Below are 72,089 nucleotides of genomic sequence, written 5' to 3' on the forward strand. Positions count from 1 at the left end.
ATTTGATTGGCGAATCAAAATACAACAACGATTTCCAAAATGATCTAAACTATCCTCAATGTACTAAACTACATTGACTAATTGAACTTAACCACGTGTACCTAAATAACCTGATGCCTGCACCAGTACAGTAACTGTCATGGAGGTGTTGTCTTGTTGTTTGCTGTGTTTGTCTGCTTCTTCTGCCTTTGTTTCTCCAGCGATCGACGATGTCTTCAGATAAACACCTCGCTGATCGAAGGGGGGTATGTAGCGTGAACCAGACAAATTAAAGATTCGATCGGGAGCCTGGTTGAAACATGAGCCGAATTCCACAGAAAGGCAGGATGTTGTAAATCAACTCCCAGCACCACAATCTGATAAACCAACTCTTTCACAGAACAGCTTTCAACATTAACACCATTAGAACAATTATTGACAATTTCAATTCGAAGAAGAGATTGTCTAATTTGGGTCAAGTAATCGAAGAGATGGACAGTCTGAGCCTCACATGTAAAGCCATGAGAGTAAACAAGATCGTTGGATTGACTTCCCCCCACCTAGCAGAACCAGACTGAAATTCCTAAGGAGACCTGTTAACCCCTCTGGTCTTCACAGGAGATATCCTTACTCCCCAGAATGGCACAGAGAATGCCTTCCAATGCATATATGCACCAAAATGAACTCCAAAAAGACTTCTAAATGGACATCAGTCCATTGCTTAACTCCATTTTATACCTGTAACCCACACATTTGACTTTAATGTTTCTAATCACTTATTGTGTATGTCTTTTTAAATAACTCTTGAATAGCTTAAGGGATCATATTCATGTTTAGTATGTGTGTGTTCGAATATTCTTGCTTGAAACGTTTCTGACCATCAGTTATTTGTCAAATGTATCATATTCTTGTTATAGGAATCATGTCCAAATTATACCCTGCAAGAGCGGGAAAATTCGGACCACGAGCTTGATAAGATAACATATGATTTATGAATGGGTGGTACAAACATCGGAACACCCTGAGAAAAGACAATATCTAATTGGTCAAGACAACATTTGAGGTGTGGCCAAAAGGCCAGTTTAAATACTCAGGACACCATCAAATTTTGCTTTTAGCTTTGCTTGTAGTTTAAGCTTTTAGTCATGCTTTTAGCGTTTAGCTTTCGTTTAGCTTTTGCTATCAGTCATGCCGGCTTTTTAGCTTTAGCTTTTAGTCATGCTTTGTCATCACTTTTAAGCGTTCTTCGAGCGCCGTGCCAGCGTGCTTCGGCCTGCACGCCTGCTGCTACTTAGCCACGATGAGAAGAAACAACACCTAGTCTCTTCAAACTTTACTTCTTTTCTTTTCCGTTTGAGAGTTTCGTGTTCTGAGTTAAGTTTTGTAACGCCGTATCTCCGAGTCTGACCTCGAGTGCCCGTTCAACTTCAACCAGCCCACAACTCCGCATCTTCAGCCAACGCCCAACCACGGGCTTCCCAAGACGTCACTTCAACGAGTACTGAACTTCCAGCCAATCAGCAACTTCGGGAAACCCCCTTTTCAGCGACAACAAAAGGGAACCCCGTTAAACAGGCAACGCAAGTAACCTCCAGACTCACATCTGTACTGGTGTTATCTAATATAATTTTAATCTCATTGAGGAACTCAGTGCGAGGGTTAATTAAGTGATTAAATGGTTGTTCATGTCTATGCAATTTCACGTATTGCTGTAAACTTGGGATTTCACATTTTCATTCTCTTAAACTCATTCTTTCCTAACGTTCTATCCTCCTGCAACTTGTGTGAATGTGTGAGTGCGTGTGCTTATGTGTTAGATTAGTTTATATGTCTTAGATTTATCTAATAAAGCCTTATTTATATTGAAAAGTGAAGTATCTTGTGTTTTGTGCTCACACGTTAATGTCTTAAACTGCCGATCTTGTTACTGTGCTAATTAATAGTGTTTTCACTATGCTTTGGATATTAATATCCAGCGCAGATTTGATGTTAAACGGCTCGTTCAGTGAATCGCTGGCCGTTTCAGTGATCAGCCGTGAAACAGTGATTCTGTTCAAATTCCCTTTAAAATCTTAAATGATTCCCTTTGAGCTAAATTGACCTGTTTCCCTTACACTGTTAATGACGTATTTCAACGCATACCAGAGTTGTGTCACTTTTCTGTATGCATAGGTGAAAGAAATTACAGGGAACAAGGTATGTCTGGACTCAGTGTTGCCAGATCTTGCTAGAAAAAAAGAAAAGAGCCACAAGCCCATAATAAACTTAAAAACAAATGTTTTGCCTTGGAAATAAAGCACATGCTAAAATATTGTGCCCAGCCCCTGCCTACTTAACTTCATAAACTAAACTAGACTAGCCAAGCACAAACAACAAGTCCAAAGATGTTTAATAAGCATCACTTATAATGAGTGGACATGAGCATGTTCTGCAAAGCAACGTTCCAAACCTAAACAAAACATGACAAGTCATGTCAATGGTGGTTTAGGTAAAACTGCTAAACATAAGTCTTTGGTTGCTGTAATATTACTTTGTTCAAAAATAGCAGATACCAAAAGCATGAGCTATGGTTCCCATGGTCTTGATCAGCACAATTTCAAGAGTGAGTTTTGAGAGTGAGTTCTGGTCTGTACACACACACAAATGATCATTTAGAGGACTCACTCCTGTATTTAAATGCAGTTGTCACCAAATACACACAGCACAACCAATCCAATTTGTGATCTAATGACTCTTTTAAATTGGTCCTTCTTAGAGAAACAAAAACATCACATACAAATAACAGTCCAATGCAGTCTGATTTACAAACAAATTACTCTTATGATTGAGAATTACTTTCATATTATACAAAATTTTACCTCGAATTTGTCCTAATGTATCTGAATCTAATCAAATCAAAATGTAATCAAATCTACAACTTGTGAATCAGAATATTGATTGAATTCCCATTTGATTCAATATCACAGCCCTATTACTGTAGAATTCATAATAATTTGTTTCTGTTACTCACTTCATAATGTCACATAATGTGCACTGTTTTTTTTTAAAGAAAAAAAAGACATGCATGGTTACCCAACAATTCAGCCCTGCTGCGGTTTTCCTGGAGGCATCATGTTTGCTGAAGTTTGTTTTTTATTCACTCAGCTGCATCCACCTGGGGGTCTGTCACAATCCTGAGTGAAAAGTAAAAAAAAAAATAAAAAAAAAAAAAGAAGAAAATGATGGAAATATTTTAATGTACAACTAGATAGTAAGGTTTGTACACAAGCCTACCAGTAAGTTTAAGTTTGTAAAAGTTTTAAAAGCTTGAAGTTTGAAGGTTTTCAGTTTGAAGTAGTTTGAAATACTTAAAATAGTTTCAAAAATTAAAGTTTGAATGTTTTGAAGGCAATACAGTCTATCAGAAGAACATGCTATGTGGTTGTTAGGGCACCCAGAGTGGTTGTTAGGGTGTTGCTATGTGGCTGCTATGCTACCTGAGGTGGTTGCTAAGGTGTTGCTAGGGTACTCAGGGTGGTTGCTATGGTGTTACTAGCATTTTGTTAGAATGATTAGCAAGTTGCCAGCGTGTCTCTAATATGATTAGCATGTTACTAGTAGGGGTGCACCGATCAGGATTTTTGAGGCCGATCGCCGAACACAGAAAGCAGTATCTGCCGATACAGATCACTGATACCAATCTTTTTAAAGCCTTCTCTTTATCATTTATAACTATAGATAGTGATGCTCAAATCGGGAATTTTAGAAATTTATTCAGGGCCTGAATATCATTTTTGAAAATGGGGAATTCCCCTCTTAGGGGACTCTTGTGAGAGGGGAAGCAGCACGGACTGTGCTTTCACAGAAGAGCTACTGATCCTTGGCTGTTTACCACAAACACAACATTTATCCATTATTTCGATTTCAAATCCAAACATTGTCACTGAAAATGCTTTTTCAGCATTTTTTTTTTTTTTTTTTTACACAGTACAGTAATACAAACTTTAAGGGACATGTTTAAACAATAAATATAAGCAACACATTATTCAATGGTTTTACTTTTGCAATTACTTTTAGATTTATATAATCATTTGCACAAGCAAGTTAAACTACTTTTCTTACGTTATCACAAACTTACCATTGACAGAAATAGTCAGCTCTACTGCCTTTCCTTTAAAAAAAAAAGAATATATATATATATATATTACAAGCAATCCGTTCATAAAGAACTTTGTTGTTTTTCCTCCACGAGTGCCATCTTATTGTCTTGTTTATCTAAAATGTTCACCTGTCATGCGCGCTGCGAGTGTGCATGAGCGCGCCCGGTCTCCAAGAGAGCGCGCGAGCGCTGAATGGTTAAACACGGGCAATAATTAAGAAGTAATGCAATTTATAAACTTTAGTGACGATGTGACACTGCCTTGATTGTGCAAGTGACAATTCCTGTGTCAACTGTTCAGCTCGTTTATAGACAGACGCGATGTGTGGTGATTTGAAGCCATTTGCGTATTTTGAGAGAGAGCGCGCGGTGATTCACTCCCGCTGTTTGTGAAGTTACATCTCACACGAGGTTTTCAAATTACTCTGTAAGTTACTTAATGAAGAAATATAACACTATAATTATTTCACCCACCCCGGACAGGGACAGAGACTGCGAAGGTGCCACTGCATGTCGTGCCAAACCTCTCACGGCAGTGTCATCAGTTTGAGATAGTTTTTTTGTGATCAGCCTTTTCGGAGCACCCCTAGTTACTAGCATGTTGTTAGCGTGTTAGAAAGTTACTAGCATGTTGCTAGCATGATTAGCATGTTACTAGCATGTTTAACAAGTTGTTAGCATGTTTCTAGCATGATTAGCACATTACTAGCAGAGTGTTAGCATTTTGTTAGCATAATTAGCAAGTTACTAGCACGTTTCTAGCATGACTAGCATGTTACCAGCATGTTGTTAGCATGTTTCTAATCCAGCTAAAACCAGATAAAACAGTTGATTCAGTAAAAAAAAAAAAAAAAAAAAAAAAAAACATAAAACCCAGCTAAGACCAGCCTGGCCTGTTAAAAAAGTGGCCAAAACCACTTTAAAACCAGCTTGGCGGATCAGTCGGAAAAGATATAGAAACCCAGGTCAGACCAGACCCGAGTTTGGTGATTGTATTTTCAAAAGTCTAGGAAGAGATACACTTTAAAATTTGGTCGAAGAAGAAGAAGTTGTTTAAATGGGATTTCAGTAAATTAGATTTTTCTTAATAATTGTATACAAATGTTAACTGCTTAAAGAATGGACTATTTTAATTTATTTTAAGGTTTCCTTGATTCAATGTAATTATACATTTAGTACTATTTTTAAAACTACATGTACTTACTATATGGTTAGGGTTAGCATTATTGTTCGGCTTATGGTTACTTGCATCATGTAATTATGCATAATTAATTGTTAATATAATAGTACGTACATGTAACATCTGTAACAAGGACACCTTAAAATAAAGTGTTACCATGAATTGCAGTATATGTAACAATTTGATTTGAACTTTAGTTTAAAATGCTATATTTATTTAGTTTTAAATCACAAAACAGCCAAGCTTCACTATCCAAACCACAAACACAGGTTAACTCAGTAATCCTCTACTTTATTGTTTTGCCCGACTGCTGCAGGCGTTTCATATGTTTCAAAGAAAGATTATGTCATGAAGCTTTTGCCTCAGAGTGGTTTGCTTTCTATTCTTGGTGTAAATCAAGTCACATCCCAACAGCCTAAATCACCAGGGTTTGTCAGTCTAACACCTACTATACTACAATATTGTGCAATCCATTAGTAAACCCTTCGAAGTTGCCTTTGGTGCACTTTTTACATCTTTCAAAAGTGTTCTATTAGTTTCAACTCAAAAAGGAAAGTGAAGCCGTATGCCATATGCTCGTAACAGTGAATGGCACACATCAACACATTAACATTCTCACATGCTGACCGAATCTGTAAAAATAGCTCATTCTGACAACCGATGCCTGCGCTTCCCCTGCGCTTGCCCCCATAAACACATCTAAGTACATTTAATACATTTTCTTTCAAGTATCACAGAGTTTCCTCTCAGGTGAGCGTCATGTAAAATAATAGTGGATGGAGCTCAGGGGATTTCAGCCCCCCGATCTAATCCCATAAGCCAAGTGTATGGCCAGAAATGAGGTCAGGTGGAATCTCTTCCTCTACAAAAACCAATTTACCGAGTACGAGTGGAGAGAACGCACCAAGACTCATTGAGTTCCAGCAAATCGAGTTTGTGAGACTTAGCAGGTCCCTCACCCTACTCAAAAAGACGGTCAAGCAGCCACGGTCAAGAGCTGTGGTCGTGTATCTAATGAGACTGAATGGATGGAGGCTGACCAGTGTGTGAAGTGACGAGGATGGAACAAATTAAAGAGCTCTCCATGTAAAGAGAGTGAAGGGAAATAGACTGGCAGAGAAAATAGACTTTTCTCATGCATTCCAATGATGGCACCTCAGCGTTCAAATTATCACACTAGATGCAGGCCGCTCTGCAAGCACAGCAGGGTTGATGGGGTCTGAAGGTGGTCTCCTTCACTCCTCCTGTGCCTCTTAGATACTGCGCTTGGACTCTGAGCCCTTTCTTCTCTCAAAGGAACTGAATCGCAGCAAGCTCCATATGGTTTTACATTCACCAGAGAAATGAACCATCGCTGTCACATGCCATCTGATGGAAGGAGCACAGGGGAAATCTTAAAATTACTGTGTTTTTCCCTCTCCTGCCTGATAAATTATATGTGGTTTTTCATCAGCAATGCAACGGATTGTCTTTCAAATACCCTTATTGAGATGATATCCCTACCCATCTGTCACAACTTTATGCTGAATCTCCCACTGCGGGTATGGTGAAACATTTTTGACATTGAAATCTTTGCTGCACAGTAAAGCGTTTAATAATGTTCATTAATAAGTGAATGGACGAGGATAACTGCCAAACAACCTGTTATTGTGGTAGAGCTCAGGGCCCACACTGCTCCCTAAGCAAAACAATCACACATTTGTTTTCCTATCATGGTGGACAGTTTCAATGACTTCCTTTTTTACATTGAGATGATTATATTTTCTATCTCTTGTCCCTATCCACCAAAAAAAAAAAAAAAAAATTAAACTGGTAATGGGATTCTGAGAAATAAAGTGTTATTCAACCTTGATCCATAATATAAAAGTTAATTTATTAAATATAAAAAGGTACATAGAGCACTGTTGGGTAGTTTTAAGTCTACAAAAGTCTCTTTTGCTCACCAAGTCTGCATTTATTTATTAAAATGCAGTAAAAGCTGTAATTTTATTACATTTCAAAACTACCATTTTCTATTTTGAAATATATTATGTATAATTGTATAAGTGTAATTTATTCCTGTGATGACAAAGCAGAAATTCTAATATGCTGATTTGGTGCTCAAAAAAAACATAAAAACAGAAAGTTGAACATTGTTGTTCTGCATAATATTTTTGATAGATAGAAAGCTCAAAAGAACAGCATTTTTTTAAATATAAATCATTTGCAACATTAAAAATGTCCGTACACCACTTTTGATCAATTTAATGTGTCCTTGCTGAAGAAAAAAAAAAGTTTAAACCTTTAAATGGTAATGTATGAATTAAGTACAGAAACTAGACATTAAAGGTGACATTTAAAACAGATATGTTTATTTGTCTGTAAGGCACATAATACATAAAAATAAATAAAAATTAAAAATTAAAACTCAATTAAAAAGCAGCCTCAATTAAAAAATGTAAAGCATTCTGAAATTTCATTAAAAATACAATTGTGAATTCTAATCTTCTAAGCCATTTGCACACAAACACACACACATTACTCTGCTAATCACTCAAAATGACAGGCAGCACAGATGTTATTTGAGGTGAAAGCCTGAGCTGTAGGAAACATCATGCACACTATGACCACATCTTGATTTTATTACGGACAAAGCAAAAAAAAATATATATATATATATTTTAAAAAAAATGTACTTAAAAAAGCACACTTTTGCTTTCAAACATACTTACTGTATACATGTTCAAATTTCACCACAACTGTGATCATTTTTGTTTCAGTTTGGCCACCTGTATTATGGTTCTGACTTTCTCAGAATATGGTTTCAGTGATCAGATCATACAACATTTCAGAACTAATTTTCTAACCTTCTGTAATCGGATCACTGAATGTTAATACCAGGTGCGAACAGGGCATATTCACATCTGCCTCTTTCGATTCACTATGTGTGTGAGTAGTTAAGAGATCACAGACCGTATCTAGTAGAAGCTCGACTCACACCTGGAGGCCTGGATGATCTCAACGCCTTGATGGTTTGGCCTCCACTAAAGCTTGCAGGACTTTAGAGACTTTCCACCCCCACACTTGTACCCCCCTCACTCCAAAAAAAAAAGAGTATGTGTTATAGCCCACCATGTGCTGTGAGGATTATCTCTTAGTCTAACTCAGGATGGAAGCTTGCCATGCCATCTGCTCCGAGGATGATCAGACTCAGGGATTTGCGCCAATGCCTGACCGGTAGTAAATTATGGTAAAGTGTTTGTGATGAGGAAACCCAAAAACACAAATAACAGCACTCTGTATCACCCAGCATGTTTTTAGCCACACCATTACTGTGCTCAACGGTTTGCATATGTAGGTTGTAAGTAAATGGAAGACCGGACTGGGATTGGAGTCACAGTTAATGGTCCAATTATAGAAGATAATGGTGCCTTGTTTAACTACTTACTGGTTGTAGGTAGAGATATTTAGTTGTTGTGCATGCTGTTTGAATGTGTTGCATCTTGATATAAACTGCCCAGAGTCAGCACACTTTTACTCCATTAAGCATAAATGGCTTTAAAGCCCATTTTGCTGTTTACACACTGAACAGTAATCTGTGCTTACCCCAAGCTCCTTGTTTTATGTTTTCTTGCTCAAGCTGAATGTGCCTGTGATTGAGTTCTGTGAGATTCTTTGACCACACAAAAAAAATGGTAATTCCATATTATGAGATGCTTCTGATGGACATTAGCACATTTAATGACTTGCAAACTGCTGCAAGAATGTGCTGCTCAAGATGACATGTAAGGAATAATTGACAACGGGCCTTTAAATTATTAGAAAAATAATGCACAGGTTGCACCTCAATTATTCCACTTATACTACAGTTGCCACACCTCAAGACATCAATCAGACAGGGGTTAAATTGGGATTTGATATATGGGGGGTGGGGGGGGGGGGTCACTATGATTTGGGGCTTATATATATATATATATATATATATATATATATATATATATATATATATATATATTAGTGCTGTCAAATGATTAATAAATTAATATTTAATAATTATATTACATTGAGTCAGAACTAACACTAGGCGCATTTCCATTACAGATTTGCGCAAAACTTTGGCGATATTTTATAAATGTCGATAAAAAAGTATTGCGAAATGACGGCGTTTCCATTAACCAATGTTATGTGACTAAACCGTAATCTGTTGCCTCTCGCGATAAGTCATGGCAACGTTTCCATCGTTTCCATTAGGCATATTTTCAATTCGCAATTTCAATTTGCGCAATTGGAAGGGTAATGGAAATGCACCTACTATGTACAGTGACAAAATATTTTCATCAGAGTTGTTTAAAAACTTTTTAAATATTAATTTATTCATTAATATTTTATTAATTTTGAAGAATACTGAATATTTTTTTTGTGCAGAAGAAAAATACATGTGCATGTTTAGTCTCTAGAACTACGGTAACATCATGATCACATAGCGCACACAATGCCTCTGCACTTACGCCCAATTTCTCTCAACATGGCAACATGAGAGATGTCAGTCAAGTCATGGGAAACAAAGTAACTGGCATTAATTATTTGAAAAAGTAACTCAGATATGTCCTTCTAAATTAAAAAAGTAATGTGTTCATTTACTAGTTACTTAAAGAAATTTGATTATGTAACTTGCATTAATTGATTAACAAAAAAAAAAAAAAAAAAAAAATCAAAGATCCATAGACAGTTGGAAAAGTGAATTAGCAAGAAAATTTATAGAGTACACTAATGTTCTATGTTAACTGATTGTGACAAAAAATCCTTCATCTCATTCATTGAAAATCTCTATATCCCCTGAGGGTAACGCAGCAAAGCTGACTACGATGACTATGTTTAGCACTGGTGGGACCCGCATTAATCCAGCAATTTAAAGGAGGAGGACAGCCAATCTCTGGGAGGGAAGTAACGGCAGACGAGCAGCCTCAGACACCCACAGGCACCCAGTACCAAGAGCATCAGTCCTGAGCGCATATGAGTATTACAGCAGCTAGCCTCACTCTCTCTCTCACTTCTCTGTCCCCTTGACACTGCAGGGGTGAATACTGAATTCAGCAAGCGCTTCGCTCTCCCCCTCATTCTGTTTTCACAGAGCTCTGCACAATGCTCAGATGAGAGAGGGAAAGACAGTGTGTTAGAGAGAGAGAGGCCAAGTTAAAGAGAGCCAAAGAGAGAGCGAGAGGGCAAGCGCATTACAGAGAGTGATTGAGGAGAAGACCAGAAAGAGAGCGTGTGCACGAGATCGAAGAGTTTATTGCAATAGCAACTGGATGTCTGGATTACGCCGCTTTAATCCTCAGGAGACTTTGTGGGACCTTTTGAAGGTATGAGCAAATTTTTGTTTAAACAACCTGTTTTTAAAGTGACCACAAAGAGAATTTCTTCCCCATTAAATGTGAAAAACTGAATTGCTGATGTAGATCTTCTGCAGTTGTTGTGCGATCGTTGTTTCTTACATGAGTATTATGAGTCAACCACTCTGGAATGAGACACATCCTGTAAAATACAAGCGCTCATGTAGACATGCGTAATGTGTGAGCGTGGTTTTGAGATCTAACTGAAGCATGTGATGGGTAGTTTGCGGCTGTTAAGCAGATGCTGGGGTCAGTTCTTGGTGATGCACTGGTTAAGGGTAAAATATTTATCCTAAGTGAGTGCTGTGATGAATAAGAAGTGAATTCTTCCAGTATTCAAGTCAATATAAGGCTTACTGTAAATATGTAAAGGCAGAGTTTACTAAAAAAATGAATTTACTCACCTCTTGCTGTTCCAAACCTGTATGACTTTCTTTCTTCTGCAGAACAAAAAAAGAGATTTTGAAATAAATGTCAGTGCTTTTTTGTTTATACGATCAAAGTAAAAAAAAACTTTGTGTTTAACATATGAAAGGAAGTCACACAGGTTTGGAGTGACATGAGGAAGAGTAAATGATTTTGGGATGAACTATTCTTTTAAGATTTCGCACAGATTGCGTATGGTTCAAAGATGTTCTTCATGAATTTTAACATCAGGCATTTTTTTCAGAGTGACGGGGATAGAGAGTGAATTCGGAATAAAAATGGCAGACAAAGGCACATTTTATTGTCATACTGTCAGTACAGAACCTTGTTTCAGGTATCAAACCAAGAAGTTCACTTAACAAATAATGACACTGCACATGCCAGAGGGAAAAAAAAGACTCTGTGGACAGACCCCCTGAATAAAGTCTGGCTGAAATCTCCAGTCATTTCCTTTAAACTACAATTAGAATGACAATGTCCTACCTGAGCATCTGTGTATATCTGAGTTGCCTCATGCCACTGTATATAACAATGATGGATGATTCTATGTTTGAAAATGTTACCATTTTATGACAGACTAAGACTAGTTTTATGCCTGCTATTTTTGTATTCTTGCATGTTTGTGTAATTATCCCATTGTTTGCATATTAATCACAGTGTAATGTACACATTTGCATTTGCCAAGGAATCCATTCAATATTCATTAGTTACCAAATTAACACACAATAACATTTGTTCTCTATTTCCCAACGGCACAGCTTTCAACATCTCACCTCTGCTGATAATAGTCCGCATGGAAAGCCATTGTTCGAGGTCTTAACATCAGCCATGTGTGTTCAGACCTTCAAACGCTAGTACATCAGAGTCTAGGTTGTTCTCTTGGGCTTCATCTGGAAGGGCCAATAACTCTGTGAATATGAGATTAGACACAGTATTTCATTGGATCTAAGACTCAGAGGACAACAGCACAATTAAACACATCTCTTTATTTACCACAGCCTACATTAATGTGGTGGCTAAATACAGACTGAGACAAAAGCTATGAGAATGCTGGAGAAAAAAAAAATAAATTAAAAAAAAAAAAATATATATATATATATATGCTTTACATTACTATTTTTACTTTTTTATTTTATAATATCCTATAATTTACAATATAATTGTTTTAATTTAAATTGTATTTTTGATAGACACAGTAATAACTTTGTAGATGCAATACATAAACACTAATAAAAAAAAAAAAAAAAACTCTAAATTGTATTTATTCTATGCAATTCTTCAAGAAACAGTTCACCAAAAAATTAAGTTAAGTTTTTCCAAACCTCTGACTTTGGACAGTAAAGAAGATATTTAAGAATGCTGGTAACCACTGATTTTCCAAAACAAAACAAAACAAAACAAAACAAAACAAAACAAAACAAAACAAAACAAAACAAAACAAAACAAAACAAAACAAAATAAAATAAAATAAAATAAAATAAAATAAAATAAAAATGGGGTGAACTGTCCCTTTAGTACCAGCTATACTACTCCTCTATTACTGGATGTTGGTCAAAATTCGATATTGGCCATGAAACTCAAGGTATGATAAATCACTCTACTGTTCCAAACACAACAGAATAAGAAATCATCATGACATGGTACAAGGTGTATATGGAACAAATAGCCTTAAAAGGGCCATGAACGTCTGCTCTTCCAGCACCATGACAGAATTAATGCTCAAATCAACCTGAATCAGAACCAGGTTATCAGAACAAGCACTTTATTTGAAAACACACACATACTGTCCTGTATGTGTCAGATATTGATCTGGTGAAACAACAAGCAAACACCAAATTTGCACAATATATTGTACATTTAATTGCAATTTACTTAACCACACAAGTAGACAATAGTGTTCCCAAATGTGGTGACCACATCACAAATCAGGGATTCAAAATCTAATTTGAGCAGAATGTGAAAATTAAAAGTTTATGATGCAAAAAGAATAATAAATATTTAAAAGGATACTCCACCCCAAAATGAAACTTTTGTCATTAATCACTTACCCCCATGTCATTCCAAACCCGTAAAACTTTGTTCGTCTTCGGAACACAATTTAAGATATTTAAGCCACAAGGATGTGCTGTTTTCTTTCACATCAAAGCTAAATACACGTAGAAACAGCGCATCCTTGTGGTGCGGATGATACAGAAGAGCATACGCAGCATATGGTGATATGGAGAGACACAGAGGAGAGCTTTTACGAGTTTGGAACGACATGGGGGTAAGTGATTAATGACAAAATTTCCATTTTGGGGTGGAGTATCCCTTTAAGATTCTGCAATATTTTTGTGATAGTGATCTGGTGAACTCTTTCGACAGACATTACAGATGTTGAAGCTCCATTGAAGCTCTTTGATGCTATTTGAATAATCTCAAATCATTCTTAAGAACATGATCATCAGGTCTGACACAAACTCGTGGGGATCATGCAGCTCAAATGATGCTGTCATTAAAGCAAAAAAGGAGAAAACCAAAATTCTTAAACATCCAGAGATGCATGCATGTAATAATACACACATAATACACTGCATAAATAATACACCGCATAAAACAGCATTTTGCATTTCCAAATCTGTAAGACCTTCGTTCATCTTCGAAACACAAATTAAGATATTTTTGATAAATTCCGAGAGCTCTCTGATCCTCCAATAGACAGCAAGGATCCTAACACAATCAAGGCGCAGAAATGTAGCAAGAGCATTATTAAAATAATCCATGTGGCATCAGTGGTTCAAACGTAATTTTGCGAAGCTACGGGAATACATTTTGTGCACAAAGAAAACAAAAATTGTATTCAACTGTTCGTCTCCTCCGTGTAACCCTATAATGCCAAACATATGCAACATATGTATGCGGATACATTGTTTTTTGTTGTTTACGTTTTGATCTGAACTTAAAAAAAATGTATTGGCGTACATATGTTGCATGCGTTGTTTATGTATGTGATACTCTCCAAAATGGCATTATAGGGTGACGCTGATGAAACAAATTGTTGAATAAAGTCATTATTTTTGTTTTCTTTGAGCACAAAAGTGTTCTCGTAGCTTTGTAAATTACGGTTGAACCACTGATGTCATATGGATTATTTTAAAGGGATAGTTCACTAAATATTTAAAATTGTGTTATTTATTAATGTTTTTAATTTGTTTTTAAACCCGTGAGACCTCCGTTCATCTTCGGAACACAGTATAAGATATTTTAGATTTAGTCCGAGAGCTTTCTGTCCCTCCATTGAGAATGTATGTACGGTATACTGTCCACGTCCAGAAAGGTAATAAAAACATCATCAAAGTAGTCCATGTGACATCAGAGGGTCCGTTAGAATTTTTTGAAGCATCGAAAATACATTTTGGTCCAAAAATATCAAAAACTACGTCTTTATTCAGCATTGACTTCTCTCCCGGGTCTGTTATGAGCGCGTTCACAGCACATCCGGTTCGCGAACGAATCACTCGATGTAACCGGATCTTCTTGAACCAGTTCACCAAATCGAACTGAATCGTTTGAAACGGTTCGCGTCAACAATAAGCATTAATCCACAAATTACTTAAGCTGTTAACTTTTTTAACATGGCTGACACTCCATCTGAGTTCAAATGAATCAATATCCCGGAGTAATTCATTTACTCAAACAGTACACTGACTGAACCGAGCCAGATAACGAACGAAACATTGACTCGTTCTCGAGTCAAGAACCGGTTGCATCGGTTTTCGGATCACCGGTAGTGATGGGAAGTTCTGTTCTTCTCCGTGAACCGGTTCTTTCGGACAGTTTGATTCAATAAACGGGTTGCCGAAAACGGTTCACCAGTTTCTTTTGCGCTCGACGTAATGACTTCATTGGCGATGATTGCCCTTGATTCAAGCCTTCGGTTTACCCGCGCTCATAACATTAGCACAGAAACAGTTCAGAATCAATCACCAAAAGAACCAGTTCGGTTCAGACACGCTGCTGTGTGTCAGTCTGAATCACGCATGCGCAGTATCATCAGCTCCTCGGTTCTCGAACCGGACGCGTCCGACAGAAACGGTTCTTGACTTGAGAACGAGTCAATGTTTCGTTTGTTATCTGGCTCGGTTCAGTCAGTGTACTGTTTGAGTAAATTAATTACTCCGGGATATTGGTTTATTTGAACTCAGAGGGAGTGTCAGCCATGTTAAAGTTAACAGCTTAAGTCATTTGTGGATTAATGCTTATTGTTGACGCGAACCGTTTCAAACGATTCAGTTCGATTTGGTGAACTGGTTCAAGAAGATCCGGTTACATCGAGTGATTCGTCCGCAACCGGATGTGCTGTGAACGCGCTCATAACAGACCCGGGAGAGAAGTCAATGCTGAATAAAGTCGTAGTTTTTGATATTTTTGGACCAAAATGTATTTTCGATGCTTCAAAAAAATTCTAACGGACCCTCTGATGTCACATGGACTACTTTGAAGATGTTTTTATTACCTTTCTGGACGTGGACAGTATACCGTACATACATTCTCAATGGAGGGACAGAAAGCTCTCGGACTAAATCTAAAATATCTTATACTGTGTTCCGAAGATGAACGGAGGTCTCACGGGTTTTGAATGACATGAGGGTGAGTCATTAATGACATAATTTTGATTTTTGGGTGAACTATCCCTTTAACGATGCCCTTGCTACGTTTCTGTGCCTTAATCATATTAGGATCCTTGCTGTCTATGGGAGGGTCAGAAAGCTCTCGGAAGTCATCAAAAATATCTTAATTTGTGTTCCGAAGATGAATGAAGTTCTTACAAGTTTGGAACGACATGAGGGTGAGTAATTAATGACAGAATTTTCATTAAATATATGGGTAAACTATCCCTTTAATTTTTACAGTCATTTCAAAAAATAAAAATAAATCATTACAATCATCGAATTAAATATAGTTTGTATGTATTTATACACCACATGCATTGTAGCTGTATAAAGCCATATAATGTGCAAATAGCTTTGAAGTGATTCACTTTATGTAAATTTATTTTCAAGATTAAGATTCATGAGAACAACACATAGGCCTACACATCTTTGTAGTGACACAGGGAAGAAGGAAAAAAACACTTTCAACAACAACAAACATACTGTATAGAATCACAGAAATAAAAGAGGTTCCAAACACTGCAGTAACTAGAAGCTCAGTTAAATAAAAATATTTGCTAGTGTGGGTGCTGAAAATCATTCAGCCTTAGGGAGGAAAGCATACACTCCTTTGAGCAGCACATTATATTACAGAGAAAGAATAAAGAGCAGTAAGAAGCATTTTTATGGGCCACAGTAAGATTTCTCAAATGTAACATGTTTTCATAATTTATACTGTGATGTTCACAGAAACTATTTTTAAAAAAGGATGTTCATTATGAATGGATGACAGGCACAATTAAGCAATTTGTGGGCATTTAAATATCAGTGATGACTCACACCGGAGTGAGATGAACAGATGTTTGTCCAAGACTCCAGTTTGCAATAAATCATACCTTATCAGCCCATTCACTAATTAATCATGCTTATAAAATGCCATGTTTGACATACATAAACCTGTTTTTTTTTTTTTTTTTTTTTTTTTTAATATATGAACACCAGTCAAAAAGTTTGGAATAATTAAAAACTTTATGTTTTTGAAAGAGGTGCCTAATGCTCACCAAAGCTGAAAAAAAAAAAAAAAAAAAAATAGTAATATTGTGAACATTTATTACAGTCTAAAATATTATAGTTTTCTATTTCATTTTATAATATCATTTATTTCTATGATGGCAAAGCTGAATTTTCAGCGGTCATTTCACCAGCCTTCACTGTCACATGATCATTCAGAAATCATTCATAATTTTGAATGGTGTGTATTATAATTTATACAAATATATGAAGCAGCAAAATTAGCTGTCAGCATTGATAACAATAAGAATTGTTTCTTGACCATCAAATCAGTGTTTTAGAATAACACTGAAGACTGGAGTAATGGCTGCTGAAAATTCAGATTTGCCATCACGGGAATCACTTTTCTCATCCCTAAGATGGGTAAATGTTAATGCATCCTCTAATCATGACAATCATTCATGCAAGAAAGAGAGCAGTAGAGCATAAGAGGGCAGACATACATACAGTACTTTTAGAAAAGATCATAGAGTTCAGAAACCCATGTGCCCAAAAGTCACGAAATGCATAACTTACATGCACACCCACACATCTATTTCCAAAATGCCCTGAGAATCCAAAGACTTGGCCCTGTGAAGTCCACTTCTAGGTCTTGCTGAGCTAACCATGTTGTTTCTGCTATGCCCTCTTGTTGAGCACAAATTTAAAAAAGATTTGTATGTTTTCTCTGAGGGGCTGCAATTGGCCAAGGGCATACATGAGGCAACTTATCCAATTTCAGCGATGGTGTTTGGGCAGAAGGATTGAATAAATCCACAATATGATAAACAAAAGTAAAAAACCGCAGCCTTTAGTTTCAGTCTTGAAATGGAAACAAAACAGATCTTTATATTTTGGCAGGTCTTTATGTACTTTGACAAGTATGGGTAAAGGCATGACCACAAAACTTATTTGGTGACAGCAGACCGTGGTTAATATGATGTTTTTTTTTTTTTTGATTGGATATATTGTTCAGTCGACCTTTTATCTAATATTTACAGCCCATGTTTTCTGTTTCTGGTTCACTTGAAATTTTGCAGGAATACATAATATATGTGTTTCTCCGGCTGAACGGTTGATAATATATTGACTCTTATCTATCCCTCAAAACCTTATTTCCGCTTGTGTCAAACGCAATATGCTGTCTACGCTGACTAATGTCTATTATTTTTGAGTAACAGTGCTTTGAAGGGGAAAACTACCAATATACTCTCTGACATACACAAGTTAGTTTACCATTTACAGAGAAAGTATCTTCCTGTCTTCTAGCTAAATAAGAAATTGCAAAATGCACTTTCAATGGTGATATATAAGTATGTGCATTCTTCCTCTGAGACATCACTTGGTTGTACGTCTCTAGTGTGGTTGTGACTCCTCAGCCTCTGCTTAACATCCCTCTCTTTCTAACATGATATGACAGCGTAACTTCACTGAATCTGCTGGGTGATGCATGCTAGAAAGTCGCATGTTTATTCAGCAACAGACCCAGAGAGTAAAGTTCACTCACATCACCTTACATCACATCAGCCTGAATACACCAGTTAATTCATTTACCACAGACTGGCAGTAAACTTTCATACATAACAAAAAAAAAAAAAAAAAAAAGAAAAGACAATTGCAAAATAATGAGGGCATAGTTTTAATGTGTGATGACCTTTGGACAGACACCGAAAGTGCTCTTTCTGGGTGCACTGCACTTGAGGTCTTTGAGCTTGTTAAGTGTTGAGACAATTGCTGAGGTTTCTCCATGGGGAATAATAATATTGCTGCAGAGACACAATGTCCTGCCAACCATAAGACATCTCGCTACTACGGCACACAAGAGGTCTCCAGGGATTTGTATTGCAATCATTTGCTCTGCTTGGTGGTCTGTCTGGTAGGGCTGCAACTAACGATTATTTTGATAATCGATTAATCGGTCGATTATTTTTATGATTAATCGATGAATCGGTTTATGTACTTATATTTTAGTTTTGCCCATTTTTTTCCCCAAGTAAATTATTAACAAAGGGTCTTTATCATTCAACATAGACTTTTTAGAGATTTTAACCATTTTGCATTTGTCATATCCTCATCAAAAACATACCTGGAGTTGTGTTTTATTATGTGTTAGTTATCCTTTGTCGAACTCTTCTGCAATCAAAACACTGACCCATACATACTCTAGCAAATTTCACAAGGAGATTTCAAATAATGTTTTCACCATGGCATGGCTCCTAAAGTAGTTTAACATCCCGAACAAAGCTTATTAAGGAATCTTTCAGAACATATTTTCACGAAGAATAAGAATAAAAACGGAAATAAAATTGCAGTAAATTGCATTTTATTATTTTTTTCCTGTAAACACACAGCTTATACCTGGGAAACAGTTTTTATAGCTTATGCTGTGAAACTGTAAACAATCCTTCGAATAAAGTGCCAATGGCATGAAACCTGAATGGAACTCACATTTTAAAGTAAAATCCATCAGAAGGTTGTCCAGAAAAAAAAATTGGACACACACAAAAAACCTGCTGTGTGAAAAAGAGCAGTGAATGCTTAGAAAAAAGTGCATTTCAAATACATTTAAACATTAACCTCTCTCAGTCAGTCATAATTAGGCTGCAAGACTTAATTACGAACTGGTAAACGACAAAGCTTTATATGTTAATTGTTAAAAAGCAATGTTATCAGCTTTTACGACTAAACATTTGCAAACAACATTGTACTGCAGAATCTGCACAAATAAAAGTCTGCACACTGTGATTTTCATCGGATTTAAATATGTAGTGGTCCTTATAACCAGTGCAAAATTCAAAAATGTAATAAAGCGATAAAATGTTAACAAAACCGCTTATGCCTGAACTGACAGGAATTCGACTACCTGTGGGAAATGAGGCAGGAACACTATTCACTCATTATTTGAGAAAAACTTTGCATTGCAGTGCAAAAAGGTCAACATCATGTCCAAATGTTCAGGGCTTAACAGTAGGCTTGCTCTCTTTTTAGAGGATATGTTTCCTGCCGCAGAAAACAGCCGCAGTTTACAGGTTACTTTTCTTTTTTGAAGGCTCAAAGTAAAGTGCTCCCACATTTTGGATGACCTCGTTCGATTAGTTTGATCTTCTTCCGCTTTTTTCTTTTTCTTTCTCGAGCTTACTCCACTGCCGCCTGCCTCACCCATCACGCTGAATGCTGCAGAGTGCAGAGACGCTGTGCGGGAAGCACGTGACATAAAACGAGGCCAGCTATTGGCTAGTCGCTACTTCTCCTGCTGTACTGGCTGAGTAAAAACCTCCGGTGGCTCATTACTGCCACACTTTGGTCACCGCAGATTTAAAATATGCACGAAATGAGCCGCTTACGGCAAATAAAAATTATTTAGCAACGAATCGATTACTAAATTAGTTGACAACTATTTTAATAATCGATTTTAATCGATTAAATCGATTAGTTGTTTCAGCTCTACTGTCTGGCACAAGCTCATATACTGTTTGTTGTCCTGCCCTCTTTATCTGCATGGATTTTTTGCATGTTGCAGCAAAAAAGCACTTCTAACTAAAACATATTTAATCTTCCATTCTGTCAGATTTGTGCATGTTGTATAAATATTAAACCAGTATATTAAGTTGGGGCACAGTATGTACTGTAACAGGTGTTGGGTTGGAGAGGGTGGGAGGAAATAAGTCCTGTGAGAATATGGGAAAATATTGTTTTATCTCGTCCCTCCATTGCCGTGCTGTGAAATCACTGCAGTGCTCTTCTTTTAAAATACATGATTTTATTATTTTTTTTTTAACTGTGTCTTGCTGATCTGGATTTGGCAAACTAATCATTATCCGTACAGTTTAAATATTACCTTACTAATATAAAGAAGAGTCTAATCAATTTATTTATTTAATGAACATATGACATATATTATACTTATATTATACCATGTGGGTAATATTGCTTTTATACAACAGTTGAATAAACAAGTTAATTTTGAGAAAATTAGATTTTAGACACAATATTGCCACAGAAGAACTAACCATTGCTCCGAGCAACACAGCAGTGGCATTCTAAATGAATCAGTGCTTTGAATGAATCAGATGAGCAGATGATTCAATGACTCACTCATACTAATATTAACGACTTTTGGCCCTGAATGAATTCGCTTTTTTGAAAGAAAAAAGTGGGTGGGGGTTGAGTTAATGGTTTAATGATTGCATTAAGTCAGTTGCTTTGTGCGGAATAGCATACTAGCATATTATATAGTATTTTTTTTATTTTATTTTTTTTTTATTGTAGGCTTAACTAAATATTCCAGAAATGGTAGGACTAACAGTAATATGGTAGTAAGCTATTCCAAGTCACTTGTTTAATCCCTAAATGAATCAGTGTTTTTTAATTAATTGTTTGAGGGAATGACTGAATGACTCATTTGACAGTCATTTCATTCATGAATGAATTAGTGTTTTTGAATGAGTCTAGAGCAACTAATTGACTACTAAAGAGGTTTATTGGCATAATGGTGTAACCTGCAGAAAAAGTTAGTAAAGACAAGTGTCTAATTGTGGCTTTATTTTAAGCATGTGGTGGTGGAAATGCTGTATATAAGATGTATATTGTATGCTTAATGAATATCCCAGTTTTTATTTATTTATTTATTTATTTATTTATTTATTTATTTATTTATTTATTTATTTATTGTATTCTGTCTCACATGAGTCTAATGTAGCTTATTTCTGATTTGAGAATTTTTTTTTTTTTTTTTATTGTGTACAGTATTTATGTTAGAGTAATAAATAAGCTCCATTACTTGTACTCCAGTCTGTTATTGATTCACTTATTTGAACACATTCACCCAGTAACTTTAGAACCAGCTGTGAATCTCTGATAGTGTTTAAAGAAGTTTTTGCCTAGCATGGCCTCATTAGTTACCTCCATTCATACTGTTATATTAATTAACATGAAATATTTAGATCTGCTACACAATCAAAATTTTAAGCCTTTGGCTGATTATACCACCTTAATTCTCATACTTGGTACAACAGTGATGGATAATCCTCTTGTATGTACAGGTTCTCTCTATTTAGAGTGTGATTAAGAGGAAAGTTGTCTGGTTTGTGACCTTAAGCATCTGGACCGGCTTTTGCTTCATGTGACATACCATCTGTGGTTGCCACTTACCAGGTCAAAAACAACCCTCCTATTCAAGTGGGACCACCTCATTTTCAAGACTAATGCATTGAAAATTAGCACAGAATTGCACATCCACCACTTTCCTGGAGGTCTGCCAACAGTTGTTCAACTCTTGCCAAACTCCCTCGTTCTTGCAGTCTTTTTTACATGCTTGTTTCTCAAACCTTCCAGTGCTAAATGTGCTAAACGAACTTGAGTGAGCCAATTTGCTCAGCATTTGTAAAGGCCTTCAAGTGAGATTACATTATAGCTGAACAGACAAAGATTTACACTGCAAAGATGAAAACATAACAGACAGTTATTTTGTCTTCTGCTTTCATTGCATGCCAACATGATACCCAGACACCTCTCCAAATCCTCATAATCTCATTGATTTAAAGTGCCGTTACTTCTTTTCTCCTGCAGGTGGTTCACTAAAATTTCAAGCACCCCAGGAATTCCATGGATGTTAGTTGTTCCATTCCGTTGAAGCTTTGTGGAGTTCTTCATATTGGATTCATCGCTCCTTTGCCGTCACCATAAAAGTCACCTGTATCCATCTTTGCACCTAAAGGTTGTTCCAATGCTCATGGGGAACTGTCTGCTGCTGTTTCTCTGGTGCCTCTTAGACAAAAGCTTCGTCTCTCCCCTCCACTCTTCATCCCAGAGCAGGATGGGGAAAGAGCAGCACAGGAACTTGATGGCACATAGGAAACACGGCATGATGGGAGTTCACAGAGTCAAGAGAGGATGGGTGTGGAACCAGTTCTTTGTTCTGGAGGAATACATGGGTTCTGATCCGCAGTATGTTGGAAAGGTATGATGCTATATATTCTCAGAGTCAATGTTTAGGGTCAAAGGTATTGTGAATAGATTGGGAATAAAACTGTGGGGTGTTCAAAGGCTTGAACTAGAGCTTGTAGTTATTCTTTCATCTTCCCTTCCCTTTTTTCATGACAAGCTTTGAGTTGCTTGAAACTAAATATTCTATGTACCACATAACATGGATCATGAGTTGAGCAACCAGATGTTGCAATGGAGACTGCAAGACGTGATTACATATAACAAGATAAAACACATAATATCAAAGATTTTTTTGTTGCAGTACTGTACATTGGAATACGCAGAAAATTTTGCATATTCATACATACATACATATCATTTGTGCATTCAGATGTATGCTAAATGTACAGACGCTGGTTTCCGCAGATTTGCAAGAGCATCGAATAATGCAAGATGCTCTCCGAAGGTAATTTATTCAAAGCAGCAGAGAAACTGATTAAAGTGTAGCGACTGAGAGCATGCAAATAAAGCATTTTGAGCATCTGCAAAGTAGGACGTATATGCAGTTTTATTAACTGCAAACTGTTAATGTGATTTTAATGTGGTTCACTTCATTAGTTTGACCATTATTATTATTATTATTATTATTATTTTTTTATTATTATTATTATTATTATTATTATTATTATTATTATTATTTGTCATTGGTCAAACAAAATGACAATCTAATGTCATCTTTAAATCTATGGGACATGTTCTGGTCCACCAAAACTGTTACATGTCAAGCATAAAAACGTGGATGTTATAATCTGAAACCATTTAATTAGTATTCACAGCAATGGTAGAAGGTTAAAAGGGCCCCATATTGTATCCCAGGCTGAAAATTCAATATCAAGGTTCCCTACAAAGGAGGTTGGGATTGAGCACCATCAGTTAAAATGGGATCAGGGCTAAATTGAATAGTCTGCAGTCAATGCCAGTGCAATCAGTGTGGCCTAACTGAGTGCTGTCTGTGCGGATGCACATTGGAAGACAAGGGCTTGTCACAGGTGTGTTCTCAACAACATGCCACGTCTACTTCTGTTGCTGTAACACACTGAATAACAACTCACTCTTTTTCACTCAAGATCAGTCAAATTACACTGTTGTCTGTAACCTCTGACTTGTATAACCCAAAAAACAGCAGTAGCAAGAGCAAATAAACCTTTAATTGCAAACAAGCATGGTAGCTTGTGACTATAAATAGAGTTTGTTGCTATAACCTCCTTTAACTCAGGTCACTGAAAGAATATTGCTTACAGGCTATTTATGAATTGCATGGATGATGCTCATGTTGGCATTAAATGAGCAAGCTGCTATTTAAATAGAAATGATTAACCGTTGTTGACATTTTATCATCACTGTTATTTTATAATTTTCTTAACCATTACTAATAATGTAGGTCCATATAATAGAATGGGCTGAATTTGCATATTCATTAACATATTTTTTTTTTTCGAACAAACTAATATTGAACAGAATAATATAACTATGGGTATCTATGAAAATTTCCAGATTCTAAAACATGACCTAAAATATACAGAATGAATTTCTATATTATTTAACAGATGATTTAATCACTACAACCAAAATCTAAAGTTTAAAGTATTAAATTATAAACTAACATGAAATGTATAATAAAATATGTGGTGTAAATAAATAATTTGTCCACCGCTGTATATACTGTAGGAACAGTTTAAAAGAAAAGACCCCAACATATGGAACACATACAATTTGGACCTCAAACTAAGGTACAAAAAAAGGAAAAAAAAGAAAGAAAGAAAGAAAGAAAGAAAGAAAGAAAGAAAGAAAGAAAGAAAGAAAGAAAGAAAGAAAGAAAGAGAAAAAATTGTATATTCCCTAGTGCCACTGCCAAAAAGTGATGTATGATATCTTGATTTTAAGAATCAGGGTTGTTAAAATGAATATTGCAGTTCATCTGGAATTCAATATGTTCAGCTGTAGTTAATATAATAAATTTTATATTTACAACCCCATTTATCTGGCACAAAACAGTGAGAATGTCAATTAGAGTGAGAGTATACTTCAGGAGTTACATAAATGTTCTAATCAACATGAAAAAATCAAAAAAGGACATCAAATTCTGCCTAACATGCCATCTGTGAATATTCATTTAAAAAATTCATTAAATGTAATAAATTGCATGAATTGATTTACATGAACTATCTGAATGAAACAGTCTATTCAAATGAAAGACTACAAGAGATCATATTTAATTATTGCCTCAGCTTGTTTGACTGTAAAGCAAAACTGGATCACTGTAAAACTGATGTGCAGCTGAAAAATTGTGATAAATTAGTAGTGCAGTTAATTTGATATTTTTTAGCTCACATACTGTGTTTTGTCTGACACGTTGTACACTTAAAGGGTTACTCCACCCCAAATGAAAATTTTGTCATTAATCACTTACCCCCATGTCGTTCCAAACCCGTAAAAGCTTTGTTCGTCTTCGGAACACAATTTAAGATATTTTTGATAAAACCGGGAGGCTTGGGACTGTCCCAATCTCCTCTGTGTCTCTCCTCATCACCGTAGCGCCATTTTGGAGAATATCCAAACGCAAACTGTGTACGCTATTCTGTGTCAGCCGTGACACAATGATTCGTTTTCTACATGTATTTACGCTTTGATTTGAACGAAAACAGCACATTCGGGCAGCACGGCTGACACAGAAGAGAGTACGCTGCTTGCGTTCAGTGGATATTCTGCAAAATGGCACTATGGTGATGCGGAGAGACACAGAGGAGACAAATTGTTGAATAAAGTAATTATTTTTGTTTTATTTGAGTACAAAAAATATTCTTGTCGATTCATAACATTACAGTTGAACCACTGATGGCAGATGGAATATTCTGATGATGTCTTTCATACTTTTCTGGACCTTGACAGTTTAATTTACTTGGCAGTCAATGGGACAATCACAAGCCTCCCGGTTTTCATCCAAAATATCTTAAATTGTGTTCCGAATACGAACTAAGTTTTTACGGGTTTGGAACGACATAGGGGTAAGTGATTAATGACAAAAATTTCATTCTGGGCTGGAGTATCCCTTTAAGACAGTAGTTCCCAATGTGTCTTTATTAGATCATAACACTTTACACACCTGCCATATGGGGAGACTGTGATCAGAGGTGGCATCATGGGAAATTATAACACATTACATCATGCAATGTTTGAGCTGCCGCCACAATTAAAGTGGCATCACACATTAAATGTTACATAAAAATTACATGACAGGAAAAACTTTAATTAGAGCAAGCAAGAAAAACCTTGTAATGGGGAAAGAAGTAGTTCTTTCATTGTGTGTTTTGTGCTTAGAATGTGAATTGCACATTATAGGCTACTCTCAGTTCAGTTATATCTTGTTTAAAAATGAATGGATCAGTTTGAATAAACGTCAATATGACTATACATCAGCTGCAACAATATTTGAAGTTTGAGAATGTTGGGTGCTCAGTTAAACAGTCAGTTCTTTCTCAGTAGAAGTAAACTGTAGAAAAATACTGGGTCGTATAACTTTGAACTGTAACTGGAGAAGCTGTCTGAACAGCTTATTTGCAGATTGTGGTCAAATATATAATGTTTCAGAAGTTGTCACAAGAAAGCCTTTAATTGGATTCTAATTTGAACGTTTTGCAGAGTTATTACAGTTATTTTGCTAATTAATTAAACTACTTTTGGAGATACACCAACAATTAGACACGAGTAGAATAAATATTGTCCTCTGAAATATAAAATGTGATTTCAAACAAACCATTTTCATTTCTAACAGTCAGAGAACTTCTTACATTTTCATTAATGTGGACAAAGTTACCAATGTACTTTATCAAACATTTCTGCAAGTTTTCTTTTTGTCTTGATTTTCCCATGTGAAGCAAGTTACACTTCTTGTTTGCCCTTTGCAGTAAGGATATATTACCCCACTGTCACATTTTCTTTCCAAGTATGACCTTTTCAGTAGAAAATAACTCTTCTTGAGAGCCTTGCCTTTTTTCTTGGTATTTTACTGTCAACACTAAGCATCATCCTTACCTTTAAACACATTCTGTGAGACCATGTACTACTATATGTCCACTGGAGGTCACCAATTTAGGATAGTGTATTTTTAATTTACTGGCCTCATTGGCATTCATAAAAATTTGGTGATATAAATAACTAACTCAACACAGATTAGCTCTATCAAGGCTGAGTTGTAGCTCATGGATTATCTGCTATCTGCTAAGTGAATCATTTGATAGCCTGTTGTACCCTATCTAATGCATTATTTATTTATTTATTTTATTAGTTACTTGGCAGGACGACAGGATTTAGCAGGACAGAGTTCCTCATCCTTTGAACATTGTGCATCCTTTCACATTACATCAGTGATTTTTTTTTTCCTTTCAGAGTATTAATTCCAGAACTTCAAACTTAATCCTTTCTTTCCAGTCAAACTCAGTTTCACCCCAGCTGAAGAATTTGCTGTTTCCTTACGCTTCCTCTGAGTTGAAAAGATAACAGTTTCCTGCAACACTCTATAATCTTAGAGTCCTTATGTTTTGTAATCTTTTGTTTAGCGGTTTTTTATCTTTTCTGAAAAGAAAAAACTCCCATACAGCCATTATATTTTCAGTTGAAGAATATCTGTGCTGTAAATAAATCAATGTTGTTGAGCCGCTAACAGAAAATAAATAACTGAGAGTTATCCACATCAATCCCCTTTGATATCCTCAAACAGTATGGGCAATAATATGCCACCCACTTCATTAGCCAATGTGTAGTCACATGATCAGAGACTGAAATACTGTAGGATTGGTTTGGATAGGCCAAATTTGATTTAGTAAATGGATTAGAATAAATTGTCATAGTCCCATTGGATATGCTAGATTTGTGTTTTATAAATGATTATGTCTTATAACAGAAAGGTGTCTGGTTTTTGTTTGTTGATTTGCATGTATTAGCATATGTTTACAGGTAAATTACAGTAATGAGTATTTACTCACCAGCTTCCAGTGAGATTTCTCATTGTCACTTTTCACATTTCAGCTTCACTCTGACCTGGATAAGGGAGATAGTATGGTGAAGTACACGCTCTCAGGTGAAGGAGTTGGCTCTATTTTCACGATCGAGCCAAGCACTGGAGACATCCATGCCTTAAGGAGCCTGGACCGAGAAGAGAAGCCTTATTACACACTGAGAGCGCAGGCTGTGGACGTGCTCACAGGCAGACCCTTAGAGCCTGAGTCTGAGTTTATTATCAAAGTCCAGGACATCAATGACAATGAGCCAAGGTTCCTGGAGGGCCCATACTCGGCTACCGTCCCAGAGATGTCACCCGTCGGTGAGTTCACTTCTCATTATATCCCAGATGGTTGGGTGTTTGATACTGTGAGAAAATCTTGGCCTCAGAGCATATTGCTTTAAAGTAAGATGAGAGCCGTTCATTCTTGATGTGACTATCTGAACTCTTCTTCTTTATTGTCCACATACATATTCAAGGTCAGTAAAAGATGTTAGACATTAGTCTGTTGCTCATAGTAATTAACTGCACTTAAGCCCTGCTGGAAAAATGGCTTAAACCAGCCTAAGGTGGATAGCTGGTCTCCCAGCCTGGCCAAGCTAGCTAAGCTGGTATGTTTTGATGGTTTTGGAAGGATTTTGGGCACGTTTCAGCTGGTCAGGCTGGGGACCAGCTGGCCAGCAAGTCTGATAACTAATCCCAAATGTTAAATCTTACAGCAAATGCTGTGGAACACTGCTTTTCCCCTTAGAAAAGCATTCACAACTGTTCTGACTCATATTTCCGAACAACATTTTTGAATTGATTACTTTGAAGCCCATTTTTTAGATTTGCATCCTAGTGCAATGAGACAGTATGCAGCCTACTCACATGTACTCACATTTTTGTACATACACTTGCGAGAAAATATATGAATATCAGATGTATGACAAATAAAACTAAGAGAGTAGGAGAACTGAGCAATATGTAGTCACAATAAAAACTGAATTACCAAATATAGACCTTAGTCAGGTCTTAGACATCTTACTGAATTAATTGCAGGTGAAAACAAGTCTGTGAGAGAAAGAATTATAGTCTTTACAATGGCACGCACTATATAAAGGTCCTAGATCCTAAATAAAATTATTTTACTGAGTTTTTGTTTACAGATTCTTAAAAAAAAATTTTTTTCAAAGACATTTTGTCAGCTGATCGATATTTTGTTTAACAACAGTACAGTTCATTAAACGCACTGTACTTCTATCCCTCAGAGACTCATTTTCATTCCTGTCAAAAATTAAATATGGTGCTACCCAGACTAAGGTCTGTTGTGATGCACTTTCGAGTTTAACAGATTATCCACAAAGAAAAAATAAATGTAGGGTGGGAATATAGGTTGTTTATTGGATTTTGAGATGTGGGTGATGCACTCAAAAATGAGTGCAAGATTGCAGTTGTTAGTGAAGGGGCGTGTTTTAAGCAGACTAAATGACTGGAAAAGTCGCGCATACATCACCATTCATTGATAGATCAAGTTATGTCATTTTGATAAAACATGAAAAATATTTCTCTGGTCATTATATATTCATATTTATATGAAATGTTAGTGCTATTTAATGTGGGGGAGTACATATTTATATTAAAACCTATATAAAACCTATAATTATATACACTGTAAAAGTGTTCGGACACCTGACCATTACAGGACTTTAATGACATTGTCTTCTAAATACATCCCTAACAAGCCCAGTGCTAGAAAAACAGCGTCATTATCCCTCCCCCACCAAACATTACAGTTAGCACAATGCAGTCAGACAGGTGACTGTCTCCGGGCATCCTCCAATCCAGACTCGCCCATCAGACTGCCAAACAGAGAAGTGTGATTCATCGCTCCATAGAACATGTTTCCACTGCTCCAGAGTCCATGCTTTACACCAGGGGTTCTCAACTCTGTCCACTTTCCTGGAGAGTTTAGTTCCAAACTTGACCAAACTCAGCTGCCTGTCTAGTGATCCTGAAGACATTGATTAGCTTGTTTTGATTAGGGTTGGAGTAGGGGTGGGTGACATGACCAACATCTTTTATCACAATATGATTCATTTTATTTCACAGTAACAATGTACTGTATATATCAAGAAATGCAAAACTGATTTAGTCAACAACAGTGAGAGATTTCCTCTCTTTTGTTGTTTGATTAACATGAATGATAGACAGCAGGAATATTAGACTGCTGTCATTTTAAGAGCTGCCCAGATCCAATACTGTTACACATGTGTTTTCTTTCTCAGCTGTTTGCTTTCCCTTAAAGGATTTGTTCACTTTCAAATTAAAATTTCCTCATAATTTACTCACCCCCATGTCATCCAAGATGTTTTTGTGAGACTCCCACCATACAGTTTTTAACCTGAAATTAATGCAGTGGAAGTTAGGAATTCTTCAGCTATGGAATCACCAGAGCGTCTGTGACTTTTACGCACTATGCACCTCAGCTCTCGGTCACCCTACTCTGTGACTTTATCTCCTGCTTCATGGTTGAGGTGCTGCTGTTCCTAAATGCTTTCAATTTCCAGTAATGCCTCTTACAGTTGACTGTGGAATATCTAGCAGTGATGAAATAACAGCCTTATTGCAAAAGTGGCATCCTATCAGAGTACCACACTTGAATTCACTGAGCTCTTCAGAACAATCCATTTTTTTCACAAATGTTTGTAAATGCAGACTGTATGGCTAGATGCTTGATTTTATACACCTGTGGCAATGGGTCTGATTGAAACTATAGGATTCAATCATTAAGATGTCCATATACTGTATATTTGTATACTTGTTATTTGTATACTGCTTTTAATACATACTGTTGAAGCAGCTTACAAAAAAATAGTGCTTTACAAACTCTAGTGAGCAAGCCAGGGGCAACATGGACAAGCAAAAACTTTCTGAGATGTTTAAGCTGATGAGGAAGAAACCCTTGGAGGAAGCAAGACTCAGCAAGGAGCCCTTTCTCCTCGGGCTGACACATGATTAAACAAATTGAGACAAACATAAACCATAACTCTGTTACACAATGTATGCTTGTTTACAATTGCGTTTAAGTACAATTGTCTGCATATGGCAATTCTAGTTTTGTTTTATTGCCTCTTATGGTCTCTTTCATGTTTGTAATCAGGCACATATGTGACGCAAATAACCGCCACTGACGCTGATGACCCTACTTATGGAAACAGCGCACGGATTGTGTACAGCATCCTTCATGGGCAGCCCTACTTCTCTGTTGACCCCAAGACAGGTGAAAGATTTATTTTTGGGGAGTTGTTGTATTTAACACAGTGGTCTCAAACTCAATTCCTGGAGGGTCACAGCTCTGCAGAATTTAGCTCCAACCAGCTCCAAATCACACCTGCTTGGAAGTTTCTAATAATCCTGATGACCTTGATTAGCTGGATCAGGTGTGTTTGATTAGGGTTGGAGCTAAACTGTGCAGAGCTGTGGCCCACCAGGAATTGAGTTTGAGACCAATGATTTAACACATGATCTTTTGCATTCTGCTGAATTCAGCACACCCTTCTGCCCAAAGCCTTTCTGCTGCTTTGCCTTTGGCATTTTATTCATGCCCTCATCTCCTCATCAAAAAGTAGCTCCTCTGAGATTAACTATTAGGATTGATTAGTCTTTAGAAGAATGTCAGAGGTTCGCCTTTTCTTGATATAGCTCACAAAAGCATTGAAGCATAGATTAAGGATACATTTATGGTGAAATGTATATGTACTCACATGCTCTCTGTTTCTCTCTCTGCATCAGGAATCATAAGAGTTGCCTTACCCAACATGGATAGGGAGGTTAAAGAAATGTACCAGGTGGTCATACAGGCTAAGGATATGGGTGGCCAGCTCGGAGGTTTAGCTGGGACCACGACCATCAATATCACTCTCCGTGATGTCAACGACAACCCACCACGGTTTTCTAAAAGTATGTTCAAAAGCAGATGTGCAGGAATCATAATAGAGTGCACTGAAGCTTGCAGTATACTGTCAGCATTTCTATATCAGCAGCAGTTTATCCCTGGGGTTTATCTTAATGTGAATTTAATCTGGTTTCATATTTGCTTTGCTCTTTGGAAACCTTAAACATGAGTCCATTATTTGTATTGTTTAATTCAGTTAATGGCTGCCACCGATAACAAAGATGGGCTATCTTCAAAACAGGGACTGAACAGTAATGCATGACCCGAGAAGAACCTCAAATTTACAACTGGCCATGATTAAGTCCTCAAGGGCTCTTGCCAAACACAAACAACTAAATAGAGTTGAATTTGCAAATGTGATTAGCATTCTAGCACTTTTCTCCAGAGCTGCTAAAGTGATTAGAGGATGATTGTTGTTAACTACCTCTCAGAACAATTTCTAAATGTAAAGTCTTACGTCTTTTCCTGAGGGGAGAGTTTGATCACTGAGAAAGGTGTTTGTGAATCTCGACAGGTATCTTTCACCTGCGCGTTCCTGAATCTTCACCTGTGGGCTCGTCGGTGGGGAGAGTCAAAGCTCATGATCTGGACTCTGGAAAGAATGCTGAAGTGGAATATAGCATTGTTCCTGGTGACGGAGGCTCCATGTTTGATATTTACAGCAATAAGAACACTCAAGAGGGAACAGTCATACTAAAAAAGGTAGCGTATAACTTCTAGTAGTAATATTTAGGCATGTGACTTTTTATATTTACACTACTGTTCAGAAGTGTGGGCTCAGTAAGACTTTTTTAAAAGATGTCATGTTTCAAAGATGTCAAGTCAAGTCACCTTTAGTGCTTTATGCAATGCAGATTGTATTAAAGTAGCTTTACATTGTTAAACAGGAAAGTAGTGTATCAATAATGCAAGAGGACAATAGTAAACATTCAGTTTTTCAGTTCAAGTCTGTTCATTGTTGATTCAATTATATCACCATTCAGCCCAGTTCAGTTATCTTCCTATAGAAGTATCTTATGCTTACCAAGACTTCATTTATTTGATGAAAAAAGTGTTTTTTTTTTTTTTTTTTGTTTTTTTAAGTTTTCAGCAATCATTAGTCTAGTCTTCAGTGTCACAGGATCCTTCAGAAATCATAATAATATGCTCATTATAAATGTTGCTCAAGGGACATTTATTAATATTATCGGTAACACTTTACTTAAAGTCTTTATGTATAATGCATAATAAAAGTAGTTTTAATGCATTAATTATGCTTTGAAATGTACCTAATAATGGATTATACAATCTCATGAATAATTTTAACCACAGTTTATACATTATAACACTTATTGTCAATTCATTATTGCACTATGCATTTAAAATTTGGTTATAATTATTTACGACAAAATTAGAGCTGACAAATAATTAATCACATCCAAAATAAAAGTTTTTGTTTACATACGTATATGTACTGTGTATATTTATTATTTATATATAAATACACACACATACTTCATACATTTTAAAAATATTTACGTTTATACATTTATATATTCATATTTAATATATAAACATAAAATATGTTTTCATATATACATGCATGTGTTTGTATTTATATGTACATAATAAATATACACAGTATACACACAAATATTATGTAAACAATAGCTTTTATTTCGGATGTGATTAATCGAAATTAATCGTTTGACAACATTAGACAAAATATACTGTATCGCAGTACACATTATATATTTACAGTGCATAATACCCCTTTAATAACCCTTATAGTGCATCATACATAGAGGCTTTAAGTAAAGTGTTACCATATTATCAATGATGAAAACAACTGAAACCACTTCTTAGGGGCTTTAAGTAAAGTGTTAAACTGAAACCACTTCTTAGGATTCTTTGCTGAACAGAAAGATAAAAAATATTTTTTTATTTTATAAAATTAATATTTTTTTTAACTTTATCAATTTAATGTGTCCTTGCTAAATTAAATTATTTCCTTTAAAAATAGAAAGTTAAAATTGGTTAAATTAATTTGTTGAAATAAAGTAATAGCAAAACATGTTGCCATGACTTATTGATTGTATCATTTTCATTTACATTTCTTTCTTAAACAAAAGTGTTCCATATGTAGCTTATGCATTATTGTACACGAATGAATTCTTTGACAATATTTGGATGTTTATTTAGGCAATATTTATATGCTGGCCTAGGTTGGACGACATCAGATGCAAATCACAATGCCATTTGCATTCAAACACACGTGAATTCAAGAATGATAGCAATAACCCCTCATGCTCCTTCACTGAGGGGCTTGTGTGTGTTTACCCCGAGGTGAGTCATATCTTATTACTGGATGGCCATCCATAGCATCCCGAATGAATAATGCATAAAGCCATAAAAGCGTGAATGCTTAACCCACACTACGCAATGCCTGCTCTTGGACTTATCAATTCATTATATGCTTTGCGGTTGCCCTTAGAACACTGTTTCCCCATTCCTGTTTTGCCAACATGTGAAAAAAAGAAATGCATTGGGGGTGATGACCTCTCAGGGGATTGAAACACACATTGTTTGAGTTTTCCCAAGAAAGAGCCCAATATTTTTATATTTAGTGGACATGAATAAATGAGTGCACCCATTGCCATCAGAGCATCTACCTCTCGATGTGATGTGACAAGTAGAAATCCCCTCAGACGCCCCGTTACATGGCCAATCACAGACTTGCTGGCTGTGCTGTAAGTGCTTAGCTGAAACAAATGCCTTGGTAAAGGCGTGCGGATGAGGCTGGAGTGCTCTTGTCCTCCAGGGAGTAGAGGGGTTACTCTTTCATTACTCAAAGCTAGTGTAGTCTGTAGACACACAATGACAGTCCACTGCTGCTTTTCGTCTCTCTAGAGCAGATGGAGAGAGGCATATGAAGAATATGGAGGCATTGGAGGCTATGCTTTGTTTCATGGTATGTTCCACAAATATGGTACACTTTGGTGCCATTTTTTGCCATTTAAAAAGCACTAGCACTAGAAATACATTTATGTTAGATAACATAAATCTAACCTTGAATGAAAAATAACTAAATACAAATATATTAGCTATTGCTACATATTTTTTTAGCTACTTACCTTAAGATTTTTTTTTATTAGTAACTTCAAACCATGTCCTTACTGAGTTATATTTGGATTAATGTGCATCTTTTGACCCTTTTTTGTTTTACTTTTTTTTTAACTATGATGTTTTAATGTTAATGTTAGACATGTACTACTATGTATTAATACATGTGTGTGTGTGTGTGTGTGTGTGTGTGTGTGTGTGTGTGTGTGTGTGTGTGTGTGTGTGTGTGTGTGTGTGTGGACACTATTATTTTCACCACCTAAAAATGGTTTTAAGTCAGTATCAGTTTAGTGTGTCAGTAGGAAATATAAGTTTACATTTCCAAACATTCATTTTGCCATTAATTGTAACAATCCTGTGAGATTTGCACAAGGAGTCTGACTACAGCCAGTGCTCCACACAGAGATCTGATCTTATCATCATCCAGTCTGTCTGGAACGGAATGAACTGAGACAGACTAAATCCAGAAGAACTGTGGCAACATCTCAAAGTTGCTTCAAGAGACCTACCTGCAAAGCTACCTGAAAAACCACCAAATGTTGATTTAATTTAGTTTCTAGTGGTTAATTGATAAAGAAAATCTATTTATGACATTATTTTTGACAGCATCGTCCTTTTACAGCATTTTTACACAAGTTCTTTTTGTATGCTGATTGTGGAATCTCCTCACAATTCATAATTTAAAAAATCATCAACAGTAGATCATGAAAGGCACAGCGAAAACATTTTGCTGTCCTTTATTCCCTCCTTTATTTTCCACTTTTTTATTCCCCAAGCTGAGCCTGCACAGGACAAAGTGACATAGTCCTTACATTGCAAAATGGGTGTGCCATATCTGGTGACCCAAAAAAAGTCTGGAAATGGATATGTGGGATCCTCACCGTGGGGCATGGAGGAGGGTCAATGACAATGCCCCTTCTTACCTCTGTCCTCAATAACAGACTTCCCTCTCCCTTTATTTCTCTTTGACGAGCTGTTCCATCACGCCCCTGCTCTGCTACACAGGGACTTTTCTGAAATGCTGAGGCTGAACATTCAACGTCTCGTGGCTTTATAGGCTCAGTGCTGCTTTGAGCATAAAGAGGATCTACTAAGGTAATGGGTTGAAGGGATAATTGTCTCTATATTAACAAAAGGATTGAAAGGTGGACTTTGCTCTTGCAACATATGGGATTATCTTAATCCTTCTCTTCATTGAAAAAAAAAATGCACGTACAATAGAACGAACAGTAGTTTTGAAGAATTATGTACATGAATATGAGATGAAGAAACCGGTCATATCAGTAGCTTAATAAAAGCTGTTTTATTGTACATAAAGTGGGTTGCCTTTGCCTTAACATACTTTACAACTTTAAAATGCCTTTTTATTTCTTTGAGGAAACAAGAATTCAAAGTTGGAATGTATTTTGAATACTTCACAACTTACAGTGTAGAAGTGCAATTAGGAATTCATGAAAAAATGTCAATTAGTAGGGGAATTAATTAAAGTTTTGGTATGTGCACTGTATTGAATAACAAAACAACTCTATGGACTAGCATCTGATTAGCATTCTCTTTTGAGTGGAGTGTGGAGAGAAATGGGCCTTTGTGTAAATTCTCAGAGGAACAGCCTCAGAAGACTCTGAAACGGCTAGATAAACAGTGCCATCTAAAGGTGTCCAATGTGACTCTGTTTCAGAAGTACAAAAGAACAGAAACAGACATGTTTGGTCTAAAACCAGTGGGTTTGTAATGTAAACCAGACTGATGGTATTCTTCCTCTAAGGTCACTTGTGAGCTAAGCTTTACAGGCTTTACACCATTAACAATGTCGAAAGATTGAAATACAGAGGACACTGTGTTTGAGATTGGCCAGCTGGCTCTCTGCCCTGTCATGTCTGAGGTTGTTATTCTTTCAGCATGGTCAGCGCTATAGCAGACAGCGAGGCAGGCGTGTATCTCGACACTAGCTTGAAATGACAATGGCAGACATAATTGTTGTTTGCTGTCACCAGTGATAAGACCTCCTGCAGAACAGCAGTGTGGTGTAGACATAAAGCTGATGCTTTTTAAGTAGTTCTAAGGACTTTGAAAAAATCTTGGCTGACATGACAAGAGTAAGTTGTCTTTGTAATCGGTCTTATTTGATGAAAGTGTCTCTTTCACTGTTGTTGAGGACTTATATTCCCTAAGCTGTTCTGGAAGACTTATGTCTGTTGTTTTTGGCTTGCAACAGACTGGGACAAATTGTTCTTTTTACACACGGTTGAAGTCATTAACCAACCCCAGTGCAGTAAAAGTTTTTTTTTTTTTTTTTTTTTTTTTCATTTCAGATCAGGACACTGCATTCTGGTGTGGAATTATTTGTGCGAGAAGTGCTGAAAATGAATAATTCATTTTTTTTTTTTTTTTTTAGGACTAATCTAAAATCTGTTGATAAAGATGCTGAAGATCTATCAAAAAAATGTGCATCAAGAATTGCTTCTGTTGCAAATACAAATACTTTCATGAGTAAAACAAGTATTTTTCATGCTGTAAACTTAAGGATTTTTTTGTTTTGTTTTGTTTTGTTTTGTTTTGTTGTTTTGCTTTGCTTTGATTCGTTTTGTTTTGTGTGTTCTTGTTTTGTTTGGTTTGCTTTGGTTTTTTGAAATGTTATCATAGCCATATCTGCCTTATTTAACCCTATTTGTTGTACTGTGTTGAAGTTGATTAAGCAGTGGTAAATAACATTTGAGACTTAAATAGACTTAACTGAAATGAATGTAGATGTTAGCACATGAAGCACATTTCTAGGTTAACATTTTTTGACAATCAGGCAACTATTAGTGGAAAAATTAATCAGCAGGAAATGATTTATCATTTGTGTTCTGCAGTCGCTCTTATTATCTGAGAAAGAACAAAGCTAATTGAACTAATTTTCTTGCTCCACACTGTCATGCTTTGTTTGTCATTTCATTTCTAAGACATTAATTATAAATTATTAAGTCTCTCTCTCTCTCTCTCTCACGCACACACACAGGTATATATAAATTATATTTTAGAAATCTTTTGTAACAATACTACTGTTCAAAAGGCTGGGGTCAGTATTTTTTTTTCTTTTGAAAGAAATTTATATTTTCATTTTCCATGGATGTGTTACATTGCTTAAAAAGCATATTGTTAGAATCGTATATTGTTAGGAATTATTTCTATTTTGAATACATGTTTTTTCCTCAAATAACCTCAAATAATCCTGTAAAAGGTATCATAGGTCCCCAAAAATATTAAGCTGCAGAAATGTTCCCATCATTGATAATAAATCATAATATTAGAATGATTTCTAAATGATCGCATGACACTGAAGACTAGAGAAATAGCTGGAGTAATGGCTGATCAAAATTCAGCTTAGAATCACAGGAGGAAATTTTATTTTAAAGTATATTAAACTAGAAAACAGTTATTTAAATTGTTATAATATTTCACAGTATAACAGTTTTTTTTAATCAAATAAATGGAGCCTTAGTGAGCATGAGACTTCTTAAAAAACAAAACAAAAAATCTCACTGATTCCAAACTTATAAACAGCTGTGTGTGTGTGTGTGTGTGTGTGTGTGTGTGTGTGTGTACAGACATAATTATTTACATGTATACATTACTATAAATTATATATATTATATATATATATATATATATATATATATATATTATATATATATATATATATATATATATATATATATATATATATAATAATCGATAAAACGATAATCATTTAATAATATTAATTTATAGTAATGCAATGACATCTCTTATGTATGGGTATTATTTATTTATTTTAATCATTAGTTATTAGCATTTTCAATATAAGCATGTATGTAAGTGAATTTAATGCTGTTGCTGAAGTTCTGAAATCTGCAGTCTGTTTGGTTGTGCTTAACTGCCACAACTGTGACTTTGCCGAATTCTGCCTTTATATGGCTGAATGAGCACAGTGATGCAAGAGTCACTGGCCAAAACCTTTTCTCCCTGCTTTCTTCTTCTCTTCCTTTATTCTCCCTCCTGTGATTCCAGGGTTGAGTGAGCGGCAGCCTTTCCTTTCCGTTCCCCTCGCTTCTGATCTCTGCATGAGCCCTCTGTTGTGGAAAGCATTTTTACTTAGATCAGGAGTTTCATGACCCGAATAAAGTTGGTGGTGCTTTGTAAATCCTTGACAGTATAGAGCCACAAACAATTTGACATCACCTCCTCTCTGCTGCAACAAATGACAATAAAACAGAGTTCAGTCTTAAGACTAATGATGTCTCCTTATTCATTTTACAGCATCTGGACTATGAGACCAGAAAGGCCTACACCTTTAAAGTAGAAGCTTCAAACGCAGCTCTTGATCATCGATTCCTACATTTGGGACCTTTTAAGGACACTGCCACAGTGAAAGTGAATGTTCTGGATGTGGAGGAACCTCCTGTCTTCAGCCGGCTGTCTTATAGAATGGAGACATACGAGGACACACCAGTGGGCATCATCGTCGGAGCCGTCACAGCTGAGGACCTAGATGTAGGCAACAGTCCTGTTAGGTATGTGAGAAGCACACAAACACACACACACACACACACACAAAGACACACACACAAACACACACACACACACACACACAAAGACACACACACAGAGATGTGGGTCAAATCTAAGCACACACACTTATCCTAGCCTTTAAATACATGTGTATATACACAACGTCCTGTGGGAATTCCTTTCAAAACCACTCTACATGAACAAGTCCAAGTATACTAGACAACATGAAACAATAACAAACCTGTGATCCCATGGGTTTAGTCCATTTGGCAATCTTGTTTTGGGCAAAGTGTGAACTGCTTTGATTCAATCAGCTCTGACAAATTTCTGGTGCAGTTTGCAAGTGTGGACCTTATTTAATGTGGCAGATTTGCTTTTTTTTAGGTCTTCATTTAAGTGCCTGAAAGTGTTAGCTACAATGTTGATGTTAAAAGCATCTGAGAGCTTGACACAAGTACATTGTCTTTACGAAAGCATTTGTTTTAATATGAATATTTCATGGAGGTACACAAATGGAGGTGGTAGTAATTTAGAAACTCTCAGCTCTTGTTAAATATTGCACATCTCTGGATTGTTTGTTTGTTATATTTAGTGTTGCATTTATAGGTTAATTTTAATTCATGTGTATTTGATTTTTTTTCTCTCTCAGCAATGAGTTGTAATTATTTTGTGTAAGATATTTATTGTTACATATAGATTTATTGGGTTACACTTTATTTTATGGTGTCCTTTTTACAGTGTAATTACAATTAAGTACTGAGCAATATTAATGAACTACATGTACTTACTATATGGTTAGGGTTAGGATTAGGGTTGCTTGCATGTAATTATGCATAATCTATTGTTATTATAATAATAAGTACATGTTATTTGTAACAAGGATACCTTAAAATAAAGTGTTACCTTTTATTATATTAGTTTCTGTTACATACAAAGTACCTTTTGTGGGACGGACATTAAACAAGGTGAAAGGGGCATTTCAGTATTTGTATTACTGTGCTTTTCTGTGTCTGCATATTCCAGACCAGGGGTGGCCACACTTTTTTGTGTGGGGATCTACTTGTCAAATGAGAAACTCACAGAGATCTACCAAGTGAAAAATAAATAAATAATAAAATAAATATAAAATACATATAGAATTAATTAATTAAAAAAGCTTGTTGGGATATTGAATTCATCTAATTTTTAATTAAAAAATAATAAAATAATGTTCAGTTATTAGTACCCCGTAGAACTGTGCCTGAATTTACCTAAAGCAGTGGTTCTCAACCTTCTTCTTTACTCCAAGACCCCCTTCTCTCCAAATCAATACTGCAAGCCCAAACTTTTTTATTCACTAAAACCTTTATATTTGTTATTACTTTTCAATAACTTTACATGTATTTTTTTAAACAAAACAAGTTCAAAATAGATTTAAATATTCCATGTTCTTTTTTTGCAAATACTTTGCAAAAATGTCACTGCAGATATTCTATACAACTTAAAAGTATGTAAAGCTCAATTATACAGTAATTTTAACATATAAGCATAAGTCAACCTGCCGTAACAAACAATACCACGGGGAGATGCCAAAGAACTGCATATAAACTACTATACGGGTCCATTCAGAATCACTAAACACACCAAAATACAAATGAAAAATGAAACCCTTCTGAACTCAGCGATCTGAAGGTGGATCAACGTCATAGTGAATAGAATGCTGTTTGGGTGTTGCGGCACGTTGTATGTTATAATACTTTGTGTATACACTCACTATACAAAGAGTGACAGCTTTTTAGTGGTTATGAGCACTCTCTAAGCTTTCTAGTCTATCATCCATTTAAAATGTAGAAAAATGTTTTTCAGCCACACGCAGGTTGCAAAGTTTCGGGAATGACATCTGCATATTCAATGCAGGATTCACTCTCGAAGTAGCACTGACTGACATAGTTATAACCATAGCAATAGACGGGACAAAATAATGTCCAAAAAAAAAAAAGTGCATTAAGACTAGAGCACCCTCAGTGATTATTTCTGGAACCTGGTTGATATGCTTTTATTGCAAAACTATTTACAAAAACAACAAAATACAAATGCACTAAATAATATAATTGAATAAATGCATATTTACAATTTAAGCACTTAACTAAAATAAGTAGACTATTAATAAAATAAATAACTAGAGAAGGCTGACTATAATCAGTTTGCATCCATTTAATGAGATAAGCCTACTCTTCATCTGAATTAGAAAAAAAGCTCCCCTGGTCTTCAGTGATGCGAAGACAATGTTTGAGCGTGTACATGCAATATCTGAGCGAGAACACAGACAATTCATTAAAGACAACAATGTATGTTTAAAATGTTTGATTGTGTTTTTTGTGTGTGTGAGAGATAACATTGCGAGTTGAGAGATTCGTCCTTGTGCATTACATGATACGCTATAGAAATCGACTAAAAATAACTATAAAGAGGAGAAGAAAGCGGCCCTAGGCAGCTGCCTACACATGCTAGGATCCACCACTGCCAGATGCAGTTAGAAATTTACTAAAAACAAGCCTATCACAAGACATCTGGTAGGGAGGGCATCTGGGGTGGCCAGCCAAATTTCAGGGTGGGGGGGGGTGCCACCCCTGGCCACCACGTAGACCCGCGCCTGGCCCATATGTACATTAACACCACTGATCCTCACAAACTTCTCCAAAAAATCACAAGCATCCATTATAAAACACTCGCTGTATTCTATGTGAATATACTGTGCTGTATTCAATCAGAAATATGTTATAGTGATCAGTGCACCGAGAGTGCACATACACAGTTTGTTTGTGCATCAGTTATAACAGACACAACGCATGTCCAATCCACGATCCTGTATGTCACTGTAATCATATTTACCTTGATTACAATCATCATCCATCAAAACTTTAGGGTACTAGTGTGACACTGGCTTATATTATCCAGCCGAGAGCTAGTTTGTGTATCATATGCTCATACAGCGGTTTTGAGAAAGTTTGCTGCTCCAAAACACAAAACATCACCAAATACATAGAGAGGTGTTGCTATATTTATATATATATATATATATATATATATATATATATATATATATATATATATATATATATATATATATATATATATATACATTATTTAACATATTAGTCACAACATTAGGGAATATATTATATTTTAGTTTTAAGTTATCTCGCGCCCCACTGACCTAAAGAGTGATCTACCAGCATTGTCTTCTCGATCGACCTATCAGGCACCCCTGTTCCAGACAAACTGATGTTTCATCTTTACAAAAGAAAAGTCATTGAAATATTTGCTGGAACGATTTGTTTGAAACCTGATTCATTCAAGAATGCCACTGCTTAAGTATAAAATAAATCATGAGCTGAATTTAGTAGGTAGTTAATTATGATTGGGCCCCCTCAAGTAAACTCATGTCAAAATAATGCACTAACAACCCATGAGTTAATGTTAGTGTATGGGTAGTTAATAATGAGTTAATTATTGTGGGCCCTCTCAAGTAAAGTCATGACACAATACTTCATTAACAAACCATGATTTGATGTTAGTGTATGGGTTATTAATAATGAGTTAGTTATGATGGACCTCTCAAAGTAAACTCATGACACAATGATGCATTAACAAATCACCTTCACTCATTTAGCATGGGCAGAGTCTCGTACCTGTGCTCATGAGTGCTGTCCACCATGTTTGTGCAATTTGGATGCAAACAAAACAATGGATTATTATTTACCATGAAATGTACAACACTACGATCTGCAAACAAACAGATAAGGAAGAGGAGGGTGATGATGGTCCAGCATATACAATGAGAAAGGTTTGTTTGAATTTTTAGTTTCCACATTCTTATTTGTATGTAATTGCAATAAGCAAAAGTTGTTTTTGTTCCATATTACTTGTGAGAGACGATGATGTGAGAGACGATGATTTGTATGTATTAAAATCGTTGTTTTCAACTAAATACATCGCTAATAATAAGCTAGTTTCAGTGATTTTAAGACGAGAAATGTACTGCAATCATATTAATATGCATCCGTATGTCTGAGATCTTCTGCAGTAGCTCTGCCCTCTTTTACAGTTGTAAAATGTAAGCAGATTTTACTTGTACATATAAGATTATAAGATTTTCAAAATGTGATAGACCACAAACATGAGGATAAAAAATCCTAGATTTAACCGTTTTGCAAGTATGTGGTGTGCCATGATGTGACAAAGACAGCACACCACACACAAAACAGATTTTCAACCAGAGTCTCGACTGTGAACACAGGAAATCTCGCAAAATCTCGCGAGACTTCAGAATTTCACTTTGTGCTGCACTATGACTGCTTCCATCTTCTATCATCTCACTTTCTGATTGGATATTGTTTCGTTTCACGTGATAATCTCCAGAGCGTGCACGTGTTTGTCCTCGGGGTTCCCCCCGCACATCTGGATTTCTAATCATAAATATTAAACATGTTGAATATTTACGATTCATGATCGGGGCGGCTCTGACGTTCTTCCGATCAGGTTCGGACACTCTTAACACACTTCACACTTCAAGGGAAAATCTGATAGGATAATCTGTAGAACCTTCAAGATAATCGGGACATAACTAGGATTGTGGGAAGGGGGAAATCGGCCCAAAATCAGCCCGATTATCTCTTGGTGTGTACCCAGCATTACAGTAGCCTAATAATGCATTAGAGCATGTAGCAAGGATCAAAATCGTAAAGAGACATTAATTTGCAAGGCAGAATCAGAAACTCATATAATTTGTGCACAAGAGTTTTATTAACTAAACACTAGCATAAACTAGTCTAACAAACAAACAAACAATCACTCATACATGGGAAAGTGAATATTATATTTGATGGGTGAATCCATCAGGATGGACAGAGAATGAAGCTATGAAAAGAGTCAGTTAATCACCTGAGTAAAACCATCTGCACAATTTTAGAATGGGGTCTAAAGCTTATACTAAACCTCTGTTTTGTTTAGTTAAATGTACGATGCTTGCATTGCCTTAGCCTGGAAAGAGCATCCCAATGCAGTTTTGGATGAAAGTCTTGATGAATGTAAATACAAGGAATTGGTGAATGTAAATACAAGGCCGAAGCTTGGTGCAGACTTACTGTAAGGGTTGCGGAAGCGTTGTAGCTCACATCCTCATCTTCTCAGAATCTAACAGAACCGCCGACTGAAGGCAGGTCACTGATACGAGGCCTTTATCTTCTATCGAGGTCACTCCTCTGGAATTTCAAAGCAGCAATGGTGTCATGAACTTTTAGAGGGAAAGTTTACGACTCTTTGTCTCAGAGCATGGTATTTATTTATTTATTTATTTATTTATTTATTTATTTATTTATTTATTTATTTTGCATATATGTGTGTCTGATTGGTCCAGATGCTACATATATATGTAGAAAAAAATATGTAATGTTTATATGTTAAATATTTATTTATTTATAAATTATATGAATATAAATATAGACGTAAATATTTTCAAAATATATACTGTGTGTGTGTGTGTGTGTGTGTGTGTATTTACATATACATAATAAATATACACATAACACACACACATATATTATGCAAACAACAACTAGCTAGGAGCATTAGAGCCAATGAGAAAGTTGGTACAGTAAGTTCAAGTAAATGTCAGCATGACCATTTCACCATGTTATTTTCTGCAGTAACTGGGGGAAATCTTAACTGAAGGGACCTACTGTTCAACAGCAAGCTTTCACTGCTAAAAATAAAGGTGCTTAAAAGGTTCTTCACAGTGATGCCAAGAATCATTTTTGGTTCCACAAAGAACCATTCAGTCAAAAGGTTCTTTAACCTCTTTCTTACCTTTTTATCATCTGAAGAACCTTCTTTCACCACAAAGAACCTTTTGTGATTCTTCGGGAGTAAGAGGTTCTTTATGGAACCATTTAGACAAAAAGGTTCTTCTATGGCATCGTGAAGCACCTTTATTTTTAAGAGTGATATGCAAGGGTAATTTTGAAAAATGTGATGTTTTATATCTATGCACTTTCTGTATAACAACCTCTGTTGTTGTATTTTATTTATTTATTTATTTATTTATTATAAATTGTCTGTAATTGCATATAGTTTTGTAAATAAATGTTCTTCATGCCAGCTTGATCAAGTGAGTTCTTTAAAATGGACTTTAAAATTGCATTCATCATAATGATATGTTTATAGATGTGTTAGGTTGTGTTATTTATGTATTATGATTATAGTATGGTAATGAAAATAAAAATTTTGGCTGCGTATCAATTTTAAATGAAGGATTAGTTGAACAGTAAATTAGATATTAAAATGAACCTGGGCCACGTTCGGCGCGCTGTGCACTTTAGTGTCGGTCCGATTCCGGCTTGAATGCGGCAGTGTCGGCTCTCTAAAGCCGTCGCATCTGACCCGATTCACTCAGGCCGGAATCGGGCAGTGAGTCCACAGGCATCCAGGCTGAGGGGTAAGTCACCGGCAGGTGAGAATCTAACCGGAACTGGCCCGACTGTATTTACCTATCTGGGTACTTTTTTGTGTATTTTCAACAGTTTCAATATGAAAAATAACTTTTATATTGATTCAATGTATTTATTGCATTTTTGGGAAAAAAATAATCAGTTTTTATAATAAATCTTTTAAAATCTAAATCTGGATTTGAATTTTAAATGTCATTACAACCTAAAGATGCTAGGTGAATGTTTAAAACAGAAAAAAGTGGTAAAGAAAACACATTTTTACTCAAATTAATCAAAATGGATTTACAGCGTTTTGAAACCAAACTCTCATCACCAATTAGAGAAGTGAGACAAGCAAATCATGCCTAAAGAATGTTTTAGATTCAGCTGTACTTTCTCTCATTAACTGTTAAGTAAGTATTCTTGTACTTTTGCCTTTTTGTGTGGTTTTCAAATACTTTTCTTTTTTTTTTTTTTTTTTTTTTTTTTGCTTCAAATCAAAGTTTGTAATGTTGTGGTTCACCTTGTAGCTTGTTGTTTGTTTGTTTTTTATTCCTATAGGGAAAATGAAGTGGCTAGGCACTGTTGCACTGTATTGTGGCTGATATACTTGCATGTTTCGTGATATACAGTAACTAATGTATATGTGTTGCAAAAAATAATATGAATGAATCATGGGTATACTGTACTATATTTCCAAACACCCATTAGATCTGATTTATATATTCAGACCACCTCCAGTCAGGTTTTCTTTATTTAAAATGTATAACTTACAAAACTTACCCAGAGGATGGAATATATAATGAGGGGTGATCTGACAGCAGAACTGAAGTTTGTGAAGTTCAGTGTTCAGTAGCACTTTCTAGAAGAATCCAGTTGAGACTCTGGCTGAGGTTTTGCTTGTATAGCAGAAAACCTTGAGCAAGCAGGTATGAGACACCTGAGACAGAAGACGGCAGGAATGTAACCCTGATTAAGGTCTGGTGCTACAGGGAAAAAGCAGCCTTTCCTCTTTCTTTACTGATCCACTAGGCTGCTTATATTACAGAAACGGGGTTCTCTGCAGGTCACAGCAGTGGACTGAAAAGTAGCAGACTAGTTCAAATAGAACAAGATTACTCATACACATGCAGAACGAAAGCAGAAAGTTTACAAATATTATTCGACAACAGCATCTAGTTACAGATTTTATGTATTTAATCAAATATATATAATAAGAGTTATTTTTAATAAAATAATTTAGAAATATAATAATTAATATAGTATTAACACACACACACACACACAATGGAAATTTGCTTTAATTGTATTTTTTTGACAAAGTCTCCTCTTCTGACACCATGCATTTTTCCAGTGGATATGGAGTAATTTTGCTAGACTTTGTAAAATGTATTGATGGAAATTTATTTACTTTAATTTACATTTATTTCAGGGCTTTATCCTGTAGATGGCAGTCAAAACTTAAATCAGAATGTTTGTAAAGGAAATTATACCAATTAAACCTATATTAGCTGTATGTTATGTCAATGAAAATCCAACAAAAATTCGTTTTCACTATCATCTATTAACACAAGACTTTCAGCCTATTGATGTTTGTAAACAAATCTTTTAAGAAAACAACACAGTTTCAACCACTACCCTGCAGTGATTTATTATTATTATCATTTTTTTTTTTTTTTTTTTTTTTTTCATTCACTGAAGCCTCTCCCTTGTAGCAGGAGGACGTGACTGTTTTTTTCTGCCAAGCAATAAAATGCAACAGTGCCCATCTACTTTTTCACTGACCTTGGTTCTGGAAATATGTTTTCTATTATTAATATAATTATTATTATTACTTTTTGTTTTATTTATTTATTTATTTATTTACTCCCAAATGAAGTCTTCATTAAAGAGTTGTAAGCCATGAAACAAACTAATCAGCAAATTGCTGAATCACGACATTTAAACGTTGATTTAAAGCAAGACAGTATTTGAAAAATCAGACAAAAAGACAAACGCTTTAATGGGGGAAGGTGAAATAATATGGGCTGATGACTTCAGAAAAAGCATATACCATCGACTAACAACCTCGTAGTTATAATGGGAAGTTATTCTTCAAGGAAGCTGGCTGTTGCACTCCATGGCCTTATAGGGTGGCTAATAATGGAGCCTTATTCACAATTAAAGGGTTAGTTCACCCATAAATGAAAATTCGTCCATGTTTTACTCACCCTCGAAGCATTCACCCCCCGGAGCCATGTAAGGGATGTTTTATTACAGATGCGTGCACTTTATTTCACGTCTTCTGAACTGTTGACAACAAACACCCGCTTACCCCCATAGAAAGGCTTGGAAAAGCAAGGACAATTTTTTTATATAATTCTGATTGGATTCGTCTGAAAAAAGGAAGTCACATACACCTAGGATGCTTCGAGGGTGAGTAAAACATGGACAAATTTTCATTTTTGGGTGAACTAACCCTTTAAACTGAGAATTAAAGAAATAATAATAGTTCTGCTTTTTTCCAGTTATAAATTCAGTCAGAAGTAGAACAAGACCGAATGGAGCTGAACTAGATTCAAGACTTAAAGACTGAATCCTTTATGCTAGATCAGTCATGAATTTGACTCAAATCTGACTCACTCACTGGTGGCCATCTACAAGCGTAGCCTACATGAAGGGCCATTAAATGAATCAGAGAAGGAGTCTGCATGAGTCATTTGTTCTAAAAAAAAATTAAATAAAAAAAAATTTACAAACAATCTAAATCACTAGAAAGGAAGAATCAAAGACTCCACTATTACCTTTCACCTTTCACTTGAATGTCCCACAAAAGAAACTCTAAAGAGATAGTTCACACAAAATGAATTTACTCTCATGTCATTCTAAACCTGTATGCCTTTCTTTCTTCTGTGAAACACAAAAGAAAATATTTTGATATGTCTCAGTGTATTTTTCTATACATTGGAAGTCATTGGACACCAAAACTGGGGGGGATTTTGCGAATTGTTGCCTCCATTTCCTGTTCTTAGCTGACAGGAGTGGCACCTGGTGTGGTCTTCTGCTGCTGTAGCCCATCTGCTTCAGGGCTCGACGTGTTGTGTGTTCAGAGATGGTATTCTGCATACCTTGGTTGTAACGAGTGGTTATTTGAGTTACTGTTGCCTTTCTATCATCTCTAACCAGTCTATCTTTTCTCCTCTGACCTCTGACATCAACAAGGCATTTTTGTCCACACAACTGCCACTCACTGGATATTTTCTCTTTTTTTGACCATTCTCTGTAAACCCTAGAGATGGTTGTGCGTGAAAATCCCAGTAGATCAGCAGTTTTTGAAATACTCTGACCAGCCCACCTGGCACCAACAACCATTGCACATTCAAAGTCACTTAAATCCCCTTTCTTCCCCATTCTGATGCTCGGTTTGAACTACAGCGAGTCATCTTCACCACATCTAGATGCCTAAATGCATTGAGTTGCTGCCATGTGATTGGCTGATAAGCAATGTGTGTTACCATGCAATTGAACAGGTGTACCTAATAAATGGCCAGTGAGTGTGTGTGTGTGTGTGTGCTGATATATAATATATATATATATATATATATATATATATATATATTGATATATATATATATATATATATATATTTGGTCTCTTTGGTAAAGATTAGAATTAGAACTCAAATATAAAATGTTGATTTTTTTTTCCAGAGTTTCACGATTTATTCTTTATACACAAATAAAGAATCGTGAAACTCTGAAAATAAAAAATAAAAAAAATTCAGCATTTTATATTTGAGCTCTAATTCTAATCTTTACCAAAGAGCCTAATGAAATTCCTTTAATTAAACATAACATGTTTAATCTTTTTTTTTTTTTTTTTTCTGTCTGTCATTGTTGTCTTTGATACATTGGTTTGTAGATATTCTGTTGAGTGGAGAAAGGACTCTGAAAACTGCTTTGACATTGACCCTGTTGAAGGAACTCTGTCTGTCAGTGAAGCCCTGGACAGAGAGAGAAATACAGAACACAACGTCACTGTTGTAGCAACAAAAGTTAGTAAGTATGGTGAATTGTGTTTTATCCAGATGCACAGCCTAGATAACCAAGCATAATATAACTGTAGATTGAAATGTGGATTAACAGTTATACCAGTCCACATTTCTAAAGACCACATCTCCATCTAGTGGACAAGAATGAAAATACAGCATTGCTTCACTAATACCGGCTAAAAGCCCAATCCAGTTAAAATAAGAGATTTATCAAAAGACCAAATAAATAAGTAAATTATTTTGCATCAAGCTGATTTGCAAATGAAAAGCCACAACTACAAAGTTTTCTTCAGATATGAATGATCCAGCAAAGATCATTCTGTTTTTGTAGCTACTGTACAATGGATGCATTATAAGGATTTATTGTAACATGAAAGCAACTTCAAAATCATCAGATCCTCAAGAGTGTTACTGGGCGTCAGTATAACACGTCAAAGACTTTCTGAATTCTTCATTTGTCCTATTTCTTTCCTTTTTCAAATATGAAATGTGTCTGACTTTTTTGCAGTTTTCATTGATCTGATTCATGGACAATACTTTGTTTGATCTTTCAGACAACCCCCTGCTGTCCAGCAAAGTTACTGTCACAATCAAAGTGCTGGATGTCAATGAATTTCCTCCAGAACTTGCTTTTGTATATGAGACATTTGTTTGTGAAAATGCAAAAGTAGGACAGGTAAGTGTGTGTGTGCATGTGTGTGAATAACCTGTGCTTCAATTTGAGTTTCTGGGCCTGTTGTTGGTGCTGCAGTGAATTAATGTGAGACAACTGTGCCTTGATCTTCTCCTTTCATGCTGAAAGAGAGCTTTTCCCAGTACAACGCTGCTTATCAGTGTCTCCCTATTCAGTCTTTCATAACAGAGAGCGAAGTTCCCTTGCTTATATGTAGAAATGTGCGGTATAAATGACACAACAAAGCATTTTCAGAATTCACTAAAGACAGTCAACCGATCAACACAAACACTTGAAGACAACTGAAATGTTTAAATCTTAAAGCTGGATTATTTAAATGTATTAATAATCAATGTATTAGTATTTACTAAATGTCTGACAACAGCAAAAACAAAAGACGACGATAAATATGATTACAAATGTAAAAAAAAAAAGTGAATATTACACACTTAAAATATAATATAATAAAACATTTGTTAGTAATAATACTAACAAATGTGTAAAAAAAAAAAAAAAATGCCTGGGTATGTTTTCAAGTTTTAAACTTTTCCCAATTAAATATGCAGAAACAGCTGTATTTGAAAAACATAGACACTGACCAGCAAGACACAACAACAATGGCTCGGCCAATAGCTTGTGTTAGGGGCGGGGCTATCTGTATGTCCAACCAATGACAGATTGGTTTATGATTGGTTAAAGTGTGGAACCTGTTTAAAACATGTTTAAAAAATATTTCGCAGATCTGGGTGGTTTTCTAGTGCTTGGGGAATAACATTTATTTGCACACAATGATAGTAAGAAAGTATATTCATAATATACTAAAGGAATGGAGTACTAGATATTTTTCTCTGCCACATAAAATCCTGTCAATCTCTCAGAATGCTTGACTTTGTCATCAGAGGTCTGTGGAGTTGGCAGCGCACCTGTCATAAGTTCTGCCCCATGTGGTTGAGTCATAAAGGCAGTAAGCAACCTCAAATGATCCCTTTGAGGTTTGATGAGTCAAGCACGTCAGCTCTGTCAATCAAACAGACTATTGCTGTCTTTTCAACACTATAAGTGCTTTTACGAAATATGCAAGCTCTTTCTGTGGTGATTTATTCAGCTGACTGTTCTCTAGGTGATTCAGATCATCAGCGCCACAGACAGAGACATGCCCGCTGTCGAGCACCGATTCTACTTCATATCCCCTTCACAGACCAGGAACAGAAACTTCACAATCAGGGACTATGGAAGTAAGTTGGAATGCTACATAAGTACATAACTCATCACTTAAAGGTATAATTCACCCAAATTGTCAAGTGGTCTTTTTTCCAAAAGTATTTTTCCCATTTGTTTGTTCAATAGGGATATTTAAATAGTATTCTGTAAAGAATTCTAAGCTATAAACCAAACCAATCAGCTCCCAGATGAATTGTACAATTGCACATCCTTTCTGTTCAAATAAAAAAGTATATGAAATATATATTACTAAACACACTGTTCAAAAGTTTGGGGTCTTTTTCAAAGAAATTATTCAGCCAAGGATGCATTAAAGTGACAGTAAAGACATTTAGAATATTATAAAAGATTCATATTTTACATAAATGCTGATCTTTTGAAATTTCTGTTCATTAAAAATCCTAAAAATGTATCATGGTTTCCACAAAAATGTTAAGCATCACAACAGCATTGATAAGACATTTGATTTATTATTAATTTGATTTATTTATTACAGTTAAATGCTGCCACAAAGTTTTGCTGTAGATTTAAATGTATTCATCATTTACTCACACAAAGTTGTTCCAAACCTGTGACTTTTTTCATTTGAAGAGGGTTTCAAATCTTTTAGTTAATATAATGATTTTATATGTTATTGTTTTGATTTGTTATCCATTCATTCAAAATATCATCTTTTTCATTTTCATTTTTGGGTGATGTTATATCTATTTGAAGAAATATATTGAGGTTATTTTTAAGCTTATATTCAAGTCGATAGACCTATGTCAGTCTGATATTCAAAAATATGTTTACAGTAAATACACTTATATATGAAACCACCTGGAATGTTCCTTTAAAGCTGCAATATATATATTCATCAGCTTTTGCTGTGTTGTTGTACTAAAAGTTGGCTCAAAGAGATTTTTAGGCCATGTTATTCAGAAAAACAAAATTTATATTATATATATAACAGTATCTACCACGAGAACAAACTCTAAAATACCCAGACTAGTGCTGTGACATGAATAGTGGTCTCATCCCAGAGCAGCACATCACCACATGATCCATTTGTACAGACGCCTACAGCCTCGCTGCCTGCTCCCGAGCTCCATCCCCAGTGTTCTCAGCACATGAATATCATCAGCTGTGATTCACAGAGACAGGGTCACTCAGGGCTACACAGCCAAACAGGCACAAGGTGTGCTTTAATGGTTCCTACCTTGTCAAGAGAAATCCCCCGGTTGCCCAGGCGTAACAAACCCCTCATGACCGGGTCAGTCGACCTTCCAGGCGAGGACAAGCACATCTCGGCACATTGACTCAGTGCTATGAGTGCCAAGCAAAGCCCTCACCGTCAGACCAGCAGGTGCCTGCCCTGCTGTGTTTTCAAGCTTGATTTAAAAGTATTTTCAGTTTCCTCTGGGTCATAAGAAACACTTGGCTAGACACTTGAATCAAAGAGGATGGGCTATACCGACTTAAATGCTTAAAATTTACATTTGAATCTTTTTTATGTATGAACTGAATTATGGTGGTATTAAATGTGCACTCAGTAATTGTTTCCTCATTTTAGAATATCAGTAGCGTAATAAAAGTTGTGTTATTTTACATGGAGCAGGATGCCACATGGGTGGCACACTGTTTTAGAACAGTAAGATTTTTAATGTTTTTAAAGAATCTCTTCTGATCACCAAGCCTACATTTATTTGATTCAGAGTACAGCAAAAACAGTAAAATTTTGAAATATTTTTACTATTTATAGAGGACGTATTATGCCCCTTTTTACAAGATGTAAATTAAATCTCTGATGTCCCCAGAATGCATATGTCAAATTGTAGCTCAAAATACCACAGATAAATTTCTTATAGCTTGTTAATATTCACATTTTTAGGGTATGAGCCAAAATGCGCTGTTTTTGTATGTGTCTCTTTAAATGCAAATGAGCTGGTGCACCCGGCCCCCCTTTCAGAAGAGGGCAGAGCTTCAAGAGCTCAAGATCCGGCAATACCGGTGCTGCCCTTTGCAAATAAACATTCCACTGTTAGTACAAGCCTGTTATCTTTACAGAAAACGTACTCGGTTTAAAAGTCAGTCACTTGATTGTACTGTGCATAATAAATGATCATTTGTGAATTACACAGATGGGGAGCACGGCGCAATAGAAATAATGACAACAGGTCTCATTGTGCCTAAGCATGCTATCACAAACTTTATATGTCCCATGTGTGATAATGAGCTCAACAAATTTAAGCGGTCGACTTCACATTGAGCCACGGTAACAAATCTAATTTCCCTCTGGGGATTAATAAAGTATTTCTGATTCTGATTCTGATCTTGCTTTCATATGCAATTTTTTATTTGAAGGCAGCATCAGTGAAAACTGGGGCATAGCTTTAGCAAAATTAGCCTTACAGAGTGCCAAGAAACTCTTTTAGAAAGGCAGTTTGGAAAACAAATGTGCGATACTTACTTTGTCTAGAGCTGACGTTCACGCAAGAAGCGTTGGTATTAATCCCTAAACATATATGGGAATTTACTGATTTTTTCACGGGATATTTCCTTTGAAAATGAAATTTAACCACAGTGTCTTCAACAGCTCAGATGGAGGTAGTCTGTGATAGGAGGAAATGCCTATGTTCGTTTGTGCATCCCAAAACACAACACTTGTAATGCCTCTATAGCGGTGAAATTGTAAATCTCCAGCAGCTAACGTTACAGCAAGAAAAACATAATGGGGGACTGCTGCTTCTCAGTCAGGCCTGTGTCTATGCTAATAGGGCAGAGAGTGTCACAAATGAGCGGGACTTTTTCCCTTCAGTGACATGTACAAAGGGAGAATCTGAAACCGCTCATTTGAAGAGACTGTTTATAATTTATTGTGATTATAAAAAATGAGTGGGTGGATTTTTACCATTGTACGCTGGTTGTTCTCACACACTGCGGCCCCACAGCTGTGGTCAAACACCTTATAAAAGCGATATTTGCATAATAGCCTAAGTAAAAAAATAAATATATTTAAAATACATTTATTTCATTTTAATCAAGTTCAAATCTATTAACATATTAACTGACATATCGCTCAAGACTTACTGATCAAAATAATTTGTTATTAAACTTTTTTGGAGTATTACTAGTGCACAATGCATATTTCTTAATATTAAGCCTAAAATGTGTTTTAATGTCACTATTGATGAAGACCGTATGATTTTTGAATAATATAGGTCTTTAAATGCAAGATATTTAAAGTGTCCCTGAAGGATACTTGCTATAGTTCCACTTCAGGACAATCAAATATACTTCACTATATCTTTAGTTGGACCTCAGCACTACTGCCGCACAATTAAAGTGCATTAAGCACAAAATTTGTTGTTTTGATTTAGCACACTTTAAGTATACCAGATTAGTACACCAAAAGTGCAATTGCAGAGTATTTTTATTAAGTACATAATTACGTAAATTATACTTAATAATTATATTATACTTGGGATGAAATAAATGTATTTCAAATACATTTTGGTATATTTTTTTTTTTCACTAGGAAGGTCCCCTTTAAAATATTTGTATCTATTTGAATAAATTTTAAAATGTAATTTATTCCTTTGATTTCAAAGCTAATTTTTTAGCATCATTACTCCAGTCACATGATCCTTCTGAAATCATTCCGATTTGCTGCTCAAAAACATTTATTATTACTATTATGTTTAAATTGATTTTTATTTTTATTTTAGTTTTGATCAATTTGAAGCATCCTGGCTAAATAAAAGTATTCATTTCTATTATTTCATTTTAATAAGCTCCAAGTCCTGAAATGGGTGTATCAAATGAGACATTAACAATGTACACTTAGTGCCGGGACAATCCCCCAGGAACGACTTGGGGTTAAGTACCTTACTAAAAAAGAAACTTGCAGAACACACAGGGAATGTTTTAGCCTAAAGCTTTATCTACAAGGCCACACTATCATCTAACCAATACAATTCCTCAGTAAGGTTGATATTAAATCTGTATTTAACACCGCAGATGATGGTTGGAAGAAACATAGCTACTGAGATTAAAACACTCCTTAACAGCCTGAAGTGTTGTGCATCCTAATTTGTTTGGACTCCAGCTGTGTCAAAGGCTGTTCTCAGAAAGGTATATCATGCTTTTCCCAGGAGTACCTCATGTTAGCTTGTTATCCCCTTAACCAGAACCACTTTTTTTCTGTACTTATTTCCACTTCAAAGTGATCCATTTTTCTTCTTAATTCTGGAATCAGGCCAGTCCCTGTACTGCATAAGTGGCTCGTGAATTCATAATATTCTGTCGTGGAGAAATGTTGGAATGGCAGGTTATGATCCCTGAAAGCATGACTGTGATTATCACTGATTATCTCCAGATGCAAATGCATCAAGTTCAAATCATTTATGGTCTACACTAAATCTGCATTATAGACAGTCTCATGATGGTCTCATGGGATCGATTTCAGACAACACAGCTGGAGTGGTGACCAGGCGAGTGGGGTTCCGGAGACTGGAGCAGAGCATGTACCTGGTGCCGGTCGTTGTGGAGGATGGTGGGTATCCGATCCGAAGCAGCACTGGGACGGTGTCAGTGCGGGTGTGTACCTGCGACACAGACGGCTCCCTGTTTTCCTGCAATGCGGAAGCCGTCTTCTTTCCCATGGGACTCAGCACTGGAGCTCTAATGGCCATTCTGTTGTGCATTGTCATTCTGCTGGGTGAGTTAGACACATTTGTGTCCAACAGAATACTGACAAGACAAAGAAATATGCACTTTATTCATTTAATGTGATAAATAGAGAAGGTACAAGAAAAAAGCAAGGGTTGTGTTTGCATAGTCAAGTTGTTTTTTATTTGTCATTTGGCCCAAGGCTCTGATAGCAGGATACTAACAGTACCAACAATTGTGCAAACCCAATAATAGAAGTATATGGGTATTTGTTTAACTTCTGGGAGTTTTATGTCCCAGAGGTTTATTTTTATTAAAACTAACAGATTATTTCATAAAGAACTTACATGAATTTACAAAAGGCTTTATACAGGATTTATATTACTGTTCAAAACTTTAAAATAGTTTTTGAAAGAGTCCTATGCTCAAACAGACTGAATTTGTTTGATCAAAATACAGTAAAAACTTATACATTTTGACAAAAATACATGTTGAAATAACAGTTTTCTATTTGAATATATTTTAAAATGTAATTTAGCCTTGATGGCAAATCTGAATTTTCAGCAGCCATTACTCTATATTAAGTGTCACATAAGCTGACAGAAATCATGCTAATATGCTGATTTGATTCTCAACATTTTTTGAACATTATTTGAAATAGAAGTCTATCTCATAAGTCTTAACAGAATAAATGTTTTAATTAATACTGTTAAATGATTAATCATGATTAATCGCATGCAAAATAAAAGTTTTTGTTTACATAATACAGTATATGTGTGTATACTGTGTATTTATTATGTGTATATAAATACAAACACATGCATGTATATATTTAAGAAAAATATTTTATATTTATATATTTTTATATTTTATGAATTATATATATATATATATATATATATATATAGATATATATATAATATATATATATATATATATATATATATATATATAATAAATATACACAGTACACATACATATAGAATGCAAACAAAAATGTTTATTTTGCATGCGATTAATCATTTGACAACACTAGTTTTAATGGAAACTTTCGATCAATTTAATACATTCTTGCTGAACAAATGTATTAATTTCTTTATTAACTTCAAACTTGAACATTAGTTTAGATTTTATTGGTTACTTTTGTCCCAGGCCCAGACTTTCAATCATAAAATATTAAAATCCATCATACAAACATGAATTACATGTTTAAAACTAGGATAATATAAATAAAAATCATAAACCATTTTTACAATCATTGTGTAAAAAAATTATTTCAACCTTTCACAGAAAATATTTGAATTGTACTTCATTTTCAGTTAAGCTATCGTGCAAAACATGAAAATACAATTTATATATTGTATTTGGGAAGGAGTAAGTCTCATTACAGAATGCTATTAAAAAGCATATCATTTGAGAGAAAATGTTCATGACTTTCAGAAGAAAATTACTTATATAAACACACTGCTGGACAAATTAATTAAAATAGTGGGTCTGAAATGTATGTTTTCAGAGTTTATAAAGCCAAAGTGCCCATAGTTACAGAAACACCCATTTAATATAAAGTACACATAAAGCATAGACAATGAAATCATCTTTATAATAATTATTTAAAAACTATATGTGAAAAAAAAGAGCTGTAATGGGACAAAAGTACTGAGGAATGCCTGTAAGGTAGAATTGCAATAAAAGCTCTGTATTGCAATAAGTACTATAGGTAAGTGATTTCTGTAGCAGAGAGTGACAGTGCAGTGAAGTGGTGTGCTTTGACTTCATATTTTCATTTGGCAGCGTTACAGAAAAGAGTGATCCCTTTATACGGCAACCACTTGGGGGAGCTGATGCAGAAATAATGATTCGAATGTGATAAATATTATATTCTAAAAGACTAGAAAATAACAATAGGAGAAAAACTTCCCGTAATAATGCAGGTTGCAGGTTGATTCAGCCAAATTTTCCCCTCTGCTTCTTCAGAAATTTTTAGCTCTAATCTTTCATTTTCACAGCAACGCCTGTGCCTCCCTGTCTCTTTCTCTCTTGCGTCTTTCTTTGAGTGGAGTGGGGCGAGCGAGCGCTGTCTGCCTCTGAGGATGGAGATGAAAGCTCAGAAAGACTACCTCCCCTCCTCTCACACAACCAAGGCACTACGATGGTGACAGACAGCATGTCAAAACTGCATTATGGCTACCCTCGGGCTGCCATTCTCTTTAGTCCCATTTTGAAAACCCACGTCAGAAAAAAAAAAAAGAAAAAAAAAAGAAAAAATTCGGCTAATGGCTCCGGAACATGTGACCACCCCTTTTTTCACTAGTTGTTGTCACTTAAAGGTCCTATACTGTATGTATGTATGTCAATGTGTATTACACCACAAAATAAGTTATGCGCCTCTGGTGTTTTGCAGTGATGGTGGTGCTCTATATGGGCCTGAGAAAACACAAGAAGAAGGACACTCTGATGTCTTCTAAAGAGGACATCCGGGACAATGTGATCCACTACGACGATGAAGGGGGTGGGGAAGAGGACACCCAGGCCTTTGACATAGGAACATTACGCAATCCCAAAGGCATCAAAGAGACAGCGCAGCTGCAAAAAATAAGATCAGAGGATGAGCCCAATCAGGCTAGTGTGTGCATGCCCAATGAGGACAGCGAGGACATCCGAGCTTACATCCATCACTGTCTTCTGGAGAACTCAACACCTCCGTATGACTCTCTGGTCACGTATGCATATGAGGGAGAGGGATCGGTGGCCGCGTCTCTCAGTTCCATTGAGTCCTGGGTGCTTGAGCCCAAGGAGGAATACAGAAATCTCTGTGACTGGGGTCCTCGCTTCAAAACACTGGCTGGGATATTTAAAGAGCATGAGTGTAAGGACACAGAAAAGACGGAAAATGAAGCACACACTGAGGCGCTAAATGACAGACTGGACTGAGAGCATTTCCAAATGCTCACAGTTTATTTATTTCAGGCATGGCACATAAAGGAATAGTTCAATCTAAAATGATAAAATGTCATGTTGTTCCAAACCCGTTTGCCTTACTTTCTTCTGTGCAATAGTTTAGCAATATATGAACCAAATGGCTTTCTGCTGGTCAATGTGTAAAACCATGTGAGCAGTTTGTAGCTGAAATTTGCTGAATAGGGTTAAATATGACCGCACCTTAACACAACCGACATTTTAAAAATGTCTAAAGAGTGTTTTTAGGTATATACAATGAAAATCAATGGGGATGAAATATTGTTTTGGGACCTACTGGCTTTGATATGGACAAAAAGTTTAAAACTTCACTGAACAACCGTAAAAGTCAACACATCTTAACACAATAGAAGACATTTTAAAAATGTCTTGAGTGTTTTTTTGTTTGTTTTTTGTCTATACAGTATATACAATAAAAGTCAATGGGGACAAACTGTTGTTTTGGATCACATTGACTTAAATGTGACTACCTTAACACAAAATTTTGTGTTTTTTGTCTAGATTATATGGACAAAACAGCTGAAACTTCACTGAACAACAGTAAATGTCAACACAAAATAAAATATTTTAAAGTTAAAGATTTAGTCTATGTAGTCTGTACAGTGAAAGTCATTGGGGACAAACTATTGGTTTGGACACTACTGATTTAAATGTGACTGTACCTTAACACAAAATTTAGTGTTTTTTGTCTATATAGTCTATACAATGAAAGTGATTGACTTTGAATATATGAACACAAAAAATTTTTTTCTTCTTCTTCTTCTTCCTGCAGATTAAAGTCAGTCAAACAAGTTTGGCGTAAATGACAGAATTGTCATTTTGGGGTGAATTGTTTCTTTAAATGAAGTTATCGTCTATGGCTAGGGAAAGACACTGACAAGGCTGGCTATGTGCCTTTCCTATACCTCATGCATATTTTAAACTCTTCTGTTTACTATTTAGGAAAAAACGTGCAACTGTAATTTTTTCCGACTGCATTTTAACATCTGTTTTATATACTTCTGCAAGTTTCTTTCATTTAAAGAAAAGTTTTTAAAATAATGCCCTCTTTGATATATAAAGTGCCTCATGAACGGCTTTATTTGTCCTTCAACTGTTGGTATTATTTATACTGTTATTTGTAATGATCCAAGCAAGAAAAGTCTATAACCTCTGTGTCAATGAACCAACCAAGAGGAGAAAAAAATTGCATAAACATCACATTCAAAAAAGTGTTGCCCTGCTAGCAGTTCTTCCAAACATATTTACCAGCACTTAGCAGGAATTCTGCCAGGCCAGTGCCCGGAACTTCACAGTCGGTGCTTTTCACTGATGCCCCATGAACACATCTGTTTGGATCGCCCTCACTGACTGCCCCAGACTGTGCTGCTTGCTTCCATGGTGATTGAGCCCCTCCAGCCCTCCTTACTGTCCTCCGGGCCTCTGCCACTAGTTTGATAGCCACAGGCTCTTTGCGCTTGCTGTCTTCCTGTCTAATTGTTGTGGTGCTCTGACATCACCCTACAGCGATTCATCAGAGCCGTGGCTTTACACTAGAGCAGCTCAGTGATTCTATGTTGGTCATTATAATGTTCATTTTGACCCACGTTTTCTATCTGTCTCCCTGAGAGTAGAGCTAATGAGACCTCTTTGTCAGTTATCAAAAGATAATATGAAAGAATCTCTTATCCATTACATTGTATAAACCTGTGTCTATAAGAAACTCAAATGGAGACTTTCGACAATAAAGTTATGTTTGTGATAAATGCTCTTTGCTCCCTAGGTTCATATGTTATCACCAAGAGTTAGCCCTGTTACACAATGCAAGTGTAAGCATATGTGTGTATATATATAATTTATAGATTTATATTCATTTATATTCATTTTAATTATTTTTTTGTTCATTATAATACAAATGAATTGTATTTTGCAATACTGTTCAAAAAAGTTTGGGGTTGGTAAATTGTATTTATTTTTTTAAAGAAGTCTCTTATGCTGACCATATTTGAAAATAAAGTGAAATACGGTAATATTGTGAAATATTATTAGAATGAAAAAAAATATTTTAATATATTTTTAAATGTAAATTATTCCTGAAAGCTGAATTTTCAGCAGTCATTACTCCAGTTTTCAGTGTCACATGATCCTTCAGAAATCATTCTAATATGCTGGTTTGATGATTAAAAACAGTTGCTGCTTAATATTTTTATCAAAACTGCAAAAAAATTAAATAATAATAATATTATTAATAATAAAAATCCAGTATTTTTGATAAATAGAAAGATCAAAAGAACAGAATTTATTTTAAATTGAAATCTTTTGTAACATTATAAACCTCTTTATTGTCAATTTTGGCCTTGTCAACAGTCATGTGGATTACTTGTGGACTATTGTTGCTTAAAACAAGGAAAAACTATATTATATTGTTTTGTTTTGTCATGTTTTGTATTACTGTATCTTGCATGTTAAAGGGATACTCCATCCCAAAATGAAAATTTTATCATTATTCACTTATCCCCATGTCGTTCCAAACCCGTAAAAGCTTCGTTCATCTTCGGAACACAATTTAAGATACTTTCCTGGACCTTGACACTGTTATTTATTTGGCAGTCTATGGGACAGTCTCAAGCCTACCGGGTTTCATCCAAAATATCTTAAATTGTGTTCTGAAGACGAACAAAGCTTTTATGGGTTTGGAACGACATGGGGGTAAATGATTAATGACAAAATTTGCTTATTGCGGTGGAGTAACACTTTAAAAATGTTTTTTTTTTTTTTTTTTTTTTTTTTTTTTTTTTTTGCTTTACTGAAAAACAAATATTTTTAAATGTTATTTATCTATTTATTTATTTATTTTGTGCAGTGAACACAAGCTTGCAAAAGTTCCTTACTCTATGAGTGTCTTTTAGCAGCAGCAGAGCAGTGTAAAAAGCAGTGCTGAATTTCCAAACAGACACTTGACAGTGTCCTTGCCTGCCAAATGATTTATCCTTCATGAAACTCATAGATGCAGGCATCTTAGACTTCAAAGGGTAGAATTTTTTATTTTTTTATTTTTTTTTTACATGCAGTTGAGGGCCATTGTAGAGACTCAAAAAGAAATCCCTTCTGTTCAATTCCATATCACACCAAAACCACATCAAGCATGTAAACTCCAGCTGAGTCAGGCACTACTTCAAAAAAGAATGCAAAATCAAGCACAACAGCATGTCTGTTCTAAGATGAAATGCTTTCTGCAGGAGAAACACAGGCTGTGTGCAGTCTGAAGAGGTCTTTACTGATTGCTGACCTACACCAGAATACTGGGAAAGACATTCCACGCCTCTCTAATTAGAGGAATCGTTTTATACAGGTTACCCTGCAATGTCAACCTATGAATCACTTTCAAAATTAATACTTAAGCAATGTTCAAAAGCATCTGTTTTACTGAGGTTAATATCTATGGAACTAGAGAGAGAGAGAGAGAGTTCCATAGTTATTAACCTCAATAAAACAGATGCTTTTGATCATTGCTTAAGTATTAATTAGCTTAAGTATTAACTATTGTTTTTCCAAACCCATGTGATTCAAAATTATGAGATAAATACTTGCAATTCAAAAAAAAAAAAAAAAAAAAAAAAAAAAAAAACAGAATCCGGAGGGAAAAAAAAGAAAAAGAAAAAAAACCTTTCCATTTATTTATTTTATTTTTTATTAAATTTTTTTTTTTTTTTTTTTTTTTTTATGATGGGGAAAAAAATGTGGAATCTGGAGTTTGTCTCATAATTCATACATTTTTGATTCCGAATTGCAAGAAAAGAAAAATTGCAGAATTGTGAGATAAGCCACAATTACTTTATTTTTAGTCATTAATTTATTCATTTTTTATTATTAATTATTATTATTATTATTATTATTATTATTATTATTATTATTATTATTCCATGATGGAAACAGGTTTCATATTTATCTAGCCATTTTCATTTTGGGAAACTTTTACTTCACAGTCAAAAGCATCTTAAGTGTGTCTCATGAAAAACATTGTTCCTTGTTATTTCCAACTGAATCAATCGAAACACACTCAGAGATGTGATAAAAGAGTCCACTTTGTGATCAAGTTCTTATGAAATGATTCTTTTCAGTGAAGCTGTTCAATCAGTTCACAAATCACACTGATTGAGTCATTTACAAATCGGACTGATCTGAGTATTCTTGAATGAACAGAATGTTCATTGATCCAGTCCCTAGATTAGTTCACTGAATTGAAAATGAGCAAAGAACCAGAAAGGGATATGATCCCCAGAGCTTGAGTGTACAGGGAAGTTAAATAATGCCTTGAAAAGTAAGTTTAAACAATTCTGAACTTTAGTAATTTAAAGTACTTCTCAAGTGTTTTGACGGTTGCACACACATTTGAATGATCAGTCACTTCAATGATGCTGAAAGTTTAATCTTTAGATGATTTAAGTGTATGACAATTTTGTTAATAAAATAAAACATTTGGTTATTCACATATCATGCATATTTAATGTCTGCATCCACGAATGTTTCGTACCGACTAGTGCTAAATTTGACTTTGTCTTCCATGTGAGAAAGACCATTAAACGGATTTGGATCATCATGAAGGTGAGAAAATAATGACAAAATGACTTCATTTTTGTGTGAACTATTCCTTTAAGTAATATATGTAGGTCATGGTTAATAAAAATGAGAGACATTTGTCTTGCATCACGTGGGTGTTTCGGAGGCTATATTTTCCTTCCCTCCTCCATAACAAGGCCCCAATTCCCTTTTCCGCACTACAAATGCATTGTTTTCTGCAAGCCCTATGAATTCTAAGGAAACGATTCAGTCTCTGCTGAATCACACTCACATTCATTGCTCCAAATATGTCACTAAAAAGTTTCTTTCCCAACCATCCGGGATTCAGAGGTAAGCCTCTCTTCTTGTCGCACTCTCTCTTCTCTCAGAGAAAAAGGCGGTCTGGAAGTGTTCTCAATATGCTGACAAATCTTGAGTCTGCATGAGGAGAGGACAGTTTTAAATATGGTGATAAATGGCTTTTTTATTGTCTGAGGAGAGGCTATCAAACAGAGCTGCTCTGAAAACACAACAACAGTTTGGCATGCATATAAATGTCTTGAGTTGTAAGAAACTTTGATGCAATATGAACGGCTGAAGTTGACACCATCCTTTGTGTGAATGTATTTGCTGCAAATTATAACACAATCAAGGTAGGCTATTTTGACAACTGTGGGTTTGATGGAAGGGTGTTGATTGAGCACAATTCACATCATTGCCACCTTCATCCAAATATTCATATGAGGACATCTTTTAATAGCATCTCATGTGAACCATCTTAATCATGTTCTTGACAAGTGAGCAAAATTTCTTCACCAGTTTAATTGGTAAGACTGTTGATGTCACACTGATCTGCCAGCTCAGATCATCAGACAAATTAATGCAATTCCCAACCAGGAATGGATATTGGGATTCCCGAGGAAGGTTTAGTGTGATTTATTTCTAGAATTAATTTTTCTAAGAATTAATTGTAACTTTAAAATCAAAAGTCTTTATTTATTTATTTATTTATTTATTTATTTATTTTTTTTTTACAAAAATTGTAAGTGTGAGCAGCTCTGTTCAACTGAGGATACTCCTTTCCTCTTCTCAACTAAGTACAGTATGTAACTGAGATACTGGATTTATGATACAAGTTGTTAGAGTTTTAAATTATAACTGGGGTTTATGCACAAACATGTCACAATCAATCAATGAAAAATTGAAGCTATGGTCTATTCACATTGGCTACTTTTGGTCTTCATAAAAATAATTAACTTAAATGGATGAGACACTGCAACTCTAAACGTGTGTTTCTACCCAGATGCTGTCACATTCTACAATCTCTTCATTTGCAGAGAGAAACACACAAAATACACACAATGATGGACAGAAAGGCATCATAGAGGATTCGGAAAAAGATATTGTGTATAACATATTTTACTGGAACTTTTTAACTATCTTCATTACACCTGTTTTCTGTTTCTATTTAGTGATGTACTTGTAATTATTCAAATTCAGTGTCAATTTAATACTTATGTGTTCAGCTAATAATATTCAGCTAATAGGGTTCTATGTAGCACCAAAATGGGTTCTGCTGTTGTTGCAAGCCAAATAACCTTAATCTGTTACTGTTTAGAACCCATCTCTATTCCGTTTAACTTCCATTTTAAGGTCTTTCACTGATGAATTTCTCCATGATTGTCAAAGACTGTCGACTGACAGGCATGATTATTTGTCAGACAAACAAGCTCAGGTTACTCATCAAAGGGAGGAGGAGACATAATGATGATGATGAGTCCATATTTATTGTTGATTGTTTTTATTTTAAAACTGAACAATTGCAATAATAGCCTTTTTAACAATGATGCTTTCCTATTCCCATTGCAATGGTCGGAAACATTTTTGGTTTTGGTACTAATGAACTGGTAAGAGTTGTACGAATGGGCCTTTAGGTGTACATAAGAAAAAAGGTTGAGAAACCCTGCTTTATTATAGTCAGACCATATCATTCCCTCACAGCTCTATTACTGTATTAAATCACTGTACCATGCTGCAACATAAATTGACTCAATAGCAGCAAACAATGCATGTATGCTTCATTGTAACAGAACAAAAGAATCTTTCTTAACCTGACAAAAGGGATCTCTTGTTAGAGTTAAAAAGCACACCATGTTTTATTTATTTATTTATTTGTATTTCTACCATCATACAGTTATGCCTTTTTGTAAGGAAGTGAAAAGCTTTTTCTCTCCTGTTGAGTGAGTGTTATTTCGCTTTATAAAAAGAACCAATCGGAGAGAGCAAATAGGCAGCTTTGTTTCGAAGCCTCTGTTCTTTACTGAAATTAATATTGATTCTTGTATCATAGCGCAACAGTTCCATTTAAGTGATGGAAGCGTAATACTCCATCTCCACCAAGTTGCTGCCAAGCACTATAGTATGTGATTCATACACTCTCACCCCCAGTTAGGATATTGACAATAAAAATGAATTTCTCAGTAATTGGATGGGCGCAGTATTGTCTTCATGCATTTGCTGGAGAAATACACTGCTGCATAACAATACAATTATTTCACATCATTGCAAAATGACAGGTGTGTGTATTCCTGGTAGATTCTTTCAGATAATTGTTGCAATAAAAAAAGTGTGCTATTATACCTGGATTATCACATGTATTGGTCATAAAATTGAATATTAGTCACAATAATACACAAACATAGTCAGCTTAACCAAATAGCCAACAAAAAAAAAAATACGTTTTTATGTAACAATGTAAGTAAATCCTAAGGCTATTGACTTCTTCAACAGCTAAATGGAGTCCGGAGTCAGCTAACCTCGAGTCCACTCAATAAGATTGGAGAATATAGTTCCTTGGCTAGAACAAAAGAGAGCTCAGATTACTTAAGATTAAAGAATCTCTAAATGACTTGATGTTCATCAGTTCAGTGTAAGGCAAATCATCTATACTTGAACAAAGTTCAACACTGCTGCGAGTTTATGTCCTGCCAAGATTACAGCGCAGAGTCACTTAGATTGTCAAAGACATCTTTGTCGATGCTAAAGAATAGTGTTAAAGGAACAAAATCACAGACGAAGCCACTGTGGTTGGATTATTATACAATTATACTTTGTTCTGGACAGATAAAATCAAAGTTGAGTTAAATGGGAAAATACTCAAAATGCTACGCATTGGCTCTGTTTTACTGCCTCATGGCCTGGACAGCTGGATTTCAAGTTTATTGGGACATTTTGCAGGAGAATGTAAGACCATTTGTCCTCCAATTTAAGCTCAACAGAAGTTGAGGTGATGCAACAGGCTCAAATAGTGGTGTAAATCAACAACAGAGCATCTTCAGTACAGGAAATGCACTGTCTGGAGTCTTCAACTAGACTGAGATGCTTTGGCATGACCTCAAGAGAGCGATTTTCACCTGACAAGCCAAGAATACTGCTGAAATGCAACAGCTATGAATGGTGTAAAATTGTTCTAATCCACAATTATAGGAAAGATTCAGTGGAGGTCATAGCTGCCAAACGTGAGTCAACCAGTCCATTAAATCCAAAGGTTCATGTCTTTATTTATTTATTTTTCATTGTATACTGTGAAGGCTGACAATGAATGCTCAATAAAAACATGAAAAAGTATGTATCTATTCAACTTTTTTTTTCTTTTTACGTAAGAGTGGGTGCTGCCTTTTTTAACTTGAATGTGCGAGGGTTTCTGGTGTCATCTGCTTCCAGTTATTTTTAGCTGTACAAAAACAGCTTGATATGCTGCTTGATGTCACAAATTTTTATTTTAGTGTAATATATTTTCATCATGTTCTTTTAGTTATTTACATACAGCCACTGATAAATCACAGGATAATAGCTTGCTTCTAACACTGAAAAATAACATGGATAAATGTGATCAAATTTCATGACTTTGCAGAAATGGCTTCAAATACTTTTTTCTGCAACTCTATACAGTATTGTTATTATTACACATCTTGTGCCAAGTACATTCAAAACAAGTGTTACTCAATTTATTTTAAGCCTCACTGTAAGACTTAAGCCTACAGATTAAAACAATGTGTTGTGTTTTCCCCCAGAGGGCATCAACACACCTAAAAAAATAAAAATGCATGATCAAACAGCAAAAGCACTCCATGAACTGCTGTTCGGCATTTTATATGATGTTAGAAGGGTAAAATGGACCAGTGGACTCATTACCATCACAAAATCAGGCCGTTTTCCTTTAATAGGGAGAAAGTGTTTTGGGAAGCTGGTCACAGCATAAAATTATTCCATGCAATTGACTCTGATTTTCCTTATAAAGAGGGCAGCATGTCTGGCGAGATGCCAGTATGTGCTTAAAGGGGCATTTCACCCAAAAATTAAAATTCTATGATTGTTTACTCAGCCTCACTCTATGAGGCTTGGTTTACTCAGAACACAGACGTTTTTTATGTTGTTGTTGTTTCTTTTTATTTTCCTCTCTCTCCATAAAATTTTGGACTTGACTGACTTTCAAAAAACGCTGAAAGAGTTTGGAACATCATAAGGGTGAATAAATGAAAACAGAATTTTCATTTTTGGGTGAACTATCCCAGGGAGTCAGTCTTTGTCAGTCTTTGACGGGTATGTTTTCTTTGCACACAAAAAGTATTTTCATAGCTTCATAAAATTATAGTTGAAACACATGAGGGTGAGTAAATAATGACAGAATTTTCATTTTTGGGTGAACTATCCCTTGGAGTCAGTCTTTGTCAGTCTTTTTTGTTTTTTTTTTTTGGGTTATGTTTTTTCTTTGCACACAAAAAGTATTTTCATAGCTTCATAAAATTATAGTTGAAACACATGAGGGTGAGTAAATAATGACAGAATTTTCATTTTTGGGTGAACTATCCCTTTAAGCAATATGTTGAGGAAGGAAAGAAACTGCATTTGCAAACGTAAACATCAAATGCATTTCTTTTAGGTAGAGCACACTCCAGTAGAGCCACAAATCCCTCCAATTTTACCATATTCACACAACCTCACACTATAGAGAGTGCAGTAGGTTATTAGAGATTAGACTGGTCATGCGCGAGTAATCCCAACCCATATCCTTTAAGGCTAGAGGACCCGTCGCTATTCTTTGCTCTTTTTTATATTCAGAATATGTCAGCATGTTTGCTGCACACATTCAAACGCAGAGAATCATGAAAACAATATTTCTGCTGCAGAAAAGACTCATATTTTGCATTTGATTATGAGACGGCATTAGCATATTGAAGAGGCTAGCACATTTCTGCTTGCACATGAGAAGACAAATATATTATTTAATAATACCAAAGCTCAGAATCCTCCGTCCACTTCCCCTGGGAGTCCTTTTCATTTCTCTGCAAGCTTTTTAATCACCTCTTTCCCCTAATCAAGTTCCTTTCCATCAATCTCAGCGGCGCTATTCTTCATCTCCACCAGAGCCCACCGAACCAGCAAACCTCCTCGCTCGCTAGATTTATGGACCATTCAGTGGAGAAACCAAGCCCCCCAAAGCCATGGTGGCCATGACAACAGTAACAGGAGATGACAAAGTGGTCTTTGTCTGAAAGGTTGAGGTCAAGGTTCTCATTTCGCTTCAGTGGTAGAAAGTCTGTGATTGTCATGGTCAATATTCCCTAGGTCTGATAAAAAATGGATAATGGCAGTCGTAAATAGACATGCCGTTTTACATCAATCTCTGTGATTTAACATCTTGTGTCAGTCATAGCGTCTCGAGCATCTGCATCCAACTCTTACAGGAGAAGAAACTCATTTTATCAGTATTTAGGGATTTTTTCGTACTTCTTTAAATATCGGTATTCCCTTGATGTTAAGTTCTTGTCATAACAGTAATTTTCAGGAGCCTGGGCTATTTTAGAAGATATAACAAGACACTCCGTCACTGCTAAGGGTCTTATATGCCTTTGAGAGAGACTTAGTTGAGTCAACAAAATTATTATATTCTTGTCCGTGGTGGTTTTTTGGGATTGTTTTTTGTCTGTCTGTTTGCTTCTTTAATCGATGTTGTCCTTGGAAAGAATGTGTTACACCACTGACTTACACCACTGCACGTCAATCTCTCATGTCTGACGTGTGTGAGCTGTAAACTGGTTCTCTCCTCCACTTCCCCACTGTGAGTGTGGCCCATTTCTTACTGTCATCACTAGGCTGCTTCCTTTCAGAATGCTGCCACTCACCTTCCTCTTAACCCTGTATCCCTTTCCATTTTAGTCTGCCATTAGCACTAGAGAAATGCACATTCATCTTCATTTGCACACCTCTAGAAAGGAGACTGATCACATCGCTGCAATTATGTGTGCCCCTTGCATATATTCTGCCATTTAAAAGAAATAAATTTAAGGAAATCATGTATAAATGACTAAACATTCAGTGCCACGGAGGCAGAAATGCCCAGGGTTCACTCCAAAGATGTTAGCGTTCAGGTATACCTGCAGTTGGAACTAGCTTCAAGCAGCTGTCACTTGTATTAAGACAGAGAGTGAGAGTTCATTTTTTTTCTCTGGATGACTCAGTGAAACTCCGCTATATACGCAGAGAGGATGAGATCGCAGTCAAACTAGCTGCAAAATATGTCTACTATATATCTATCTAAAATATATTTATCTACTGTACTTTCTTCTGTACCATTTGGGGTCAGTGAGATTTATTTATTTATTTATTCATTAAGTATTGTTTTATTCAGCAAGGTTGCATAAGTTGTTCTTTTATTTATTTATTTATTTATTTATTTATTTATTTATTTATTTATTTATTTATTTATTTATTTATTTATTAAGTATTGCTTTATTCAGCAAGGTTTCATAAGTTGTTATTTTATTTATTTATTTATTTTTTTCTGGATGTGTTGATAAATATAAAGTATCACATTTGGTTTCCACAAAAATATTAGGCAGCACAACCATTTGGGCAAATTATCATAAGAAATGTTTCATTGAGCTCTACATCAGCATATTAAAAAAAATCGCCTTTGCCATCACTCAACACATTTTGAGTTAGTTAGTCTAATATGGTATTTTACATTATAATTTTATTGATTATTATTATTATTATTATTATTATTTTATTATTATTATTATTATTATTATTATTATTATTTATTTATTTATTTATATATTTTGGATTAAACAAATGCAGCCGTGGTAAGCATAAGAGACTTTTTTTTTTTTTACATGCCAAATTTTTGAATGGTAGCATATACACTATATAAATGTATTATTTCTACTGCAAGATTGCAAAAATAAATGAATAAAAATAAGCAAAATTAAAAATTAAATAAATGAATTAAAGTTTATTTTTATTTAATAAAACATTTTATTATAATCATTGTATCTATGTGTACATCTCTACATCCATCTATCTTTCCAGGACAGGGACATACAATACAGCTACATCAGATGGTGTCTCTCTCCAAGAGATATCATCCTCATTCTGCGCACATGAGCGGGTCTCCCTCTACACCGCTGCTCTGGAGCCTGACAAATTGCTCCACCTTCCACAAATTGCTCATTCCCTCAGGCAGCCCCTGCAGACCAGCACATGCTGACTGCTATTGAATAGTACAGGGTACAGTTCTATTTACAATTTTTATCATCCAGCACGACATATTAAGGTTCCTCCATCAGATACAGAAAAAAACTCAAGCAGAACCATAGGATCCACCATATAATTGCTTTGTAATTAATAGGATCTCTTTCTCCAGAGCTTCTCTCCTCTCACATGGGTCACTAGAGTTCAGTCTGCTGTTGACTGGCATTGATTCATATTATTTCTTTCTCCGGGAGCTTTTGAAATGGCTTGTTACCAGCCTCACACTTCCAGGTATTTCTGAAAAGCAGGGTGTGTTGATTCTGTCGGCACACCTTCCGCTGAAATCACCATCTGGACTACCTGACATCCCTCTCAGCCATTCTGCAAGGCGTCAGAATCACTGGCGCTAATTTATTTTGACCCCAAAGCTCTCACACTGTGGATTCATGGTAGCGATTCTGAAAAACAGGTGCACCGATGATGAGAGTCACACTGCCCTTGCACACAGAATAATACAACATACACAATCACAATCAGCTCATCTAACCTCATTACAAGTGCGTGTCATGACTTTTGTCTTCATACTGTATCCACAAATCGGTTCAAAGGTTTATGTGAAAGCAAATATAAGTACAGAATGCTAACAATTCTAATAAGATTAAAGC

At 35.5% G+C, this 72,089-nt stretch overlaps 1 protein-coding gene and 1 long non-coding RNA gene across 3 annotated transcripts; one reads left to right on the forward strand and one right to left on the reverse strand.

Moving 5' to 3' along the window:
- The first annotated feature begins 10,152 nt into the window (after positions 1–10,152).
- cdh12a (cadherin 12, type 2a (N-cadherin 2)) lies at positions 10,153–60,358 on the forward strand. 2 transcript variants are annotated; one of them, XM_042718348.1, is made up of 12 exons: positions 10,153–10,639; positions 22,345–22,735; positions 27,787–28,081; positions 30,903–31,022; positions 31,535–31,702; positions 32,212–32,399; positions 39,081–39,334; positions 49,700–49,836; positions 50,384–50,505; positions 51,623–51,737; positions 56,171–56,422; positions 58,775–60,358. In XM_042718348.1, the coding sequence occupies exons 2-12, from the start codon at positions 22,502–22,504 to the stop codon at positions 59,302–59,304; spliced, it is 2,415 nt and encodes an 804-aa protein (XP_042574282.1). In that variant the 5' UTR covers positions 10,153–10,639; positions 22,345–22,501; the 3' UTR covers positions 59,305–60,358. The 2 variants fall into 2 exon arrangements, with proteins under 2 accessions (XP_042574282.1, XP_042574283.1); XM_042718349.1 differs by lacking the exons at positions 10,153–10,639; positions 22,345–22,735; positions 27,787–28,081; positions 30,903–31,022 and adding an exon at positions 31,229–31,423.
- Positions 29,010–30,441, reverse strand: LOC122136203. The gene is made up of 3 exons (XR_006154013.1): positions 30,224–30,441; positions 30,092–30,143; positions 29,010–29,753 (listed from the first exon to the last, which is right to left on the reverse strand). It is a non-coding gene; the product is annotated as an uncharacterized LOC122136203 (long non-coding RNA).
- Positions 60,359–72,089: the final 11,731 nt, after the last annotated feature.

Source organism: Cyprinus carpio, chromosome B2 (genome assembly GCF_018340385.1).
Source record: "Cyprinus carpio isolate SPL01 chromosome B2, ASM1834038v1, whole genome shotgun sequence".
NCBI classification, from domain to species: domain Eukaryota; kingdom Metazoa; phylum Chordata; class Actinopteri; order Cypriniformes; family Cyprinidae; genus Cyprinus; species Cyprinus carpio.

Coding starts and splice junctions, on each gene's coding strand:
- cdh12a (XM_042718348.1), top strand. CDS start 22,502: ATGCTCATGGGGAACTGTCTGCTGCTGTTTCTCTGGTGCCTCTTAGAC. Junction 22,736..27,786: donor ATCCGCAGTATGTTGGAAAG/GTATGATGCTAT, acceptor TTCACATTTCAG/CTTCACTCTGACCTGGATAA. Junction 49,837..50,383: donor TGTTGTAGCAACAAAAGTTA/GTAAGTATGGTG, acceptor TTGATCTTTCAG/ACAACCCCCTGCTGTCCAGC.